This window comes from Leiobunum rupestre, chromosome 3 (genome assembly GCF_980474605.1).
Source record: "Leiobunum rupestre chromosome 3, qqLeiRupe1.1.hap1, whole genome shotgun sequence".
NCBI lineage: Eukaryota > Metazoa > Arthropoda > Arachnida > Opiliones > Sclerosomatidae > Leiobunum > Leiobunum rupestre.
The window spans coordinates 53901658-53973746 of NC_143386.1; the positions used below are offsets into that span (position 1 = coordinate 53901658).

The 72089-nt window shown below is 37.3% G+C and overlaps 1 protein-coding gene and 1 long non-coding RNA gene across 2 annotated transcripts; one reads left to right on the forward strand and one right to left on the reverse strand.

Annotated features, from left to right (window-relative positions):
* The first annotated feature begins 14485 nt into the window (after positions 1-14485).
* On the forward strand, positions 14486-32693 carry LOC149952601 (uncharacterized). The gene is made up of 5 exons (XR_016479895.1): positions 14486-14551; positions 14956-15165; positions 20586-20685; positions 32319-32409; positions 32536-32693. It is a non-coding gene; the product is annotated as an uncharacterized LOC149952601 (long non-coding RNA).
* A 21559-nt stretch (positions 32694-54252) lies between these two features.
* LOC149952602 (uncharacterized) lies at positions 54253-55065 on the reverse strand. Its single transcript, XM_090170212.1, has 4 exons — positions 54935-55065; positions 54726-54827; positions 54477-54655; positions 54253-54414 (listed from the first exon to the last, which is right to left on the reverse strand). Exons 3-4 carry the CDS (start codon positions 54597-54599, stop codon positions 54325-54327), a joined length of 213 nt encoding a protein of 70 aa, XP_090026338.1. The 5' UTR covers positions 54600-54655; positions 54726-54827; positions 54935-55065; the 3' UTR covers positions 54253-54324.
* Between the last annotated feature and the right edge of the window lie 17024 nt (positions 55066-72089).

Below are 72089 nucleotides of genomic sequence, written 5' to 3' on the forward strand. Positions count from 1 at the left end.
TGGCGAAGGAGCATTTGCTGGGTTTAATTTTCAAATTCGCACTACGCAGGCATGATAAGACCTGTTCGAGATGACCTAGATGGCTTGTAAACTCTTTGGAAAATATGATGATATCATCGAGGTACGCAACGACCACTTTCCACATTAGAGCACCAAGGGTCCTATACATGAGCCGTTGAAAGGTACTCGGAGCGTTACAAAGCCCCATGCCAAGAACGTTGAACTCGTATTGGCCGTCCGGAGTGACGAAAGAGGTCTTTTCCCTGTCTTTTTCGGAAACTTCAACCTGGAAGTAGCCGGAGGCTAGGTCGAGAGTGGTAAAAAGGGTAGACCCGGCGAGGCGATCGAGTGCGTCGTCGATTCGTGGTAAGGGATGTACATCTTTTTTGGTAATCTGATTCAGACGCCTCCAATCCACGCAAAACCGCCAGGAGCCATCACGTTTTTTGACGAGGATTACCGGTGCGCCCCAAGGGCTGCAAGACTCTCGGATAATGTTAGCCCGATGTAGTTTCTCAACTTCATTTCGGAGTACTTCCCGTTCCTTAAGCGATTTCCGGTACGGATGACAACGTACTGGCGCGGCGTCCCCGGTATGTATTTGGTGGGTTATCAAAGAAGTACGTCCTAGATAATTCTCGTGTTTGGAGAACACGGATGCGTGTTTTTGGAGAAGACGGCGGATGGACTGCGTTTCAGATTCAGACAGTTGCTCACCGATATCTAAGTGCTCCGGAAGGAGGGTGTGAACAGTGGGTTCCACTGGGTCCAGAAGTTGTAGTTCCAGGACATCATGAGCGGTGGCGATATGACAATTACGCTGTAGAATAATAGGGTGATGGGAGGGATTGGCAGCCCGAATGAACGCTCGGCCTTTCTGAAATCGAGCTAGTGTTTTGCACACTAGAAGGCCATGGCGCTCAAATGTTTCAGGTGCAGTTTGAATAAGTAGAGTATCGTACGGAAACTTCGATTGGCATCTCTGAGAGAGGCGGGATGGTAACGTCGGAGAAGGATCGAACGTTGGTATAGTGATCGAAAAGACGGTCGGGCAAAGGAAAGGTGTCGTTGCCCAGGGAAACCGTGCGATTTCGGAAGCTAATCTCGACGTTGTTGCAAGAGCAGAATTCCAGTCCCAACAGCAGTTCGTGATGGAAGTTGTCGATGACAAGGGCGTCAATTTGAAAAGAAGATTCGCCGATCCCCAGTGTGAGGCTAGTTGAACCGACTGGAGTAATGAGGCTGCCATCGGCTACTCGTAGCATTATTGAGCCGGCTGGGCGGATGAGAAGACCAGTAGATCGGCAAATTGTGTGGTTAATGATGTTTTTAGTACTTCCAGAGTCAAGAATAACGTTAATGGTGTTGTCATTTAAAAGTCCAGGGAGAGAGATAAGTTTATCGGGAGAACTGAGGAGGAAAGGTTCGTGGGTAGCAGACGGCAGGGTCCCTCCCTCCTAGTACCGCCGTCGGTCCCCGTTTCCCGGATGGGCGTTAAACCGGCCGTTAGGATGAGGTGAGTTATTGCGTCCACGCCACGGTGATGGGCTCCGACCACGAAACGGGGACTGGGACCGTCGATCTCTAGACTGGGATCGGAAACGGTCTTGAGACCGAGCCCCGTTCTGGTCTCGACAATAGGAAGAGCGATGGTCGTCTCGTCCACAGATATTGCAGTGGTGTGAAGGGCTAGACTCTCTGCGGCGCTTGAGATCGTTTACGTCTTTTTGCAGACCTTCGAGCAGACGACGAAGGGATTGGATTTCGTCTTGTATCGGTGTCTGGTAGAGCAGAGGAGAGGTGTGTCGATCCTCAACCGTGGAAGATTTACTGGCTAGAGCGGTTGTCAAGAGCTCAAGAATCTTCCCATTGGCAGTGGTGTCCCCCGCGGGAGCGGGCTGAAGCGTCGCGAGTAGGTGTAATTTGTCAAGAAACTCGGCTGACGTGGACGGGCTCATTAGAACCATTTTCTCCCGTAGTTGCGGGTTCAACCCTTTGAGTAAGAAGTTGACTTTTTCGGCTTCCGGCATAGAATGATTGGCCAAAGAGCAAAGTGCCAAGACGTCGCGGTAATATTTGATAGGGTCTTCGTTGGTTTTTTGTTGGCGAGAGAGAAGGTCGTTAAAAATGGAGCGCGAAGAGCGCCCAAATTCGGATTTGATAGCTGCCTCCCAATCAGTCCATGAGTATTGGGAAGTTGTATTGCCCCGCAGCAACCGAGAATACCAATCGAGGGCTTTGCCCTGGAGTACCGTGGTAAAGAACGAGATCTTCTCCTCATCAGTGCGCCCCAAGGTACTCTGATTGAATAAGGCGAGCCAACCAGTTGCTTCCTGAGTGTCGGGGTCATATTTGGGAAGGTGTTGGCGTAGGTTGACTGCGCCCATAAGTTGGGCCAGGAGCGCTGGCAATTCCGCAGCGTTGGCCATGTGGACGGTGTCTGCGTTCGCCGCAGAGGGACAGTCGGATAGCGGTAAATGAGAGTTACGCGAAATGGCGTGAGCGGGTAACAGCGGGCCGTATTCAGGTTGAAGACGGAGAATACGACGTGATTGCCGGTTGAAAAAAAAACGCTGGTAGGCGGACGTTCGAATGAATGGAAAGCCGGATCGACAGGATCGGCGAGTCCCGAAGCGTTGGAGTTGGGGAAATTGGAGGCCCAGTCGACGTGGTGGGCGAGGGCGTCCGTGAAAAGGTCGGTATCCGAGTAAATCTCAGGATCAGACGAAGTGCTCATGCGATGGAGGGATGGGAAAGACTCGGCGCACTCCACCAGTTGTTACGGTAGGATGAGACGACAACAAGTTATTTAATACGAAATATACTTTATTTATAAATATACAAAAATAGTGTAAACGCGAACTGGTAGACGGGCCGACCGACGAAGGGCCAGCCGAGGGAGTTCGATTCCCCGCCGTAGGAGGATTTTCACGAGAGGCTGCGCTTGTTCAGCGTTAGTCCTCTCGCTATTACCTAGACGTCTGGGGCGAGCTTTTGCAGCAGGCGGTCCAGTCGTCCCGTCAGAGAAGGCTCAGCCTATTCGGCTTATGTCTCTTCTCTTCGGCCTACACCGAGAAAACATCGCCCTGACTTCGGAGAGACCCGGCCTTTTATAGTGGCCGGTGACCTTCGGCCCCTTTGTTATAACGGACTACAAAGTGTACGTCTTATAGATGATGCTTGGTCGGTCCGTCTACCTATCCTTAGTTACGCGTGACACTATTCTTACCTTAGAGGGAAGAAACTTCTTTATTAAGTAATTATACATCTTCTAAAGACTCTTTTGAAGCTCATTTGCCAAAGCAGAAAGACATGATGAAGTATCATGAAAAGTTAAGGGCTTTACTAGAAGCTGAAAAATCTTTGGAAGAAGAGTTAGCTAAAAATACACCACATGTTGCTGAAAAAAAATTCATGGAAGATGCTGCCGATAACCCTATTGAAGGCAGAGAAAAATGTTTCTGCTACAGCTAGGGATTGCAATCCAGCAGGGTTTTCAAACCAGCTGGATTTTGGCTGGACCGACATCTATCCAGCTGGATCCAACGCGGATCCAGCAATTTTTATATTTTTCAAAAAACGAACAATTTTATCAAAAATTACCAACAAGTTGGAAAGCCAAAATATGCTTCTCCTCGGAAGTTTTGCATGGAGAACGAACAGACGTTTTTTTGAAAGGCGATGGTAGCGTCACATGGCTGTCGTACTGTACTAAATAGTGTAACCAAATTAAACTTACCCTGTTATTCCTCCATGGTATGTCTATGATATTATTTATATTCAATTAGTAGACGTGGCAGTCATTGGCTCAGCGTAAAGGAAGACGGACTTTTCCCAAAGTTGTTTGTATAAATATCGTTTCAACATAATTTACCGTAACCCTAAGCACTCGGCCCGTCGCAAAAGAAAAAAAAATAAAAGTTGGAGAGAAGAAGCCCCATACATACAGAACACACACAACATTCACCCACGTCTGAACACAAACACACAGTACACAAAACATTAAAAAAACACGAATTTGAATACAAACGTTCGAAAGTTGGTTTACACTAACTAGTAAATCAAAACCGTCGCTACGGTGGGCGTTAAGGTTAAAAAATATATCAGATGTAACGAGGAGTTTAGCCGTTACACCAGTTTAGCCCTGGTGAACCTTTTCCAAACTTCATGAAACTACCAACGCGGTGAATACACTTTGCCAACAGACACACCAAACAATTTTAAAACCCCTCGTGAGAGCTCTGTTATGGAAAATTCTTATTAGAAGTAGGAGTTATAAAATATTAGTCTTGAAGTATTTTAAAGGATTAAATCAATCACGTTTGTATAATTTGTAACGCACGTGGGTTGGGGGTATCTATCTACACCAACTAGTTAAGGAGATTCTTGTTCACATCTTGGAAGAATAAGGCAGACGATTACAAATAAACCAAACTGTAAATACTGTCAACAGCTACATTTTATTTATTATTAAACCACATACATTAATACAAGAGGTTTTTTTTCACTTTTCGGGAAGTACAATCTTAAGAAACAAATGGTACTGATGGCCTTGCCTCATGCAGGGCCCTGGCGCACCTAGCAAAGCGGAAACGTTCACTTTTGTGCCATTCGCGTCAAGCGAATCGTGATTCACGTGCTGGATCCAGCAGACCGAAAAATGTGCTGGATCTAGCTGGATTGCTGGATGAGGGATCCAACAATTGCAATCCCTAGCTACAGCTGGTTTGGAGTTTAGACCTTTGCGTTGTATTGATGCTCGAATAATGTTAAGAAGGAATCATATATGGAGAAAGGTCTTGTTAATGGAGCCAGGGGTATGGTGAAAAGCTTTATGGAGAACGCAGATGGCGTTATTTCAGAGTTGATGGTTTTGCTGGATCAGATACTAATATTACTCATTTTCCAACTATTAATGTTAGAAGAACGCTTGACAATCGATTTCATGGCATCAACCAAGAGGATCCTGTGGAATTTTTAATTGATCTTCTACAAAAACTTAAAAATGAAAATGTCCTCAAAACATTCTCCCTAGGTATAATTAAATACATTCTTGGTTAAACTCTGAATTTATACAATTAATGCTCATTGAAGTTGTACATGTATACACTCTTTTACGCGCTCACTAAATCAGTTAACCTAGCAGTTAACCCCTCAATTACGGTTTTTTTGGAGGGGGGAGGAATTTAACGGTGGAGTTTCAAGCCCTGCACGAAAAATGGTTGCACCGTGTAAAGACATGATAATAGTCTAAAATATGAATGTGTATTTTGTTAATTAGTTTAATAATGTACAAATTATCTTGAAGTGACCGTGCTGTGATCAATTACAAAAATAGAAATGAAATAAAAATTAATAACATGCTACATTTAGTTGTATATTATTTTAAAGATATAAATATTATATTTCTTCAAGTGTTTCCTTCGGTATATATGTCTCATTAATAACTTTTCAACGCCGCTCGGCTTTCTATTTTTAGCTTAACGTCACCATTATGATCTCGCTGTGATTTTCCATGCCTAGGCCACCAGTTCTTTTCTTAGCCGATAAAAATAATGCTGCGGGTACAAAATGTTGTTCTAAATAAAAAGGTTCTAAATTTAGAGAGTACACAGACAAATTATAGTATTGGTATAATTCCCTTATAGTTTCGAAGAAGGGGCATATAATATATGAAAAGCTCAGCTGCGCTGAGAAAAAAGAGATATATAGCTAACCTTTTATCGTTTTACTACGGCCAAGAAGGGACAGGTATTAGATTAAATGGTTAGTAAGGTTTTAGGAGAGAACCAATGGCGTAGCGTGCATTTCTGCTACCCGGGGCCCATCCATGTTAAACCGTGAACTTTTCCACCACCCTCCCCCCCCCACTATTTTCCAGGCCGCCCCTTACTTCTTAGCCGCCCAGAAACTGTAATGCTAATAGGACATTTTTTGTACGTTAGTGTTGGGACGTTCATTGTGTTTTAATAATCTTTGGAAACAAATTAATGTGTAACTAATTTAACGTAACATGAGAATTTTTTTCTCCTAAGTAGCTTGGCGTGGAGAGGAGGGAAAAGGGGTCAGGGCCCCTGGCTGCAACCCGGGCGGCTTATAAGTAAGGGGCGGCCTGGAAAATAGTGGGGGGGTGGCGGAAAGGTTTACGGTTTAACATGGATGGGCCCCGGGTAGCAGAAATGCACGCTACGCCATTGGTTTTCTCCTAAAACCTTACTAACCATCTAATGTAATACCTGTCAATTCTTGGCCGTAGTGAAACGATAAAAGGTTAGCTATATCCCCTTTTTCTGAGATTTTTCAAATAATATTTATATATCTTTAGTTGATATTAATCAATTTGACTCGTATTTTTATTTAGCTGTTAGTGTAATGTTATGCGGTCGGCATAAGTACTACACTCAGATTAAAACCAGAGCAGGGTTTATTAACACAACATTTAAATTTCAATGATATAACTGATTATCAAAGTTATTACAACAGCTATTTATACTAAAATTATTTACGCAAAAAAACATTGATAAGAATATATTATTATTTACATTATCAGAAGCGTGATTACACAACCTTTCCCAAGCTTAGCGACCCATCGTTACAGATTCAAAGGAACTGGAGGATTGACGTAGACGGTCAACTGGCTGGTTGTACTGATTGAGACCCACGACAGGATACTGGTGACTTGGAACCAGAAGTCACCGGGCTGGGCAGTGGACTGAGAGGAGACTCCGAGATCGGATCACCAGGTAGTGGTTTTGGTAACGGTACCAGATGGAACCGATTGCTTTGTAGTTCCCCGTTATTAGTAGCCACTACATATTTCCTTGGACGCATGGCTAACGACCCTGCCGTCAATACGTTTGTCGACAATCCAAACTCTGTTCCCCTCTACGAGATCAGGTAAGACTCTTACGCCAAGACGTCTGTCATAGTTGGACTTCTGATCCTGTTTGGAACGCTGCTCTCTTTCAACCACCACTTCGTGGCGGAACCAACGACCGTAGATATGAAGATAACACCGGAACAGTGGTGCGAAGACGGCGATTCATTAGAAGCTCTGCCGACTAAAGCCATTCGCCAATGGAGTTGACCGATACGCCAACAACCCAAGGTAGACATCATCGGCCTTCTTGATACGGCTTTTAACAATCTTGACCGCCGACTCTATGAAACCATTGCTTTGGGAAAATTTTGGACTGCTGGTGGTGGACTGGAAGCCGTAGTCCTTAGAGAATCGTTCAAAAGCCTCTGACCTGGTGACAGTCAACTGTGAGCCATTGTCCGTGCGAACAACCTCCGGTATTCAAAATCTGGCGAATACTGACTTCGCAGCTTCAATAATCGTGACCGTTGACTGATCTCGAAGCGGAATTAGCTCGAAGTAACGAGAATAGTAATCGGATATTGGTAAGTACCATTTGGACTCACAGTGAAAAATGTCCATCGCTATGATCTGCTAAGGTCGATCCGGGAAGACAGTCGGTAACAACGGCTGGTGGCGATTTGATCCTTCTTTAAGGCATTTCTCACAGTTCTTCACTGTGTCTCCTACTTCTTTAGAAACGCCCGGCCACCATACAGATTGCTTTACTCGTTCACGACATTTTACAATGCCCAGATGACCTTGATGAATACTTTGCATGATCTCCTTTCGCCTCGAAGCTGGCATCACCAAACGGCAGTTATAATCAAGAGGCCATCCTGGACCGTCAATTCATTTCTTGCAGGATAGTATACATGGCCACTCGGTGGAACTTTCCTCTTATCAGGAGGTCACCCGTCATTAACGTACGATATTAGCTTGGAACAGCCTTCGTCTTCAAGCTGGCTTCTTAGGATATCTGCCAACTTCCGATCAGTGACTGGTAATGTTTGCATGACCACCTGGACATGTGCTGCGACCTCATCGTGTAACTCGTGATCAACTTCCTCAAGTGGACTCCTTGACAAGACATCGGCTGCGACCAACAACTTTCCAGGTACATAGCGGACTTCATACGAATACCTCGTCAACCGTATGCGAAGTCTCTGTAGCCTTGGGGACAAATCATACAAGTGTTTTTTTTCTGTAGAATGGACAGCAAAGGCTTGTGGTCCGTTTCCAACCAAAGTTCCATCCCGGTGAAGTAATCTTTAAATCTTTCACACGCGTACCGTTTCTCTGCTTCAGTCAGGGTCTTCGAGGCGTAGGAGATAACGCTGTACGTTCCATCTTCTCGGCTTTGCTGTAGTACTGCTCCAATTCCAAAACTCGAAGCATCAGCTGATACCGTTGTTTCTCGGGAAGGATCGAATATACCAAGAACGGGATTACCGGTCAACGTTTTGATTATAAACTGGAACGCTTCTTGTTAATTGGAGCCCCACGTCCATGAATTCTTCTTGGATAGAAGACTGTTTAAAGGTTCAAGATTCTGCGCCATATTCGGAATAAACTTCGCAAGGTTGTTTATCATACCAAGAAGTCTTCTGACATCTGCGACATTGGACGGAGTTTTCATGTCTCTAATCGCTCTGATCTTATCATCGTCCAGACGGATTCCAGTAGCGCTAATGACGTGGCCCAGGAATTTGACTGACTCCTTGCTGAATTGACATTTCTTCTCATTGAGAGTGATGCTACTCTTCTACAAGGCAGACAGCGTCATCCTCTGGTTTTCATCATGGTCACCCTGACCTGTACCAAGACCAAAATGTCATCTTGTAAATTAGCGGCCTTCCCGATCCCTTCAATACAGGTACTTATCCGTCTTTGAAATTGTTCCGCCGAAGAGCTCAGACCAAAAATAAGCCTCGTGAAATAAAACCTGCCGAACGGTGTCATGAACGTGTTTAGCTTCATCGAGTCCTCATGGAGCGGTATCTGCCAGTACCCAGAATTACAGTTTAACTTGCTGAATACTGTGGCCCCGGCTAACTGACCCAGTAGATGATCGACTGCTGGCATCTGTGTCGGCTTTCGTTCAATTTGTTCATTCAGCTGAGACAGATCAACGCAAACTCCAACATCTCCCGATGGTTTCTTCACAACCACCATTGACGCACACCAGTCTGTTGGCTCTTCAACTGGTCTCATTAGACCTTGTCGGACCATCTCTCTCAGCTGCTCCTTTAGTTTTCCATTAGTGGAAGGGCCACTCTTCTGGGGGTCGATAATGCATAAGGTACTGTTCCAGGCTTTAGTTTGATCTTGGTCTCTTGAGAAATCCTCCCCAGACCACTGAAGAGCTCGCCATACTCTCGCTTATGGTCAACCTTAGATAGACTGTTGACCTCCTGGCAGGAGTCAGTTGGAATTATTTTCAACATTCTACTGGCTCGATGAGCCAAAAGGGGTTCTTGTTGTCGCTCCATCACGAAGATCTTGTCCTCAACCTCAGACCATCCATGTGCCAAACATTGTAAACGGACTTGACCCGGACCAATGAGACCTCTATCGGACGGAAGCAACTTGGCTTTAAATCTCTTGGCCACCATATCCGACATCACATTTACATCCGCCCCAGTGTCAACCTTGAACTGAACTGCTTGGCCATTGACTCGAATCTCTTCTGCCCAAGGTGAAACACCATGACCTCCATCCAAGGTTCCCAGGAATGCATCAAATTCCGTCTCTTTTACTTCCTGTAGGTTAGTAACCTTCGTTCTACACTGGCTCTTGAAATTACCCTTCTTGTTGCATTGATGGCAAGTGGACATAGACTCCTGCTATAGCTTTCATTCCGTCCACACTTTGTTCACGTTCCCAGCTGACGTTTCTGAATGCTAGGGTCTTTTTGTCTTGATTTCCGTTGCCCTTTCACTTTCTCACGTGGTCGTGACCCTGAAATCGCCTGTACCTTGTCTATGGAGGATGTCGCTGAACTGGGTTTCTCCGTTCCCAAATCGCTCTGTTGCCGTTTGACTGACTACCTGTTGGGCTTTATGGACTCCTTTTTCCAATGTGAGCTCCGTGTCACGTTGTAACCTCTGGGACAAGGCTTTATCAGACATTCCGACAATAAACTGGTCTGGGATTAGGGCATCGTGTAACTCTCCGAACTCACAGTACTTCTCTAGTGCGTGTAGCACCGTCACAAACTCTTCAACACCTTCACCATCTATTTGAATACGTGAGTTAAACCTGGCCGGCTCATACGGAATGTTCCTCTTCCCAATGAAATGTCTGTCAAACTGTTCGACGACTGTGGTGTAATCCTTCCGTTTGTCGCCATCCAACTTGAAGGCTTCAAAGATATCCTCCGACTTCTCCCCCATGACATATAACAGATGGCTAACTTGTGCTCCTCCAGTCAATTCTTTTGCACCTGTGATATCCCGGAACCTTTCAAATTTTCTCCTCCATTTGCTCCACCCTGACGGATTGCTGAAGTCGAACTCTTCTGGAGTTGAAACTAGGGAGGCTGCCTGTGGCATCTTCTTAGTAGTCATTTTCTTCGTCCTTGGAAGTACAACCGACCTTTGTCAATTTCTTTAGACCCTTTCGGCCTGGACGTTGACGATAGACCTCAGATACCACGGATAAATTTGACACCAGGAACCCGGAACTCAGGAACACAAGACCCGTAGCTTTTCAACATCTCAACGGACACCAGGAACTTCTGACACCATGTAATGTTATGCGGTGGGCATAAGAACTACACTCATATTAAAACCAGAACAGGGTTTATTAACATAACATTAAAATTTCAATGAGATCACTGATTATTAAAGTTATTACAACAGCTATTTACATTAAAATTATTTACGGAAAAAAAACAACATTGACAAGAATATATTCTTTTTTACATTATCACAAGCGTGAATACCCAGTTAGTTGTGCCGGAAAAGATTTTCTGATGTTTTTTCGTCGTCGATGTTGCGTTCTTTTCGTGGAATAGCAAAGCTCAAGACAATTTCCATTCCGAAAACCACGCAACTTGCTATAATAAATGTGACAATAAATAGAAAAGAAATATACACATCTGATAATTTCACTGTAATGTCATGTTCTAGAGGAATTTCCCACTTATGCTTGGTGTAAACGATGTAACGCAGTTCATTAAAAATTCTTCCAAATGATTTGGTTTCGAAAGGTCTCAGAACTCTGTTCAGAAATTTATAAAAAAAAAGTTGTCAGTGGTAAAGGTAATTTTTGTATTCTAAACTTATACATACAATATGAACACTTAAACAATCTTCCTAAAACGATTCTAGTAAAAATGAATGAGTAGAACAACTATATGGAATAATTTTAGTAGTTTTAAATTAAAATAATAAACTTATCTTTAATCCAAATCAGACCTCATAAATCATCGATAATATTTTTTCTTCTTCGAAAACAAACTATCAAGTCTCATTCAATTGTCAAAATCTATAAGCATTTAAACCTAACCAGACCTCTTTCCTATTCAACTAAAAATAAAAGTTCCACTTCATTTTTTAAATTTAAGAGAAATTGCTTAAATTCCTTTCATTTTTTTAGGCTGAAAGGATTTCTTAAGCTTTAAACTATATTTGATGTAATAAACACACTTTCGGTAACCAATCACTTACGCGGAGTTAATTTTTGTCCCTCTTTAAATCGTATTTTTACTTTTAAAATCAAGTGACTCTGAACTAACCTAGAGTTGATATTTTCAAATATTTCCGATGGAATATTTCGATGAACATGATAGGAATATGGAAATGACAGAAAATTTCCTTTCGAGATAAAAAGTTGTAATTCATTTCGGTCAATTTCTCGAAGTATTATACTACCAGCCAATTCGTAAAGAAGGTTCGGGAGAAAAAGAGCTTCGATTCCTTTTGAAACGTTGTAATAATGGTCTTCGTCCAACATATCGGTGCCTTTTATAAAGCTGTCAGGTTCGTAAAATTCGAATAACTCAAGCACACGTTTGAAAGGTAACTTTGATAGTGCCTGTAAAAAAATCTATGGGAAATTATGGCATCCAATTTCAACAAAACAAAACAATGCCAATTTACATGAAAATTAATATTTTAGAAAATCATCAATGAGAAAAAATTTAAACAAGAAGAGCTATATGAATTGATCTTATGGCTAACTTGATTAAATTTGGTTCAAGTTGTAGCGTTTTAAAGAAACTCAAACACACACGTATCAAAATACAATACCTTTTCTTTAATAAACCTATGATTTGGTCCACCATGAATCATTTTAGGAACACATCCGGCATAATTCAATATATCCGGAATTAAATTAACTTCGTCGTATTCCAAAACTGAAGCGCTAGCTCGAAAGTAACACGAGAATAGAAAATAGAAAAAGTTGAGACCCAGTAACCAGGTACACATCACACATCTCGCTGAAATCGATTCAGTTACAAAATACGTTGGGATTGCTTTAAAAATAAATTTTAGTCAGTTTAGTTACTACTCACGTGACGCGAGCATTGTCACATAATATCGTAATAAATTATAACAGAAGTCCAAGGTTTATGTTTATTGCATATGGAAATGCAAATATAAAACTGTCTATCCTTCCTTTTCATAACGAAAACAAGATTAAATAATTGCATAATCTATTATCTTTTAAATACGTATATATACAGGGTGTTATCTATTATCTATTATATACGTATATATAGATATATATAGAGGGTGTTACGGATAAGAGTATTGAAACTTTCTATACGTGATTTACGAGGTAACCGCCCCCTTTTTGGAGGCTAGTGTTGTGGAAGCTACCGGCTTCGATGCACCGACAAGGAATGTCAGCCAATGAAAAAGGCGTGCCGACATCTTATGACGGCGCCCACAGAAATGCTCTCGTAAGTCCCGTATATGCGTTCTATTGGTCTCTATGAGTAAAATATGTCAAATAAATATGTGTCCTAAAGTGCTTCGTTTCAGAGATACGGGCACCCAAAAACCTACCCCAAAAAGCCAATATTCTTCCTTGAACCAAATTGTTTTCATTAATTATCAATTGTTTTTTATCGGTGAGGCGAGAAACTTTAATAACAAGTAGCAAAAGTTCATTAATATCCTTTTAGAAGTAAAATGAGTTTGAAGACAAATACAAGCCATTTTAATATGTTTATACGATTTTAATTATAAATATATATATATATATATTTATAGTAGTAGACCTCTGCATGTTAAATATATGGAGTACTGAAAATGGCCTACCCATAAACCCACAAAAAACGAATGTTATTTCATGCACGAAAAAAAGAAACTTCTTTGAGTACAATTATAAAATTAACGGAGAAAACGCTACCAGATGTACAAATGTAACTGACTTAGGGATTTTATTTGATCAAAAATTTATTTTTTCATAACATACATGTATTTCAAAATTGAAAGGTGACTGCTTACGCACTCTGTACGCGGATTGTAAAGTCGCCAGAAATTTGAAAAGCAAAAGCTTATTTGTCAAACTGAATGCAAGTTTAGTACGAAGCAAAATAGAATATTGTTCACAAATATATACGGGATGTAGCAAGTACTTACTCATAATGGTAGAACGTATTCAGCGTAAATTTACCCATTTAAGGCATTTATATCATAATTATTTTGTAAAGACCGGTACCTTTGACTACATAAATATTTTAAATGCTATTAAACTACAAACTATTCAAAAACCGATTTCTAAGATCAGATGAGCTTTTAATTAATAGAATAATAAATAACTAAATTGATTGCTCTGTTTTGCTATTGAACGTAAATATTAAAATTCCACAAAAAAACGTACGTAGTAAAGATTTGTTCTGTCCAAGAACGAGAGATAAAACATGTCTTGGAAGAAAGCAGGTAAACTGTAATCGTCTAGCAGAATATATTGACTTTTGTAAGCCAATTAGGACAAAATTTATCTATTGCTTATATGAAATACTAATACCAAACAAGATTATTGATGTATTTTAATCCTAATTAAGTGTGTATATAGTTTTTAAAATGTGTATAGTATTTATAATGTAAATTATGACATAATTTAATCGTGTGGTACTATAAAAAATACGTCTGCATGTTGTTCTGCACGAAATAAATATATATATATATATATAGAATAGAATATTGTTTAATGTTCGGCAAAACAGTACATTAGCGAACAGGTGTCAAAAACATCTACTTCATATAAAGTTAGAAAAAAATTAAGTATGTATATTGTATACGTTGTCATCGCGAATAGATATATATTAACTTTTCAACAAGGGCTTGTATATACATTACCCAAATAATATTATACACATATATACACAAAAAAAATCAATATAAATATATATATATAAATATATATATATATATATATATATATATATATATATATATTTATATTGATTTTTTTTGTGTATATATGTGTAGAATATTATTTGGGTAATGTATATACAAGCCCTTGTTGAAAAGTTAATATATATCTATTCGCGATGACAACGTATACAATATACATACTTAATTTTTTTCTAACTTTATATGAAGTAGATGTTTTTGACACCTGTTCGCTAATGTACTGTTTTGCCGAACATTAAACAATATTCTATTCTATATATATATATATATATTTACTAAAATATTTTTAAGGAAAAACGACTGATACACTTTTTCTCAGGTAAATCTTATTATTATACAAATACAATTGTCAGGTTATAAATCTTAATATTTTCTGGGAAACCAGAGCATTTTTAGTTTTAAAGATGTTTTACTATGAAAATATTAAGCATGGAAAATCGATCGATAATATGCACAAACTAAATTAACTTATGGTGTAAAGTTATTGGCAAACGCGTTTTTGTATCCATGGCATCGTAATTTTGTGAATTTGCAAGGGGTCTAAATTCTTAAGTATTCAAATATCACTTTATTCTTAGAAAAAAATTAATTATTTATTATTATTCAACCTTCACAGATAAAAATGTTGACGCTTTTGAAAATAATATTTTTAATAGATCTTTTAATGACTCATAAACATTTACTGTATTACTTTATCATATTTTATTAAGCTACTTATTTTAGCTACTTTTCGAAACGGAATAACAAAATCACAGAAATACTCACGCTGTCTGATGAGCGGCAAAAGATTTGCCAAACCTCCTTTTAAATAAAGAGACGCCGCAGAGACCACTGAATCTATGGCTGACATTCTCTTCAATTTAGCAATACTGAAAGTTCTCTTATTTACTGAATTCAACCAGAAAACAAATAATGCCAGTAGAAAAAGACCAGGTACCACCTTCAATTTTATTACAAAGAAATTAATGACGACCGCTTAACAAAAATCATGACTAATTTACTCAATACTAACTAACAACTTTATGAGGGTGAATGCTCTTAAAGGAACAGACCAATAGAATTCGTCATTTACTCTTAACTAGTGAGCTGCGTTATTTTAGCATATTTTAAACAATAAAAGTATTATAATGAAATACTAATTGAATTTATTAGTTCAGCTTTAACATTTGTGTTCATAACAAGTTGGCAAGCTCGCCAAAATATACCTATCCTCGGAAGTGTTTGCCCTTGGGCGTATTAACTAATGGACTCGGCATCAAACAATTTTTCACCATGTTCATAGCATCCACCTAAAAAAATAATACCGGTGCTAACCCAACCGGTAGCATATTTTCTATTATAAATAAAATAAATATTACAAATGTTATTGCCTTAAACAAATTTCAAAAATCAGTAGACCAAAATTCAAATTTTGACCAAGATCGTTATTAAATTAAGAAATAGAAATACCAAATAAATAATTATTAGAATGCTCATGAAACTTAAAATTTAAACGTGCGTGAAACTATTTTAAAGACCAAAACCAACCCTTGGTTTTATAGGTCTTACACAATTTAACATATGCGGAAAACATAAGTTAAAGCGGAAACAAACACTTAATGAAAGCACTAATAAAAACACATTCGATAAACGAAATAAAACCAATAAAAAATACATAATTATAACCCAACAAAGTAAAAGGTAACTTCAAGAACTTAGGAATCAATAAAAATACCAACGTTAATAAAAATTGTAATAGAAAAAAATACACCTTACCGTTAGCAATTTCCGGCTTATAACGCACACAAAAATCTCATATTACCATAACAGTTCAAAAGTAAATACTGATAGACAAAAAACTAACTATGTGGACCACCAAGGGGTTCTACCCTTTAACCCACTTATCTTTGCTGAATGAGCTAAAACGAGATTTGACCTGTATAATTTCTTACTTAAAAGCACAAAAAAGACTAAACGACAGCTCATATATCCATAAAAGTAAACCAAATTCCACCCCATTAATACAAGTACATGTATTATCACACATTTTAAGTAGATAACAAACCAGTAAAATAAATATCGAACTTTTGACATGGTTACAATCAAACCGCAAAAGCTTCAAGACACGACGTATTTAATTAAAAGGTTCCTCCAAAAATTAACCATTTCACGGAAGAAGTAAATTCGCTTAAGAAAATAAAAGATAAAAATATATATATAATTCTCAGAAGTCACGCAAAGGTGATAAAGTGATTAAGTGAGGCTTAGAACAGTGACCAGAAAGATGACGAAATGTCCAGGTATAAGATACAAAAAGGATGTCCGTCTAAGTGCCGAGCTGCCAGATAAATATTCCAATGTGTGACCTCCTCTTTCCTCATGGGTCTATTTATTTTATTTACCCAAATAAATAGGCAACTGCAGTTACTTGACGTTTGGGTTGGTTTATGTAAATTTTTACTTGAAAATTGGGCCAATTTGAAATCTAAGAAAAGTAAATTTAGCAAAAACAATAATCCAATTGCCTGAGTTATTGTATGACTCATTTTTTTATTATTTTGTAGTGCCGAATTCTCGGGTTATTTCTGTTTGACCCAAGGGTGGATTATTATTTGACCCAAATTAAGTTGTTTGGACTTCTACCAATAATTGGATTGGAGCAGTACGGGTTAAAATTAACTCAATTTAAGAGTGAAGCTAGGGAAAATGGAAAAATTTATCTCTAAATATGCACGGAATTCCTTTCATTTTAACGTGTTAAAACCAATTTACATAGCCGTCACTTGTTATACTTTTACAATTGGTAGTCTTAATTATCTTTTCAGTATTTTTTTTGGGTTTTTTCACCAAAATTAATTATTAATGGTGTCATTTTGAAGAAGCAACTTGTGCTATAATGCGTTTTCATTTGTTTAACAAAGCGCTCTCTCCAGTTTTGAATTATTTATCGAACCCTCCACCGGAATACTGTGCCAAACCTTGGCGCGGTCATTGCATTTATATCAGTAGATTATGTCCTCCATTCTCTCTCGCAAAAGGATATTGTAGATGGAAATTCTTTAAAATTATTTCCTTCTTATTAAAGTTAGCCTTCTCGTTTCTGCTAGAGGTCTTCCCAAATTTTGAATTTACAAGGGCGAAAAAAATCTCAGAGATCATCATATCTCCTGATGATGGCAGCGTAATACGCAGTAGCCAAAACTAGTTGAGTCGTTGTTTTAATTTTAACAATTAAAAGAAAAATTTATAGTGCACTAAAATATGTGGTTTTTATTTATTTTAACTATAATTTTGCACTAGCGATTGGTATTTCTATATAATTATCTAAGAGATAAAACTTTCTAATTTGTAGGTGCCATTTGAACTCTCCGAGAGTATTATGTAACCTAGGAGGGGTTTTACAATCACCGTGTCTGTCATTCTGTGAGTCTGTCTGGGCTACGACCGCGTACGCATTTTCGGGGCAAAGTGTAAACACTGCCTACGCAGTTTCTTGGAATTAGGGAAAAGGTTTTCCCAAAGAGCCCTCTTTTTGTAATTGGGTGTGGTATCATTTTCTTTTGCTAATTTTGATTGTATGTGACGAATCTTTGAAGTTTGGGATGGAGCGAGCACTTACGGTTACGTTAAACTTCTTAACAACCAAATGGCAGTTCAACCACCGACACTTATCACGGTTCATTGAAAATTAGAAATTTAGTTAAATCAGAAGCTAATTTAAATTTCACTTTTTTGTAAGATCAGTTTTTTATTTAGATGAAGCTTTTATTTTAGTTAAAAATATTGAATTGGCCGGGTATTAAACTCGTTTATTCCCATTCGACCGAAATCCCATTCGACAGAAAGAATCTTAAAATGTATAGCCCAATTGGCGGGGTGATTTGGTATTTTATTTATAAGGTATGTACTATCGAAGATCCATGGTTAGGTTAGGTTAGGTTAGAGTTAGTTAAGTTTACTATTTCAGTTTTGGTTCAGTTACTTTTCTTGACTAGGTGAAGATAAAAATATAATTCATGCTCATTCCAAAGGCCAATTTATATAGCAGCGTTCGGTCGAATGGGACACAAAAAAACCCGCACGTTTCGGCGGAATTCGGTCGAATGGGACACCTCAAAAACCGCCTTCGGTCGAATGGGATGACTAGGTGAAGATAAAAATATAATTCATGCTCATTCCAAAAGCCAATTTATATAGCAGCGTTCGGTCGAATGGGACACAAAAAACCGCACGTTTCGGCGGAATTCGGTCGAATGGGACACCTCAAAAACCGCCTTCGGTCGAATGGGATTTCGGCCGAATGGGACTAAAGCATTAAACTTTAACTAAAATAAGAGCTTCATCTTAATAAAAAACTGATCTTACAAAAAAGTGAAATTTATATAAGCTGCTGATTTATCTAAATTTCTAATTTTCAATGAACCGTGATAAGTATCGGTGGTTCTATGGTTGCACGCCCGCCTGTGATGCGGGTTGCTCGGGTTCGAATCCTAACCGGCGCCAATAGGTATTAACTAGACATATACCGTGATTATTTGTTGGAAACCTTGCCATTTAGATGTTAAGAAGTTTAACGTTACCCTAAGCGCTCGCTCGGTCACTCACAATTAGCAAAAGAAAATTATACCACATGCAATTACAAAAAGGGGATCTTTTGGAAAAACCTTTTCGCTAATTCCAAGAAACTGCGTATGCAGTGTTTACACTTTGGCCTGAAAATGAGTACGCGATCGCATACCGGGCAGACAGGCAGAGTGACAGACAGACATACACGGTGATTGTAAAACCCCTCCTAGGTTACATAGTAAGCCAGGAGAGTTAAAATGGCACCCAAAAATTAGAAAGTTTTCTCTCTGAGATATTTTTACGCCCTTGTAAATTCAAAATTTGGGAAGACCTCTAGCAGAAACCAGAACGCAAACTTTAATAACAAGGATATAATTTAAAAAAAATTCCATCTACAATATCCTTTTGTGAGAGAGAATTGAGGACATAATCTATTGAAATAAATGCAATGACCGCGCCAAGGTTTGGCAACGAAGGAAAGCAAATATAATATTTTAGAAGTGTTTTCAATAATGCTTTCGTTTCACATTATAACGGGGGAGGGTTCGATACATAATTCAAAACTGGAGGGAGCGCTTTGTTAAACAAATGAAACGCATTATAGCACAAGTTGTTTCTTCAAAATGACACCATGAATAATTATTTTTTGTGAAAAAAACAAAATAAATTACTGAAAAGATAATTAAGACTGCCAATTGAAAAAGCATAAGAAGCGACGGCTATGTAAATTGGTTTTAACACGTTAAAGTGAAATGAATTCCGTGCATATTTAGAGAGAAAGTTTTCCATTTTCCCTGGCTTCACTCTTAAATTGAGTTAAATCTATCCCGTATTGCTCCAATCCAATTATTGGTAGAAGTCAAAACAAACTAATTTTGGTCAAATAATAACCCACCATTGGGTCAAACAGAAATTACCCGAGAATTCGGCACTACAAAATAATAAAAAAATGAGTCAGGCAATTGGATTATTGTTTTTGCTAAAATTACTTTTCTTAGATTTTAAATTTGCCCAATTTTCAAGTAAAAATTTACATAAACAAACCCAAACGTCAAGTAACTGCAGTTGCCTATTATTTGGGTAAATAAAATAAATAGACCCATGAGGAAAGATGGGGTCACACATTGGAATATTTATCCGGCAGCTCTGCACTTGGACGGAAATCCTTTTTGTATCTTATACCTGGACATTTCCTCATCTTTCTGGTCACTGTTCTCAGCCTCACTTAACCACTTTATCACCTTTGAGTCCTTTCTGACAATTATGTTGGCTGAAAAAATATTACTTAACCCAACATAGCAAAAAATATTTTAAAATTTCAAGTATTTTAATTTTAAAATTTAACATTCTGGAAGCAGTTGTAGCGCAGATGGGTAATTCAGACCTACCGTGAAAGCTCAAACTGAGGGTGTCTTACAAATTCAGCCAAGACATTTTTAAGGTGGCTATACGCATTGATATTTCTGGAAATTTGGAATAATATCTCAGCCGCATCTCCGTTAACTTCTTTTAAAATTAAAAGTTTCATAGTTTGATTTAATTTATCTTGTTATACTAACTTACACTAACCTTAAGTTTGCCAAGTGAATGTTAAAAACTCAAGTTTGATAAATACAGGGTAGTTAGATTTAATTATCTTTTAACGTGTTAAGGATAAGCCATGGGGTATGTATGTGGTTTAGTCTACAAATGAAACGTTCAAATTTTGGTACCTTGATATTACGCTTAGTTTCTTATAGGCTTCAAGGTTAATTATATGCTAGTTATTTACTATATTATTTCCTTAACATTTTATTTAACAATTATAGATTCACTTATTATAAAGGTTAATTTAAGTCTTCAAATGTTATTTGATGTTACCAAACGGATTTAGTTGCAGCGGCGGCGATTGGAAAATATTTCTGTGGGGTAAGAGGCATTTTTTATTTCATCCAAAAATGCATATACTTAAAACTTAAGCCAGAAACTGTACAGATCTAAATTTTTATTACTATATATATATTTTTAAAAGTGTTATTTCTAATATATCATTCGTCAATGAATACATTGACAATAAAAGTTAAGTTGATAGCTTTAAAAAATATCTGTGTACATGGCTAGATAATTAAGCCCTTCTTGGCAACATACTTAACGAAGGTATTTTAGGTAAAATAGGGTACACGACGCGGCGATTTTGTGTTTGGACGAATCATTTTACGGTTGTATCATCTTAATGCAATCTCAAAATAACTTCTGTAAAAAGACGCATATGAATTCGGCCCCATATAAAGGCAGTGAGATTATAAATTTTTCCCTGATTGCTATTTTTCCGTTATTGCTATTTTTCCTCAATTTTATTTCTGTGGGGGCTCAAGCCCCCGAATTATATTTTTGTTATTAGGCTGAAACTTCCTCTAGGGGATATTTCAAATATGTGTAGATTATTCATACTTATTGAACATATTTGTTTGGACCAGAAAAATAAAAGCCAAGTACGCAAAACATCCGTTTACATAACCGGTTTTGACGGGGAATAAGCCTAAGAACCTGAAAACTAACCCTACATTTGAAATAGCAAAGGGTCAGGGATCTGTCTAGGGGCCACGAGGCTAAAATACCGTCAAAACTAAAATGAACTTAAAATAATTTTCTGCATTTTGAATTACCGACATATCCATATTGATCATATTGTTGATGGAAGTTCTTGAAATGGATTTCGGTGGACCACTGACAATTATTGCATCCCCAATACCAATTGCAGCAGTGTTTTGGAATTCTTTCGCTAATGGTTCCACGCCCACAGGAATTGGCACTAAAAGCAAATCTAAGGGCTATAAAATTTAGATAGATTAAATTAAGCAATATTTGATAAGTACTTTTCACTACTAATATAACAAGCTTATTTATATATACAACCGAACTTTAATATAAACCACAAATAGTTCATTAAGTTTGAACGATTTCTATGGGAATGACGTTTGCTACCACGTGACTTTATTAATAAGATATGAAATTATATATAATATGACATATTTAAAACCAATTTCACAATAAAACTACCTTTACAATTAACTCATAAATAATACTTTCTCGATCTGATTTTGAAAAATGTAATTATTAAAACCTACTAAATAATTAAATTTAAAAAATATTTCACTTAGAAGTTATTTAATATGTTTAACAATTTCATTAAATTTTGGACAACAACCCTACAGATGGTCGTCTGCTACGTAACGAATTCTACTACGATGTTTGAGATGTTGTGTTAATATCATGAACTACAAAAATATATTTCTTAACGTCAAAGTATAATGTTATTACTTCAACCTTTTAATGGCAAATCGAAATGAATTGTACCTTAATATTTTTCTTAAAATTATTTGCAATCATGTTCCATTTTTCCAGTCGACGAGACAAATAAAATATTTTCGGGGTAAATAGTACAGGCTGGAGTTTAGGCAAAAAGCAACGACCGCGAGGACCAAGCTATTTGCCCCCAATAGCTGGGGTTAGCAATTTAGGGGGTAAATAGTCTGGTCCGCATGATCTTCGCTAATTACCCTTAACTTTCAAAGATAGTTTATTCTCGGAGGTAAATAGCTTCAACCGTGCGATCCAAACAGTTTTACCCTGACTTAAAAAAAGCCTAGAATGTCGGGGGTAAATGGTAGTATCAGGCGTCAAAGGGTAATTTACCCAATAAATGTTGGTTTTGACTGTTTTAGTGGTAAATAATTTTGGCCGCGCGTACTATGTTATTTACCCCTCTAAGTCGGGCTTGGCTTTTAAGCAGTAAATAGTTTATATTATTTGTACAACGTGAAATTATATTATTGTTTTTCTGTCCAACCTAGGTTTTGTTTATAAAAGCCGAAATGTGATATAATATTATATTTAGTTTAAAAACAATTAATTTTAGATTACTCTTGTTTTTTTTGGTTCGTCTTGTCGCGGTTTTATATTGATTTAAAGAGACAATTAGGGTAGTCTATAAAGGGCGAAATGTTACATAATTAGTCTTACTTCAAACCGGAGACATATCACATTTCGTGATATTTTTTGTACCACCTTTTTTAAAACACATTAAAAGAGGTAGTCTAATAAAGTGGAAATATTGTGTTACGTATATTTAGTACGGGCACACTCTTATAAACGTTCCACAAATTCCGAAATTTATATTCCTCCATATTGTCTGATCTTCCAAACTTCAGTTTATTAGCTTGTAGATCACCTTTACGTAGAATTATAATAGGTTTCACGCGTAGATTTTTATATCTTCGGTTTGTTTACTTCTGATTACCCCTACTTAGAGAGACCTAACGACTATTTGGAGTTTTAAACAACTTCGATTCATTTATTTTTGTCAACAACTACGTAAAGCGATTGGATTTCTATTTGGGTTAATTTCCAAAAGCTATTTTATTTACTCCTGATCTCACGTTACAAAAATTGTTAAAGCACCCACATAAAATAGAAACGCGCAAACATCCTTTAAAAAAGTAGTGCCGAAAAGACGTATAGTAAAATAATATAATTAATATAACATTTCGGCCTTTATAGAAAAACAATAATTGTCTATCTAACAGACAGAAAAACAATGAATAATCGATCAATCTCTTTAAAAGGTTATACCCCGGACAGACAACCAAATAATTACTAATTATGAAGTTTTTTCTCTCGAATGTAATAACCACAATTATAATGAAAAGTTTCGACCTTTATAGACCTACCCAAATTATTTGCACAAATTATCACTGAAATTGGAAACCCAAATTTTTGGGGGTAAAATAGCATGATAACCGAGGCGAAGGCTATTTACCACCGAAACCGTGATTTCAATCATTGTGGGGGGAGAGCCGGCTTCTTTCTGGTTGTGGTTAATTAGCTTTGTACAAGCGGTTACAGATATTTACCCCCGAGCACTTAAAGTTGGGGTTAAATAGCAACCACCTCGCGGAACGAACTATTTACCATCGAAATTGCTTAGCTCCGACTTTCAGGGGTAAATAGTCTGGCCCACGTGACCGTTGCTATTCACCTCCGAAGGATGGGTGTAAATAGTCTGGCCCACGTGACCGTTGCTATTCACCTCCGAAAGATGGGGGTAAATAGTCTAGCCCACGCGGTCTTTGCTATTTACCTCCGAAAGATGGGGGTAAATAGTCTGGCCCATGCGGTCTTTACTATTGACCTCCGAAAGATGGGGGTAAATAGTCTGGCCCACGCGGTCTTTGCTATTTACCTCCGAAAGATGGTTGTAAATAGATACTCGGAAAAGGAATGTAAATACATTTCTGTCTATCTCTTACAGTTTATATAAATGATAACTTGCGTATGTTAATGTTTTACCATAGAGAAAGAAGGAAGGGGAGAGATGGTGAAGGCGAATTTCAATGTTTTTCCCCTCTTCACGAAGCGGCTCTTCGCGTTATATGGCTACCATGGTAACCGACTGAATCTTGTACAATAACGCGCATCGTTGTGCGCAACTACGTCACAGTCAAGAGCGAGCTTTCTCTGTTCGTTTGCGTTTTTAGCTAAGGCTTACTAAAGTTCGGTAAAATCGGTAATAAATTTAATATAGAACTAAAAATAAGTTATAATTTTAGGACTAGTTTCTAATTTAAGTGCAATAAAAATGGTGGCGACTAAGAACTGTTGTTATCGTGGCTATCGAAATGACTGTAGAAGTTTCGATACAAGTGTTGTGAAAGGTGCCAATTTTTACCCATTTCGTAAGAAAAAGACCAAATTAGAAAAATGTAAATAATGCCCTAGAGCTATAATTGTTAGAGTTAATTTAACTCACGTGGATCAGCATTATTATGTTTGTAATGGTATAAATTGAATCGCTTTAGGCTATTTTTAAGAATAGCACCTTTTGTTTGTTTTTGTTGTTTTTGTTTTTTTATTTTTTTAGGTGTATTATTTTTCAAGTATTACAGTAATGAAAAAAGTTTTAACCACAATTTAGTATTTAGAAAGGTATGATAAATATAAAATTGTTACTTGCCATCAATTTTTACCACGTAAAATACGATATATTTCGAGATTTTTGTACGTGTTGGATGAGGTAGGTTAGAAGAGACCACCTATGGACTGTGAGAAGGATGATAAAATACGCGAAAAAGTAGATTAGTCCATAATTAAAAGGGATAATATATCTAAATCCTAAACAAATTTGAAGAAATTAAAAAAACTTACTAATAACTCGTACCGATAGGTCTTCGAGCGAATCTCGGATCAAATAGATCTTCGAGTAATAAACTACATAAAAACTAAATATAATAGCCAGAAATTCCAACGGTAGACCGGTTTCGTTCTATTTGGAACTCATCAGTACCGTGCGGGAAATCTGGCTGGTGACTGTTATATCGAAAAGATAAACTAAGCCTAAACATTAAAAATGTCAAAACGCGTTGCATAGCAACGGAAAGCCGAAAAGAGGGGAGTGTGGTGGAGAATAGTATATACGATAAGTTAAGTTAGAAGAGACCACCTATGGACTCTGAGGTAGGACTGATGAAGAATTAGATTTAACTTAAAATTCCCTTTCTTAACTAGTGTTGCTATTGCAATTTTTATATCTGCACTTTTTGTAGTAAACCAGTTTAATTAAAAACTCACTACCTATAGGCACGTGGCAGAACCACAGTTGTCTCTTCACTGTGGGAAAGTTTCAAATTCCCAAATTTTATGACGTAACGCAGTCTCATGCGCAATGGCGATGCGCGTTAGTGTACGAGTTTCTCTCTACCGTCGAGTTTACGTCGCCCCCTTTCTAAATATCTCTCCCCTTCCTTCTTTCTCTATGGTTTTACGTATCTTATTGTGTTGGGTGCTCTTTTCGACGATTAAAAATACCAGAAAAATTAATTATACACTTTTCTTGTGCCCTTGTCGATGTTGGTTAAACAAAGAAGGTTTTTAAAATTATCAATCTTTTCAAAATTTCAATATTGTATAATTTTAAAAAACACATTAGCTCAGGCTTAAAAATGGTAAACCATTGCAAAATTCCAAGCTCATCAATCTCTTAGACAACTGAATACATTTCCTGATTTCTGTTATTTGAAATAAACCTAATCACTTGCTCTCTCAGACGCTACAATTTATATGACATAACGCGTTGTTACGGGTTTTGCTTCTACGGAAAAACCCTTGAATTTCCCTATCATTATGGAAAACTGATATATACGTTAACCACATCACAATAATTAGCTTCTGATTTTATGTTATTTATAAAAAAAGGAATAAAACCATAACAACTCCAATAATAAGGTTTCGTTAATAAATTCAGGAATTTTATTTCTGGGGATTTTTGCACTATTATGAGAGAGCAAATAGTGTCTATCCTTTGAGTTACACTTTTGAAGAATATTATTACGTAAGCGCGCATTAGCTAAACTTCATATACCTAAAGACTGACTCGTGGATTTATTTTAAATAAATTGAACAAAAACTTCTACCTTAGGAAAATCCGTGTCTCCTGTGAATTCTGTTAAATCTTCAACGGATAACATAACGAAGGTTGCGCTAGAAGGAAATTAGGAATTATGGTTACTTAAAAATTGAAATGTTTCGATATTTTTTAAAACGACGTACTTTAAATTCATTGAATCTTCAATGTATTTTTTGGAGTCCGTAAATATTTGTCCCGTTTCAATTTGCAAAGCTGCCTGCAAATATAATTTTGGAATCAAATATAAATAAAGCTTATTTTATTAATGTCCTCTCCCTCTTCGGTCTTTTTGGTTTTTCTGTGATCATTTCGATTTCATTTCTTTATAGATTTAATTATGACTGTCCATTTTTAATGGTTCGATAATTTTTGACGTGCTTTTAATAATCTTGATGTGCTAATAGCTTGTCTGATTTGATCACGGTGATAATTCTGTTGTTTTTGCAATCTTTCATAAATTAAGTAACCAGTTTTTTATCCCACTGACTCGCGTTTACATGGACATATTTTGTCCGCTGTTTTGACGGAATGAAACCAAAAAATGAGAAGCAGGATCGGATATTCCTTAAATGGAAAGTGCCAATTGTAGGGGTTTCGTCATAATGTTTCATGCATAAAAATTATGTTAAACAATCAAACTCACTGCGACTACTCCAACTCTTAAAATCATTTTGAAAATTTTGGTAGTGGTTTTAATTATTTGCCGTTAATGTTAAAATTTACATTAAATCGTTGCTGAAAATATCAATTAGAATTAAATTAATAAAACACTTTATTTAACGATATAATTTTCATCTACAAGTTATTTACTTCTGCAGAAAAATAGGTTGAGAAAATCTTTATGACAGGTAAGGGAATGATTGATTAAAACTTAAAAATTCTTTAGCAATAAATTAGCGCGTCATTCTTGCCACTCAAGTCAAAGTCTTCCCCTATTAACTACGAAAATAACGAAAATAATTTCTCTTCTTCGATCAAAATCTTGAAATTTTATGAAACTTTCGCCTTTTTAGTTCCACATCGAGATATATATCGAAGTGGGACTATTGCTATGGACGGAATGTCGTTAAGTGTTGTTTGTTTGTTTGTTGTGGAAAGCGACGACACGGTAGATGGAGCTGCGAAAAATAATTTATATATATAACTTATATTAGTGGCCTCACCGAGACTCGAACACAGATACCTGCGGCCCGCGTAAACTCCTAAAGCCCCACGGCCTACCAACCAATCACGCCGTCTTCAATAAATCGTCGCTTGAAATTTTACCCATGAACAGTTTTTGTTTCGTGCCCGCCCTATAGGGGGGCGCATTTCTTCCATTGGGGGCGGAACGAAATTTTGTAGATTGTTCACTTGTAGTGCCCGTAAAGGCAGGAGAGCTAGATCCGTTAGACATTGCAGAAGGGAGCATATAATCTATTTAATAAAACTCTAAGGCCTTTTCGCCCCTCGCCCCTGAAAAGCGAGGCCCCGCTGACGGTGCAGTCTGCGGATCGGACTGAGGATATGCGAACAACCATATTCCGTTCTCTTTTCGTACCACATAGACTTTTTCACCCGTCAATTTTCTCCCTCGCCCCTGAATCGCGAGGCCCCGCTGACGGTGCGGTCTGCGGGTCGGACTGGGGATAATAAGTGTGGCACTTTCTTATCGAAACCGTGTTTGGTCAGAAGTAATAAGTGTGGCACTTTCTTATCGCAACCGTGTATGGTCTGAAGTAATAAATAAGTGTGGCACTTTCTTATCGAAACCGTGTATGGTCAGAAGTAATAAATAAGTGTGGCAATTTCTATAGCGGTACAAGTAGATTGTTAACTAGTAGTGCCCGTAAAGGCAGGAGAGATAGATCCGTTAGACATTGCAGCAGAGAGCATATAATATTATATAATAATAATAAGTGTGGCACTTTCTTATCGAAACCGTGTTTGGTCAGAAGTAATAAGTGTGGCACTTTCTTATCGAAACCGTGTTTGGTCAGAAGTAATAAATAAGTTTGGCACTTTCTTATCAAAACCGTGGATGGTCAGAAGTAATAAATAAGTGTGGCACTTTCTTATCGAAACCGTGTATGGTCAGAAGTAATAAATAAGTGTGGCACTTTCTTATCGAAACCGTGTATGGTCAGAAGTAATAAATAAGTGTGGCACTTTCTTATCTAAACCGTGTATGGTCAGAAGTAATAAATAAGTGTGGCACTTTCTATAGCGGTACAAGTAGATTGTTAACTAGTAGTGCCCGTAAAGGCCGGAGAGATAGATCCGTTAGACATTGCAGCAGAGAGCATATAATATTATATAATAATAATAAGTGTGGCACTTTCTTATCGAAACCGTGTTTGGTCAGAAGTAATAAGTGTGGCACTTTCTTATCGAAACCGTGTTTGGTCAGAAGTAATAAGCGTAGCACTTTATTATCGAAACCGTGGATGGTCAGAAGTAATAAATAAGTGTGGCACTTTCTTATCGAAACCGTGTATGGTCAGAAGTAATAAATAAGTGTGTCACTTTCTTATCGAAACCGTGTATGGTCAGAAGTAATAAATAAGTTTGGCACTTTCTTATCAAAACCGTGGATGGTCAGAAGTAATAAATAAGTGTGGCACTTTCTTATCGAAACCGTGTATGGTCAGAAGTAATAAATAAGTTTGGCACTTTCTTATCAAAACCGTGGATGGTCAGAAGTAATAAATAAGTGTGGCACTTTCTTATCGAAACCGTGTATGGTCAGAAGTAATAAATAAGTGTGGCACTTTCTTATCGAAACCGTGTATGGTCAGAAGTAATAAATAAGTGTGGCACTTTCTTATCTAAACCGTGTATGGTCAGAAGTAATAAATAAGTGTGGCACTTTCTATAGCGGTACAAGTAGATTGTTAACTAGTAGTGCCCGTAAAGGCCGGAGAGATAGATCCGTTAGACATTGCAGCAGAGAGCATATAATATTATATAATAATAATAAGTGTGGCACTTTCTTATCGAAACCGTGTTTGGTCAGAAGTAATAAGTGTGGCACTTTCTTATCGAAACCGTGTTTGGTCAGAAGTAATAAGCGTAGCACTTTATTATCGAAACCGTGGATGGTCAGAAGTAATAAATAAGTGTGGCACTTTCTTATCGAAACCGTGTATGGTCAGAAGTAATAAATAAGTGTGTCACTTTCTTATCGAAACCGTGTATGGTCAGAAGTAATAAATAAGTTTGGCACTTTCTTATCAAAACCGTGGATGGTCAGAAGTAATAAATAAGTGTGGCACTTTCTTATCGAAACCGTGTATGGTCAGAAGTAATAAATAAGTGTGGCACTTTCTTATCGAAACCGTGTATGGTCAGAAGTAATAAATAAGTTTGGCACTTTCTTATCGAAACCGTGTATGGTCAGAAGTAATAAAAAGTGTGGCACTTTCTTATCGAAAACGTGTATGGTCAGAAGTAATAAATAAGTTTGGCACTTTCTTATCGAAACCGTGTATGGTCAGAAGTAATAAATAAGTGTGGCACTTTCTTATTAAAGGGAGAGTGACCGAAAAAAACAATTGGTCTCATTCGATAGAACTCTTTAACGCGCACGCAGTGCCGTTAATTTCCGCCCCCTCCGACCAACCCCCTTAAAGGGAGAGTTACCGGAAAAAAAGGTGATTTCATGAGGGTGGGCGGTGGCCACTCTTTAGCATAGGATTGTGAATTTTATATCAAACAATAGGAAATCACATGGGCCCAACAGATTTTTTATTAGTTTGCCCACCTGGGTCAGATGATGGTGGGCGGCATCCACTCTTTAACTTAGGATGGTAATTTATTTATCAAACGATAATAAATCACGTAGCCTCATTAGCTTTTGTATTAGTTTGCCTACCTGTGTCTACTAAGGGTGTATATGTTTGTCCACTCTAATACACTGATGTGGAACTTATATTACGGCCTGGGCCGACTTGTTTAGCTTTAAACGACTTAAAGCTACGAGGTCACGAAAAAAAAACCGTTGGTTCTAAACAAAACCCCGTTTTGCTTAGTGTTTTAGAAAAAAATTGGAAATACGCGTCTGTTATTATTTTTCAATTCCGATCTCAAAGTTTTAAAGATTATTCATAATGAAATGAAAAAGAAATACACTGAAGGTTCAAAAATTCCTTTTTCTGTGGTAATAATGACATCTGTTACATATTCGGAGTTATTAGATGGAAGTTGATGATCAGACGTGCCCACAAGTGCACTTCCACTTGGGCGCCAAGGCATTTAGCCCCCCGAAACTTAAGGGGTGATAATGTTATCAGCTTAACTCTTTAGGTACAATGACACTGCGAAAGATCTTACTCCGATCTATTCCATTGGGTCTACCTTGTTTAATGAGAAAAGGGCTGTGGTCTCGCCGTCCGGAGTTAAAAAATACATAAGTCTGCTAGAAAAGCCTTTCGATAGATAAGCCATTGGAAAGTGAACTAAATTCGTGTTGTCCAAAATAACGGGCTGGTAAATTTTGGGAGTTAAAATTTCTCCGGTGTCGAAATGACTCTCGACGCTATTCTTCGTTCATTAATTGTTATTTTTCAATTATTAAAAGATTATAATTATATTTCATACCTAAGTTAGCTTACATTACGGGACTAGTTTTCAAAAGCAATCGATATTATAAGTAGAATATAATATTTCAATGATATTTCGATATTTATTTATCACACCATTCCTTATTTAAAATCAATTCCGATGAACATTATGAATTAAATTCCAAATAACTGCACTTAAATATGATGACCGAGGTTGTATATTTGCCTAAACAAAGGGCATAGGAAATGAACTCCTACTAGTCAACTGCCTTAATTCATGGCTGGCCGTCGCGTTTTATAGCCAAACAAAGTCTATACCATTAAAAATTACTTTGCGCGGTTTTCATTCAATATACCGTTAGTTATACATATTTATATATCGTAGGTTACGTGACGATGGTATATCTAATTTGGACTAAACTATGTCTTAAATATTTATTATTTCGTACCGACGTGTATTTTTAGACCTTTTTCCCTTGACATTTGATATTTTCCGGGTTTAATTTTGGAAAATAACCTTCTTAACCCGACGTGAAATAGTTGCCTATCATACCTTACCTAACCCAACCTAACCTTATATAACCTAGCCCAACCTGAACTAACCTAACCCAACCTAACCCAACCTAGCCCAACCTAACCCAACCCAACCCACCATGAACTAACCTAACCTAACCTAACATAACCTAACCCAACCTGAACTAACGTACCCGAAGTGAAAACGAACCAGATTTAAATTTCCCATTCAACTGAATCCCATCATGATGGGCTATAAACGAAAATACTTTTCTGTTCAATGGGATTCGGTCAAACGGGATTCGGTCCAATAGTATAGAACCGTTTTAAGAGATCGAAAATATTAATATTTTTTAAGGAACACCATTTCAGTGTAATAGTTTGCACACCCTGCTGAAAAACCCTTAATGCGGAAACGGGTTTTGGCCACAGTGGTATAAACTTGAAAAGAAATTGCGGATTTAAATTTTACTAACTCTGTCCAATGTATAAAAAATAGTAAAGTTAGATAAATTTCTGTGGTTTTTCCCTTTCATGAAAGCTCTTAACTTAGGGCCCGTTCCAGAGACGAAAAAGTCTCATTAAATAATGAAAAAGGGGCCGTGTCTTGTTATTAAACGATACTTTTTCCAGAGACATTTTAACGAGACCAAAAGTTTGGTTATTTAACGAGAGCTGGACGAGAGCTCAAAAGCTCTCGTTAACGCGTTTGGAGTCAATGACAAAGAAAAAATGGCGTCGGAGTTTCTTTGAGCTAATGTGATGATCAAGGTATCAACAATATCGATACAGATGTCCCGCTGAAAATAATGAATCATGAGTGACCCAATACTATGAATTGATTATATAAAAAAGTATTTTTGGCACTACCAATCAAACATTTACCTGAAACCGCGTTTAAAGGGAATATAACCTCTGTTATTTTTGTCGCCCTCCAATGGTTTCGCCGTTGGCCACTCCCTCCTATGGCCTTAGAGGTTTCGGCGCTACTTAGTGGTGTACTGGTCAGGTAATCCCAATAATTGTGGGGGTATTCCATGATACAGATCGCGCTGGAGATTGTATTCCCTTTAATGAGCTACAAATGGGAGTGATCAAGACCCGAATTGAAGGGCGTCCCTTAGATTCTGGTACGAGGTAAGAATTGCGTTATCATCATTTTTATTTAATAATAAATGAAAATAAGAAAGAACGATCTTTTCGTTTGATATATTTAAAATATCACTTTGGGATCAATTGTATTGTAAAATAATCTTATTATAGATCCTCAGGATCAAGGGCCGTATTTGGAAAGACGGCGAATTATTATCGACACAGAACTGTCAAGTGGATCTTTTGTTGAATCATTCACAACATCAGTCAAATTATTTTTTGTATTACACCTTATAATAATAAAAAATATTTCAATTCTTCAGATAGAAGTATTTCTTTATTATTTTAGCTATCATTTAGAGAGAAAGGGGACCACATCTCCCTTTTGACCTGATACCCAATGATAAAAACTGCCTAATATACTGAATGAAATGTTACTTGAGCCCCTTACTATTTTTATGGGTAAAAAAATTACCGGAAGGTTATATCCACCTGTGAAAATATTCAAGAAATCCATGTTTCAATGTCCAATGGTTATTCAGTTATTCACAAAACTCTTGGCCTCCTCCGCGGGAATTACGCTATAAAAATAAAATTTATAAAAGCAAATAGTTTGAATACATTTCTGAAAAGTGGCACAGATGTAGCTATTGGTTTAAACGTCGCTACTCCTTATATGCTCGCGTCGTCGCCATTTTTCAAGAAATTGCTACAATATTGAACTATAAAAAATATTTTATTGCTTGTTAACAAGTATTTATTGGATTTTTCTTTTAAACATCTCCAATAATAAACTCTTATAGTCCTCACGCCTAATTTAAAATTTGGCCGTTCGAGTATTGAATAAATTTACATTGTTAGTGAATTTCTTCTACATACGTTTTTTAATTAATTTTAAAACCTAGCTGAATTTTTAAGAAGCACTAAAATAGGCCTTTCTAAAAAGTAACATTGAACTTCTTGTTTAGATGTATTGGGCGCATCACTCGTGACGTTTCACTATGATAGCCAATTAAAATTCGACGAGTCGCCCTTTTTATAAAGATCTAGCCTTCAAAACTGAACTGAACTCCTACGTATCTCGTGAAGAAAGTGATACATTAAAACAAGTTTGGCAAACGTAATGACTTTATAGAAAGGCTTAATTCAACTAGGCTTTAAAACTCGTTACAAAACTTCTGCCGCTCATATATGATGGGAAATAACGTGAAAAGTCGCTTGATGACTTAGGCCTAAGGTGGTGCCTTGGGTATTAGCCTTTAGTGAATTTCTTCTGCATACGTTTCTTAATTAATTTGAAAACCTAGCTAAATTTTTAAGAAGAACTAAAATCCAATTAGGCTTTAAAATTAGTTAGAAAACCTTTGTCGCTCATATTTGATGGTAAATAACGTTATAAATGGCCAAAATGTTTATCCAAAACGTTTATCGACCGACACATATAGAATTTTCATAAATCCAGATTCACAACATTTACGCGCGAAAATATTAAGGACGTTTTGGTGCTGTAAGGTTAATACTTATTTGGGTTAACACATTTTGGTTTAAGAGAGGATAATATTTTGAAAATAAACCATCAGGTTTTGGGCCAGATTAACTATTCATTAAAGGGGCTTTTCGCGATATCCTAAAGTGATCCGTTCTATTAATCCCTGCAAAGGTAAATAATACTTAATGTAGAGATTTGCTGAGTCACATAGCATTAAGGGCGTCTTGATCCAATAATGTTAACACAAGTACCAATAACTAGTGGACTTAAACCTTTGGGGTTGCCTGGCGTATAAGTTTAACTACCTTAAGTCCATAATGACAGTGTATTCTTTAAGTGAAAAAATTGTTTTGCGAGTGTAAATACTACAGGGGAAAGCATAGATTTGGAAGACAAAAACAACAATATTATCCTTTCGTTTTGAAAAATAATTGATACTCATGATCACTTGAATTACACCAAATCTCAAAACCAAATTTACGTTTTTGTATAAGCTGTTTTTTAAATGTGGAGTATTTGTAGATAGTAACTTAAAGGAGATTGATGATAAAATACGCGAAAAAGTAGATTAGTCCATAATTAAAAAGGATAATAAAGCTAAACCCTAAACAAATTTGAAGAAATTAAAAAACTTACTAATAACTCGTACCAATAGGTCTTCGAGCAAACAAAAAGATGCGAATCTCGGATCAAATAGATGTTCGAGTAATAAACTACATAAAAACTAGTTAAAAACTTAGTTTTTATGTAGTTTATTACTCGAAGATCTATTTGATCCGAGATTCGCATCTTTTTGTTTGGTCGAAGACCTATTGGTACGAGTTATTAGTAAGTTTTTTAATTTCTTCAAAGTTTTTTAAGGTTTAGCTTTATTATCCCATTTAATTATGGACTAATGTTCTCTTTCGCGTATTTTATCATCCTTCGCACAGTCCATAGGTGGTTTCTTCTAACTTAACTAAAAGTAGATTGAGTCTATGAAAATAATTCATGTAAACATTAAGCTAGAAAACTTTGAAATTTAAAACTATTTCATCTCAATGAAGCTTAAATACTAATTAAACGCATATTTAAATTTTCTAAAATTCATTAGGTTCAATATCTTAGCTGTTTCATCACTATCAGTATCGCTTACGTTATCAAGTGTTTTCTCTTTTGGAAACTTTTCAGAACTGCATGTATAGCTCGTTCATTCCACAAACGAAAAGACAAACTGTTTTGCCCCCAGGGAGAAACGTCTGGATTCCTGGCAATCAATAGCTTCTAAAATATCAACCTAAAACGTTGCCATAACAACCAACATTAATTGATCTTTCTAAAAGTAAAGCTAAGCCTTTGATTTAGCCCAGTTTATTTAGTTGCGTTTTTCCGGCGGAGTACTAGTTTATTGATTCATGCCCTTTATCTTTTCAAGATAAACAACCTTTTTAATTAAAACCACTGTAAAGGCATAAACAATGAACGGTTTAATCGTGAACACGTGACGTACGCCTTCCACAGTAGGAAGAGATTTTGATAAGTGTTGGGAACACAGAGATAGAAAGAAGTAGAGGCCCTATTAAATACGCGGAGATTGAAAGTCAGTGCTGACCCCCACCCGTGGGCTATGCGTGATGGGTGAAAGCTTACGTGGCTCCACCAATGCGCGGCAAAATAAACTACAATAAGCAGTTAAGGCAATCAGCTGGGTCCGCAAGATGTAAACAAAGCAAGTGTAGCCAGATTATTGTTCGGGAGGAAGTCTATGTAAATATTTTTTTCTTTTTCAATATATTAATTACATTTTAAGATATATCTTAAATGTTATTAATTGAATAAATAATTAAAATTTTGATAAGTAGTCCTAAGGATTTGGCATTGTAGCGGCTCTTATTGCCCTTGAAAAAGGATGAGCTTGGTGAGTTTCTTTCGGACAGCTTCTTTCGTTAGTTGATTATTGATGTCTCTACTTATTTTTCTTAGTTTTATGTTAACATAAATTTTGATGATTTTTTCTATGTTCGTCATTATACTGATGTTCATTTAAAGTTAGAAAAATATCTGTTGCAACTAACTGATTCATCGCCAATGTTTCTTGAGGGACATTTCATCCAAAGATAACTTTATTAATATTGGATGCTCGGATTTGGTAACCTCATTGAAGCTGAACCAAATTTAGCTTCAATATTCAGAAATTTTTCTTCTAATAGATGATTTTACTTCTTCATTTGATGAAGTGCATGTTTTAAAGATGAAAGCTTAAAATCTCTGCGTTTCTTTGCCTGTTTCGCAAGCTGAAATTGTTTTTGTAGATAATTAACTTTAATTGCTCAGTCTCTAGGGAATTTTGAAGCTTACTATGATTTCTAATACACAAATTTTAATTTAACACTCTTCTTTAATATATTTTGTTTTATTTCTTACCTCATCAGTTGCCATTTCTTCAGGGACTGAAGTTTCTAAGAATAATAAATTTTACTGAAATGCCTGGAATATGTCTTTGAACTTCAGCTGTTAGATAGATACAGTTCTACTTACAATGTTATAATGGGTGTTTTTTTTTCAGTAATTTGGTTGTTAAACTGAGTCTTGATCTTTACATGAAATCCAATTTTATTAATTAAAATTTAGCAGACTACAAAATTGAAATAACATTAATCCCGACATATTAAACCCTATTGGGCAAGACCAAAAAAATATTAAGACAAGTAGTTACCTCCGTGTGATCATCATCTGTTATTTCCAATTCAAGACCATAGGAGTGCTCATCTTGTAAGGCAGATGTTGATGGAAGATGTAATATTTCTGGTACTTTACCAATCCGGTCAATCTGCATGGTCTCTGAGGTGTCCATCTCATCATGTTTTATATAAGTCGGCTACAAAAACCGTTTATCATTTATACACCGATATTACTATGAACACCTTATATTATATACTTTTGTAAAATCAGAAATTGCTTTTCCCATGAATAATGGACGAATTGAATTTTCTTATTGTTGAAGTGCTTGCCACACACATAATGGTTATTCCCAAGTTGGAAGTTTAATCGTTTAATGGCTATTATTAGTTTGTTAGAATTAGGAAATCTTAAGCGATAAAATGAAATGGTATAATATGATCAATTGTAAAATGCTTAATATTTTATTTAAAAAATACTCAGACTGACTTTTACTTTTACAGCTAGGAACGGTACAATTTTTTGCATTTTAAGGATTATGTTTTAATTAACAAATAATTGTTTTACTTAAACTACATTTGAAAATATTTATATGTATATACAGTTTAAAAAGAAAAAGGTTAAGATCTTGCGTTAAGCCTAAAATTTGTAGGTTTTGAAACTAGTCAAAGGAAAATTTCCCACCGTCCTATTAGTTTCTCTGCTAGATGGCGCCCCGTATCTTTGCACCTATCACACATACGGTGGGGGGGGGGGGGTTAGAATTTCCCAATTAAAAAACTAGGGATCCCCGACTCTCAATAGTGGCTCTATTTATTTCTATCTCTATGGTTGGGAATTTACTGGTGCGTGACGCTGGAGAAACAAAAGTTCGCGCTTGCGTAGTAGCCGTTATTTTGATAACGGCTACTACGCAAGCGCGAACTTTTGTTTCTCTCTAATTTTTGGTCTCGAGGTCATGGTTGAGGTGAGTTTCACCTTTTTGTAAGCCTTATCCTGTCAGTTTGAATCAGTCTTACAATAAAATATTGTAGTATTATTTGTGAATTATTATTAGTGAAAGGGGTGAAGGGCAAAGGACATGCCCGTTCGCGCACTTCGACCAGAGGTCCATTGTGGAACCCCGAACCAATCAGGTAAAGATTTCTGTTAAGGAGACAATGACCTGTTAGTAGGCAACGACCAACCTAATATTAGATTGGAAAGCGAGAGCAACTCGTTAGCTCTCTGCCTAGTGGGACCCGAGATAAACTCTTTACCCTGTCTTTGGCCATCCATCTCAAGCCAAAGCTTGAGTTGACGGTCAGTCATAGAATTAGAGCCTTGAGGGCTGCTTGACTATCCGAATTAATTTGGCTAAACTTGCCATGAAGCTTCTTTTTAAAGCAAAAATCAACACAGAAGCAGATAGCGGCAATTTCCGCCTGAAAAACACTAGCATAAACACCAAGGCTTTAAGGAGGCCGAGATTGCTAGTAAGACAATATATCCCCGAACCAGAGCCAGAGTGGGTCTTAGACCCATCGGTAAACCAGACCATTTCTCCTCTGGTCCCGAGGGTGCTGTGATTGGCCCACTCCGTACGGCTTGGAAAATAGGTATTGAAAGGCTTACTAAAATGTGATTTCGTAGCCATCATATCAGAACCCATTAGGAAGACAGGTAACTGACTTGAAATTTCCCGGTAGATCTTGGTGTGGCTATTACCCCAAATATTCGCCTTCCGCCAATTATTCTGGTTGAGCCTATAGGCTCCCAGGGCGGCAGCTTCCTCTATAAATAAATGAAGAGGAAGAAAGTTCAGGAAAATTTCTAGAGAAGAACCTGGGGCTGTTCTTATAGCTCCTTAAATGCTGACACAAGCCAGCCTTTGTAGGGTGCGCATATCGCTCTGAACAGTCTTAATTCGGACTCTTAGCCACCAGACCACTTCAGCATAAGAGAGCATGATGATCATGGTGTACAGCCAGAAGACCACTTTAGGGCTAAGCTCCCATGACCTGCTAACTGCACTTCTGGTACTCCAGAGTAACATCTTGGCCTTCTTAACTATCGAGTCAAGGTGAGGCTTCCACGTTAGTTTGTTGTCAAGAATAACACCAAGGTACTTCACTTCCGTGCTTTCTCTCAAAATAGTCCCCAATAAGGAGATATCATTAAAAGAATTTTGCAGCATTTTACGAGTAAAAGGAACAAGTACCGTTTTACTAGGATTAACCGTAAGACAAACTTCCCTGCACCAGTTTTCCACTGATGCGAGAGCCCTTCTTATTAAATCGCTAATAGTGTTGGGCAACTTCCCCGTAAAGATGATGGCGATATTATCAGCATAGCCGAACAGCGGCGGCCATCCCTGTTTAGCCTTACCAAAAGTTCATCCACAACCAGGCACCACAGCAGAGGTGATAAAACACCACCTTGCAGGCAACCACGGCTGGTGGTGATCATAAGCGATTCACCAAGCAGGGAGGATACCACCACACGATTCGTCAGCATAGCTTTGATACCAAGACACAGAGTATCATTAATGCCAAAGCGCTTTGCAGCCTTCCTGATATCTGCGCTGGACACCTTATCAAAATAGCCCTCTAGATCAAGAAAAACTGCCAAAGCTATTTCCTTAAAGATAATAGCCCTTTCAATGCCATTAGTTATGCCATGAAGGGCAGTCTCAGTAGATTTGCCTTTTTGGTAGACATACTGAGCCGTCGAGAGAGGTATATGAGAAATAACCTCTCCCCTAATATAGTTGTCTACCAATTTCTCCAAAATCTTTGGGAAAAAGGAAGTCAAACTGATTGGCCTAAAGGCCTTAGCCTCGAGATAGTTAGATTTCCCTGGCTTCGGAATAAAGATCACCCTAGAAAGTTTCCAGGTTCTCGGAATATATCCAATGGCAATACGAGCCCTATAAATTCTACTCAACCTTCGGCAGATAATATCAGTTCCCTCCTGAGTCCTGCAACAGAATGGGAATTATCCCATCCGGCCCCGGAGACTTATAGGGCTTAAAAGACTTTATTGCCTAAATAAGTCTGGAGTGCGTGACAGTTGTTTTCGCCACCGCCCAATCTTCCCTTTAGGTACGTGCAATCCTAATGGGAAGGGGGTCAGAATCAGTACTGTTCGTAATTCTTGAGTCAGGAAAGTGTGCATTTAAAATATGATTTAGAGTCTCCTTACCCAACGAAGAATGACTGCCATCTTTCAACTTAATAGTGTCAAGATGTTTAGTCTTATCGTTGGCCATAATTTTCATTAACTTTGCCGTACTGGGAATATCAGAGATATTATCACAAAAATTCCTCCACGAGTCCCTCTTGGCCTCGCAGATGGCCTTATGGTAGGTAGTGAGGGTGTGCTTGTAGGCCACCCAATCACCCGACCTCTTAGCTTTGTTAAAAAGCGTCTTAGATTTTTTGCGAAGCCTGTAAAATCTCATGGTTCCACCAAGGAACTAGCCTTGGCTGGTTGGTAGACTTCACCGGACAGTTGCGGTGGTGGGAGTCGATAATGGCATGTTGCATGCGATCAACAGCCAAATCAAAATCCAGCACCGATGATAGCCTAGGTTTATCATCCTTGAGATGAAAATTTAAATCATCCCTAAAACCCAGCCAATTGGTTCGCCTGGGATTGCGAAGTTCGGTATAAACCTGAACCACTTTCATCCTGACTTCATAGCAAATTTGTCTGTGATCCGACAGTGATGGTTCACTGAACACATGCCAGACATTAATTAGAGTTGCGACATTTTCTGTGCACAGCGTGAGATCAAAGACCTCACTTCTGTTACGAGTAACAAAATTTGGTTCATTGTTCTTATTAAGAATGAAGTACTAACCACGTATTCCATTAGCTTATCACCACGATCGTTGCAGTTGCTGCGGCCCCAGATAACATGATGAGCGTTCGCATCACAACCTATAATGGGTTTGTTTCCCGACCACTCACAGTGGTTGACCAGATTGGTCACCTCCTGTGATGGTGGGTGCAGAGCATCACCGTAAGGAAAGTAAGCAGATTCCAGCGTGAGTTCATCGTTCCCATCAGCGGTAGGGGAAATTATTTTAACCACAGCAGTGTCCCTAGAGTGATAGATTGAGAGCGGAAAGGCATGAATGTCCTTGCGTACCAATACACAAGCTCTAGGTGAAACGGAATTATAGTCATAATAGACATTACCTGCACTATTAAGACCAAGGATTTTACCCTTGGCAATCCAGGGCTCCTGAATAAGAGCAACATCAATTTGCTTCTTAGCAAGCCTTCGACTAAGTACAGCGGATGCTGCCTTGCAGTGATGAAGATTTATCTGCACCGCCTTTATGGAGGTTCACCGGTGTCACCCCCCCCCCCCCCCAGTGGTGGGTGTGGAGACCACACCACTCCTGCTGGTTAGGTTAGTTCCACCAGTCTCCCCCACTTTTGCTCCACCTGGTTGAGCCACCATGCCTTGGACCTCTTCACCGTCCGAAACACTGAGGAGTTTGACGTCCTCTGTCAGCGTATCCTCTTCCGAGTAGTCGCTTAACAGAGGCTCTAGGTCCTCTAGTCCTGAAAAGATCGAGTCGGTAGAATCAGATTCATTAACAGGTGTATTATTAACCACACCCTCTACAGCACTTACGACCCCTATCCAAAGCTGTCTGAGCAGCAAATCCTGCCGCTTTGAGAGCGTCGACCGACTCACAATACATTAGAAAAATCAAACGGATGGCGCCGGTTCCTCAGATTTGCCCAGCACCTTCCAACAGCTGGTGACCAGCGCACCGTTGAAGGTTTGCAGACGCCTGACAAAAACTTAAGGTTCCTTCGTCCAGACGTCCCTAGTTCGGAGAGTGACCTTAAAAGGTTTCGGCAGGTTACTGGCCTTTGTTACCAAAAGCCTTGTTCCCTGGAGAACCTATTCGTTGCGGTAAAACTCCTGACTTAACCAATTACCTGTGAAGTCATCCTTTCACAGGTAAACTATTGCACCCCCTTTCAGCTGGAAATTTACACAGAAAAAAAGGTGTTTAGATACTTAACACTTTCTTAAACACAAAAATGCAACAGAATATTTATCATGTTTAAAAACGATCATGTTTAGGCGATAGTGGTGTTGAGTTTTGCAACATCATGCGTTTAGAAATTAAACATGTTATTTGCTTCTCATATTTATCATTAAAACGTGTTTAGATAGAATACGTTTAGAGATTAAACATATTAAATGCTTTTGGCGCTTACAATGAAAACACGTCTAAAGATTCTTAAGATTAGTTTCTGAACATGTTCAAAGGTTCGGGTGTTGTGGTTTAAAACTTGTGTTAATTTGGCGTACACGTCACATTAAAAACGTGTTTTAAACCACAGCAAATGAAAATTTGAATATGTAGTTTTAAGACATTTGCCTAAACTAGATTTAATAAAAGAACAGTAACAATATAATATTTCCATGTCTATGTTTTATTAAGTAAAATTACAATTATTTTATATCATAATTTTCCAAAAATTTAAAATATTTTGCGTTTTTTTCAAATTTTGCGTTATCCTTTAAAAGGAATTCTTGCAAAAACCCAAGAACCTGTATAAGTGTCGGTGGATAGCTAAAATCAAAAACGTAGTACACCTGCAACACACATAAAAGGCACTTTAAGATGTTATTTGTTTCACAATCGATTGAGATCGTATCTGCAACAATGAATCCATTGCTTAGTTCTTCGAAATTGTTTTTAATAAAAACAATTTGTGGCGAAAGTATTTGAGATTCGATTGGAGGAGTCTAGATTAAATAAATGAAACCCTCTATATTAAAACACATTACTCCATAAAATTATTTTGTCACATTGTAACCCAAATTAAATACAATCAACACCAAAATTTCACCAACGTAGGATGTAACATTTTAATAAGAGCCAAAAACACCTTTATGGAAAATAATTATTATTATTCCCGTTTACTTTTCGCGCCGTTTGGTGGTGGAGTTAGTAACCTGTGAAAATCTTAAGCAAATCAGAGGGACCGAAAGGTTTACAAAAATAGAAAAACGCACGGTCATTCCATAAATTTCGTGCCGATTATTTATATTCTGCACCGAAATAAAAAAATCTCGTCACTTTCTCGTGCCGAGATTTAAATTTTTAGGCGCCTCTGATTGTCCATAGATTTTGAAAGGTTCCAATTTCCACCACCAGATGGCGCGAAAAAGAACGTTAATAAGGCCATTTAAGCAATTATATATATCCGTTAAATATTTTAAAACATGTTTTAAAAATATCATCCTTTTTTACTTATTAAGTTCACTTACTGGTTTTATGTAAACAATTGATATAACGGCAGTTTTTGATTTCTTTGCAATATTTTTACTTTTGCTACGAGCTCTCACTTGCGTTGACAAGCTGCTTTCCAGTAAATTTATGAAATTTAAAGTTTCATCATCCTCCTTTAAAGAATTCTAGGAAATTATATTAATAGATTATTTTTCTGATAAATATTATAGCAAAAACAATTATCCTTACTGGATCTTTGTCCGGGAAAAGAATTTGGCTTATTTTAATGTAATTTTGAATGAAGGTTTCTGCAATATTTTTCGTTCCTTTCATTTGTTCATATTCAGCTGATATCTAATTAAAATACCATATTTAAAACGTTAGTTTTTTAAAATATAGTTCTATTTATATAATTATCTTACATAAACTATTTCTTGAAGAGGTGGATATACTTGAATTATTTCATTCATAGTCGATCCTTCAGTTATAAGTTTTCTTCTGTGGGTAACTTAAAAAAAGATGAACAAGGATTTCTTGTTTTCAATATTTTACAATTTAAAACAAAAGAATATACCCCAGACCCACTAAATTATTTAAAAACCTTGTAAAACTAGCATTAAAAATCTGGAAAGTTTTTGCGTCTCTTTTAAACCTAACATCGAAACGCACGCGCTGTGAGAACGGCGCCACTGGTGGCGCCATCGCTCTTACGGTAGTAGTGGACATTTTTGGGAAAAAAAAGTTAGTACGCTTTTTTGAAAGAGAGACGCCTCTCATAATCTTTACACTCTCTGTTACTAGGTTCCACTGTATAAACGGCCTGGCGGGAAGAGCGTGGAGTTTTAAAAAAGAGTGACGTCATTTTTACCGCTTTTACTAACCCCAAGGCCAAATCGCTCAACGGCAAAATGGGCTTTGGCGCCTTCACGGTAGCGATATTTGACCCTAGCTGTTTAATTTTTGGAAGGAGCTACTGCGCAGTCGCGCGTTTTCTTCCCGGCGTGAAAGCGCCATTACTTCCTATCCTTCTAAAAATATAGAATCCTTGGTAATACCCTTCGTTTGGATAGAACCACAAACATAAACCCCGATCGGGTATGATAAACAAACCACTTAAAAAACTTTAAGATTAAGAAATCGGGTTACATATTACTACGCAATTAATGTAAGCCTTCCAGTTGGAAGTTAAGGTTATTTGTAAACGAAGAGACCCATACACCCTCTGTAAAAGCCCACAGGACCAATTAAGTTTAAGAATTTAGTTAAAAAGGATATGATATTAGAAAATGTATAACATTAAAAGGCTCAACGAATAATTTTAAACTAACAGTGAAATTGAAACTATTGTTTCCATAAGTAACAGTCATAAGAATAATTTTTGCTAATTTTAAAAATTATTGCTACTACAGTATGTTACATAATTTGATAATAAAGACGTGATCGCCACGTTTTTCTAGAATTATATCTCAAAACATTAAATTTGAGTAAACATTATTAAAATTTTGAAGTGTTACGAAAAGATTTTTTTATGTATGGAAAACCATTTGTTTATTTCGGTAAAATGACTATAGTCAGTTGCAGGCTAAGAAAGACAAAATATATAGTACAGTCGGCTCAAGGATACCTCAGACCATTTCCGGCCAGTCGACCGCGCGTAATTTAAATTTGACCACTTTACGGTTAATTGCAAATTTCGTGAGTTTCATCGTTTTTTCGCGCCATCTAGGAACCGAAATTGGAATCTATTTTTTAAATTCATGTTGTCATGAGTTTAATTACTGAATGCATCTAAAGAAGTTTCGATAATTGAAGCTCTAAATATTTTAAATAGCCCAAGAGGTTACTAGAAAAAGCGTGATAATGGTTTATTGTTAACAAGTAAAGAGAAAAATATAATTTTAAACGTCTATAGCTCATTAAGACAACGTTACCCCCAAGAAAGCGTGGTAACTATTTTAAAAGAAACCGCCGATTTAACTGGTAATAGGTAGAAATAAATTTACAAAATTAAATAATTATACATTCTATTTTAAATTTAAGAATAATAGGAATGCGTTATCTTTTAAATTTCCTCGCCACCACAATTACGAAATTAAAAATAAAGATTCCAATTTCGGTCTCTAGATGGCGCTAAAAGACGACAAAAAGAGCAAAATTTGAATTTGACCGTAAAATGGCCAAATTCAAATTTCGCGCGGTGGAATGACCGGAAACGATCTGAGGCATCCTTGCGCCGATTGTACTATATATTTTGTCTTTCTTAGCCTGCAACTCACTATATAAATGTATTAATTTTACAGCCAAATGACTTACAGATTTAGTTGCTGTCAATAGTCCACAATTGGAGCTTTATTTCAGATGTATACAGGGTGTTACGCGTAAGAGAACAGAAACTTTTTTATTATATTCAATGGGTCCCTAAGTGTTTAAAATGTCCAATGAACCATGGTCCTAAAAAGCCCCGTTTCAGAGTAAAAATCTTTCCTAGATCAGCCTAAAAAACATTCAAATCAACGCAAATGTGAAAATTTTATTCTTCTTTCCCCCCAATTGTTTTCATACAATTTCAGTTGTTTTTAGCGATAAAGTGATAAACAGATTGTCGAGTATTAAAATATCCTTAAGAGATCGTTCTGAAGTATGCAACGCCAGATTTTAAACTTACTATATTCAAGCTGGAAAGATTGACTAATTATTAAATCATTCTAGTTAATGATAACATCAGCTTATCCCCTCGGCTTATCCTTTGTAGTGAGTGAAAAGCATAACCCAAGAACACACTATAAACTTGTTAAAAATGATTGCCGAACGTTTCAAATATTTCTGGTGCATTAAGAATAGTCTCACATTAATTAATTATGTGCTGCCGTAAGTCGTCGACATCATGGACTTCGGTTTTGTAACTTATCACTTTGAGATGTCCCCAAAGATAACAAACGCATGGGTTAAAATCGGGAGATCGTGTCGGCCATGGAATGGCTCCTCCTCGTCCTATCCAACTACAAAGGCAATGCGAGTTGCGAAATTTAAACATTTCGTTAACTTGGGAATTAAATTTAGAAAACATGGTTAGAAACGTTTTCCATATTTAAGTTTTAATGCAATATCAAGTAACAAATTAAATAATTAATTAAAATGTTATTTCTTCATAAATAACTTGTACAGATTATAAGCATTGTCTGTACCTAACCGAAGTTGGAGGTGGAGGTAGAACCACGTGTTGAAAGGTCACATCTCCCAGTACGCCACTGCCTTTATGCGTTACAAGTGTCAGACCCTCACAGCCTGGAAAACCACAGGTTATGCAACCCCACCCAACAAACACACAAAATCCCCAGGATATCCATTTTAGATCCAAATCTCCATAAATCGTCATTTACGAAAATAAAATGATGTTTTCTTGATGCAAAAATATTACATTGCTCGTATTCGAATATCCAAACATTCATTTTCCACAGATATCCAGATTTATTCGAAAGTCTTACACTGCTTAAATCCAAATAAAAAACATACGTGGGACATCCAAATGATGGAAGTCACCTACAAGGGTGTAAACGAAGACGGGAATAATCTGGCTTGCGCTCGCCTCGGAGTCCGCATCACAAAGACGTAAAATACTTGAACGCCGTGAATATCATTGAACCCATATTGTATTTAATGTACAATAAATCTTGTTTTATTTTACCGCTGTGATAATTGAGTTTCATTTTCCAAAAAAATATCGGTTGGCCTTTTAAGTAATTAAACGTAATACAACTATATTGCTGCAGTTATTTAACCTTAGTTTCGATATCACCATTAATTAATTTCTGTTACTTAAGAAAAATAACTTCGAGACATTTCTAAAAATGTAACGAAGAAATACAATGGAAGTTGTACTTACCGATAACATGTTAACAATTTATGGTTGTAGTGGCTCGTTTTAACCAAAATCTTAAACATTTGAATTTCCATATCCATCCGTAAAAATCCTATTTGTCACGGTGTCCTCAGTTGGAACCAGTGGCGGATATACAGGGTGTTACGGATAAGAGTACCGAAACTTTTATCATGTGTTCTATGGGTCAATACGAGTTGAAAATGTCTTATGAACCATGGTCCTAAAATGTACCGTTTAGAAGATACAAGCTTTCAAAATTTGACGTAAAAAACACCGAAATTCACGCAAATGTGAAATCCTTATTATGCCTTGATCACAATTGTTGTCTTAAAATGATCGGTTGTTTTTTAGAGATAAAGTGATAAAAGGATCGCCGAATATCAAAAGATCATTACAATTTCGTCCGGAAGTATGCACCTCCAGATTGTGAATTTACGAAGAAGCTTTAAAAACAAGACTTGTAATAATTTTCGACGTTTAACTGTAACCTAGTCGTGTTTGATAGTACAAAAACCAGTAGCACATAATTAATGGTATGTTTTTATTCATCAAAATAGAACAAATTTTGACATTGTTACACGCACCGTTCACATTATTTACAAGAGTTGTTCGAAATGCCCACCTTGAACTCTAATGCACAAACGACTACGTCGTAAAAATGATTGACGAACGTTTTCCCAGATGTCTGGGGTGTTTCAAATTGTCCCACATGCATTGATAATACACTGGCGCAAGTTGTCGACGTGTTAATTTGGAAATGTACTTACTTCGACACCGAACTTTCGATAATGATGGCGCATTTTACCAACGCGGAATACGCCGACATGCACTTGATGTACGCAGGGCCGGATTAACCAATAGGCCGAATAGGCCTGGGCCTAGGCCACCAAGCCTACAAGGGGCACCAAGAGGGTTCGATAAAAATAAAAGTACACAACTTTAATCATTTGCTTTTCACAAAATATTTTCCGGAGCAATTTTAGTAAATGCGGCCACCCCTATGAACCAAAAACGTTTGATTGTCACATTCTCTGACGGACTGCCGTCTAGCCCCTGGCAGCAAAATGAATTTTCCTTCCATTTCTCAATTATAAATTGAGGAAGCGCCTAGCTCGCTTCGCTCGCTATTGAAAGGGGCACCTAAATTAACTTGGGTCTTGTTTTTAAAGCTACTTCGTAAATTCACAATCTGGAGGTGCATACTTCCGGACGAAATTGTAATGATCTTTTGATATTCGGCGATCCTTTTATTACTTCATCTCTAAAAAACAACCGATCATTTTAAGACAACAATTGTGATCAAGGCATAATAAGGATTTCACATTTCCGTGAATTTCGGTGTTTTTTACGTCAAATTTTGAAACCTTGTATCTCCTAAACGGTACATTTTAGGACCATGGTTCATGAGACATTTTCAACTCGTATTGACCCATAGAACACATTATAAAAGTTTCGGTACTCTTATCCATAACACCCTGTATATCCCCCCCCCCCCCTTGACGCTTAAGCTTTGCATATGACTTGATGACTTGTTATTTCACCCATAGCTCAAGATGTCTTTGAGTTTTTTCTGTATCCGCCACCAGTTGAAAACCCTTATCTTTGAGCAATTAACCATTTGGAAATGATCAATTATCAGATGGTAACAACAAAATATTCAGCACATTTCACCTTCAAATTCAATGGCTTCCTATCAAATGCTTTTTATTTTTGGGTAAAATTATACGTGATGCTTCGGAACGTCTCTTACCAGTTTAATTGCCGAAATTCAACGGTTAATTGTCTGGAAGGTGTCCAACGTCACCAATTTCAAATCGCGCGACGAAAGAAGAGAACTCTCGATTGTAATAAGTTTTCAATATTATATTTTAATATTTAATTTATTTAAACTTAAGAAGAATAATTATGTTAAGACGATTTTAAGCGTTGTTACCATTCACCCTCATGATCGAGAAATAAGCTCCTTCACTTTAAAATTTGATAACGGCCCAATATCTCATTGCTTTCCTAATCTAACTGGACGCGGAATAGAGACATCGTTTTTCTGTTCACTATAAGAGCTCTTTAATTAAAGGTAAGAGGTGCGTGACATGTGTTGGATTAACAAGGTGATAACAGCGCCGTTCTCAAACGCTAATTGTAGATTTACATGAAAAGTCAGCGACTATTTTAATTTTGAAAGTGTTTTTATTTTCATTTCAACAGAGAATTTGAAGACACCACAGCCCGTTGATATTACCTTAGGGCGTTTAGCCAGTAATAACGTAATTCCAGTAAAAATGTCACAAACATTTCAGAAGACCGAAGTTTGTGTAAAAAGCGTCGCTATTATGTTTTTCTACCAAGTTTACCAATTTAAGTTTGCTTAATTTCAAATAGCTGTTTATACCACCGATTTAGCTTGACTCAAATATTTATTATACAGGAGCAAAAACGGTCCAAGTAATTTATATTGGAAAATGACACTACTATCATAAGAGCGGTTAAATAGACAGTTTTCTTGCACACTAAATACAATATGGGTTAAAAGATATTTACAGCATTCAAGTATTTAGGTCTTTATGATGACGAACTTGAAGCGGGCGCCAGCCATATTCTTCCCGTCTTTGCTCACACCCGTGTAGGGGACTCCCGTAATTTGCTACAAGATCCAAAAAGTCTCTTGATTAAGCGATTAAGATAAAATAATTTCGAATAATATTATTAATAACAATTTCTACATTTAGCGGAAGAAAATATCATTCAAGTAATTTACGGTGGTTTCAAGTGATAGCAAACGTTCTTAGGCTTCATACAATCTACAATTAATACATGTTTAAAGGTATTTTAAATCATTCAAATTGAATGGTGGGTAAATCCATGTCAAATCACCCGATTTCAAGAAAAGTTCCCACGGCACCATTTTCGATTTCGTTTAAACTTTAACCACTTATATTATAGACCTTTTGAGCAGGAAAGCCAAATTTTTAGCTCTGAAATCGAAGTATTTTTGATGATACGATTTTTTTAAATAACCTTGCAAGTAGTCGAGTGTTTTGACAAGTACAATTCTGTCATTTTTGAGTATTGATATCTAAAGATCGGTTAATATCACGTAGATGTAATATTTTGTAAAGATTTTACTGGTGGCAAAGATAACTTAGTAATCATTACGAGGTTCGAAAATAGTGTCGTTAATTTTATAAAAATCGGCGAATATGCCATAAAAAATCGAATTTCAGGTAAACAGACCAACTTCGTCGGTCTTTAAGACATCGAAAGAATTTTTTTTAATTCATTAATTGACCTATTTCGGATGAAATTAAGCCGGGAAATTCAAAAAAGGAACCAGACTTACTCGCGGAACTATACTTTTGGAGTTATAGGGGTTCAAATGTAACTTTTTTCTCAAAATCGGGAAAACCTGGTAGTGAATAGTCGCGTTTTTGGCCATGTCGGATAATGAAACACAAAATAATGTTGATACCATCTGAAAGTACAGAATTCATTTTATAACATATGTAATTTTCATCTTGTGTTTCCAAGTCGTTCAAGGTCAAACGTTAAGGTCAAAACGAACCCGATTTTTAAAGCTTAAAACTGAGCACTCCACGTCAAATCAACCAGGCCCATACCACTCAAGTCACCGAATATGATTAAATTTTCTGGGCAGGTGTAGTTATGGGTAAAACTAACCCCTGTACAGCAAAAGTGCTGAAAAAAGTTTATTTGGAAGTTATAGGATAAAATAATTGTTATGCGATTTTCCGAAAATCCGTTGCACCCAAAGAATAAAATAGCTATAACTTCGGCAGTGGCGTAGCGAGGGTTTGTGGTGCCCTTGGAAAATCTCTTGAAGTGCGCCCTTTTTTCTTTAAAAATTCCAAAATGTAACTTTGTTCCTTGATCGCCAAACAGTTTCTGGCGCCCCTTAATGATTGTCGCCCTGGATGGATGCCCCCCCCCTGCCCTCCCCTGAACTTCGGTTCTTAAAGAGATAAAAACGTGATCAATGACTTATTTTAAAGGTAATGAAAACCTTAACACATTATATTATTATTTTAAAAAAATTTTAAAACCTTGGAAAAATTTTCAATTTGAAACTAAGATCTACCAAATAGCTATTTAGAAAAAAAATTTGGCCTCTCTCGACTTACTTCGTCATAATACATTCTCTGTTAAAACATTTTCATGGAGGGAGTAACTTTTAAAAAAGTTACAACCACATTACGGTACGCAGGAAGAGTACATTTTGGAGGTTTAAATGCCAATTTTACGAAATATTTCGTTATAACTCGGAAACGATTCATCCTAACTTCCTAAGGACTTGCGGCTGGTCCCATTCGATTCGGCACTTAACAATACGTTGACCCTGGCCAAAATCTTGATATAACCTTTCAATTGTTATTGAAATTTCCAAAAAAAACACATTTTGGATGTACTTTTTGTCCGAAACTATTAGTCCTAAAACAAACTACTGAAACGATACCAAACTCGACCCAATTCCTAAATTTGTTTTTTTTTTAGAAAAAAAAACAAGTAATTCAGTGCAAATTCGGTATTAACTCAGAAATGGTTGGTAGCACTCGACTCAGCGTGAAAACTACCATCCAGTACGACACCAAACACGGTCCAATTCGTTGGTCGTAAAATTTGGGGGAAACTGCCCCACTTGCCACCTTTATCCCCTCCCAAATTATGTTGTCTATACCGCATCACTGCGGACTTATCAGATCCTCAAATAGGCGCTTATAAATAAACCCCTCTCTGAATGTCTTGCCCCCCTGTTGAAAAATGCCGCCAGATCTATGAATAGAAAATTCTCAGCTTTGGCAGTATGAAGGGAAACCATAGACAGACCAGATATAGGTCCAGCACAAACTCTATAATCAGCTTTAATGACCTTTTATTTAAAGAACTATTAGACACCAAAATTGAATTTTTAGGCCATATTGCAAGTTGGTACCAGTTTTGTTGTTGAGCAACCCTCTTTTACCATTTTATCATATATAAGTGTGCCAAAAAGAACATCTTCTCAATGAGACCTTGTTCACAAGATATGACTTAATTGACGTCACTTTCCAATCGATGACGGCTTTTTTGTCATCAAAACCAGGTCTGGCGGGGAGGAAAGGAAGTTAAACCGGTTTTGCGCGTAGTTCGTTCGTGATTTTTTCGTGGCTGTGAAACAAGGTCTCATTTCAATTTTTCTATCTCATGAAATAAAAAAAAATAAAACCCGAAGGAAAAATAAATTAAAGTATGAAAACTTCTAAAATCTGAAATTGCTTGGAGGGGGGGGGGGGTGCTACGGTAATTTGGTTGTAACTTCCTTAAACGTTAATTCCCCAAGAAAATGTTTTAACATATAATGTATTATGTCGAAATAAGTCGATAGAGGCCAAAAATTAATTTTCCTAAATTTAGCTATTTTGGGGATCTGCGAATAACTTACTTCCAAGTTTCAAATTTCCAGATATTTAAACCTTTTATTTTTTAAAAATTATAATATGGTGTGTTAAGGATTTCATTACCTTTAAAGTTATAGCTATTAATTCTTTGGGTGCAACGGATTTTCGGAAAATCGCAAAACAATTATTTTATCCTTTAACTTCCAAATAAACTTTTTTCAGCACTTTTGCTGTACAGGGGTTAGTTTTACCCATAACTACACCTGCCCAGAAAATTTAATCATATTCGGTGACTTGAGTGGTATGGGCCTGGTTGATTGGACGTGGAGTGCTCAGTTTTAAGCTTTAAAAATCGGGTTCGTTTTGACCTTAACGTTTGACCTTGAACGACTTGGAAACACAAGATGAAAATTTCATTTGTTATATAATGAATTCTGTACTTTCAGATGGTATCAACATTATTTTGTGTTTCAGTATCCGACATAGCAAAAAACGCGACTATTCACTACCATGTTTTCCCGATTTTGAGAAAAACGTTACATTTGAACCCCTATAACTCCAAAAGTATAGTTCCGCGAGTAATTCTGGTTCCTTCTTTGAATTCCCCGGCTTAATTTCATGCTATAAAGGTCAATTAATGAATTAAAAAAAATTCTTTCGATGTCTTAAAGACGGACGAAGTTGGTCTGTTTACCTGTAATGCGATTTTTTATGGCACATTCGCCGATTTTTATAAAATTAACGACACTATTTTCGAACCTCGTACTGATTACTAAGTTATCTTTACCACCAGTTAAATCGTTACAAAAAATTACATCTACGTGATATTAACCGATCTTTAGATATCAATACTCAAAAATGACCGAATTGTACTTGTCAAAACACTCGACTACTTGCTAGGTTATTTAAAAAAATCGTATCATAAAAAATACTTCGATTTCAGAGCTAAAAATTTGGCGTTCCTGCTCAAAAGGTCTATTATATAAGTGGTTAAAGTTTAAACGAAATCGAAAATGGTGCCGTGGGAGCCATCGGGTGATTTGACATGGATTTACCCAGGTATATATATCGCGCCCTTAAGCCTTAATTAACGATGATTATCACATAATCTACAGTTATTCTTAGTGTTTTAACTAACGTGTCAATTTGAACATTTTTCATTCTAGACAGCTAAGATGTCTAATGTACACCGTGACTTTTACCATTATTACGAGCGGACATGTAATTTAAATTATGGCAAGCATAAACAACATAATGACGATAATAGTACATTAATAAGGCACCATCTTAGGCCCAAGTCATCGAACGACTTTTCATGCCTTTAAACAGGTGGCCGGGTTACAATGCGTTGAATGGTGGTGGCTAGCAATTCATGCCAGGCGAGTCAACAGCTCCCTAGGCTTACGATTACCATTAACCTCTTAAGTTTTTTTATGGGAAATGAAATCCAAAGAACTCTAGGAAAACCAGCGGGAGATAACTCACTAAACCATATGTAACATAATTACTCATAAGTATGCCACTGTATAACATTTCCATTGAATAAAATTCAATGAGACTTTGTTTCACACGGAACATACATTAAGCGGACCCCAAAATGCAAAAACACTTATAATCCTTGCGCTATTGAAAAGGTTACCATGGAAATGAAATCATGTGATCGCGATGCACGAGCTAATCTTGACAAGGGCAAAGCCAGAAACGCGCGAGAAATTCTCACTAACTTCCGTTTCCCATCAGTAAAAGTTGATGACGCGTATTTCGTCACGGAGTTGTAAGTGACGTAATTTACGTCATATCCCGTGAACAAGGTTTCATTAAAGAAAATGCTTTTGTGGCATACTTATGAGTGATTATGTTACATATGACAAAACTCATGCAGAAATAGTGCTTCTGAGTTTCCACGCAGTGTCACAAGTTGGGATCAAATCAAATTCCTCTTGCTGTGAGACGAAAGTGCTAACCATTCCACCACCCCTCTCAGTAAGCAAGGAAGGAATCTATGATAAGCTCATGGAAGAAATATTTTTATTGAGTGACGTAACTGGCCTTCTTAAGGGTGGCTTGGACTACTACCAACTTGAACAACCACACTCAAAACAACCAATTATATAGTAGTTCCTTAAGAAATAACTTACGAAGAAATATTAAGTGTTATCATACCATAGGCCAAATCTGTACTTTTCAGACATAAAAAAGTAGAACTACCAGATATTATAGCGGTAAAATGAAAGTTTTATTGTACAATAAAATACAATACATGTTAAAAATATTAACAACACTGTCAATTACTTAAGCCTTCGTGATGCGGACCTTGAGACGAGCGCAAGCCAGATTCTTCCCGTCTTCGTTTACACCCTTGTAGGTGACTTCCATCGATTGCTAATCGTTGGTTAAAAGATACTTTATATTCGTAAAATGTGGAAATGGTTTAAGAAACTCACGGCGGGGATCATCTTGTGGATGTGGAAGGTGGATATGTAGGTGTAGATGTTCCCTGGCTTGACGGGACAGGCGGGTTTGATCTTGCCCAAACAGATGTCCTCGTTGTCCTTGGGGAAGACCATCTCGCGGCCACGCAAGTTGCCAGTAATAGAAGTGGTCGCCGCACGGGCACCGAAAGCTGGGAGGAGAGACATGATTAGAACCAGCTAGGTTGTATCAGAGTAGTCGCAAACATTAATCCAACTTACGAGCTCGGATGTCCGCTTGGATCTGGATGGTGGAGCCGTGTTTGAAGACGCACGGTTCGCTGTTGCAAGGGGTCACGACCAGCTTCAAGAGACTTCCATTCCCTAAAGAGTTACACACGTGGTAATAATTACGCCATCCGTACCCTTAATTCATTGATTGTACACCACAGCCATACGATATAACCACGGAATACATGAAAGACAATTACCGCAATCAGTGAACTTGCGGCTCCGCCATTGGTCAATACGACGAAGGAAGCCACCAGGGCTAAGATAATTACGCTCAAGGAAGAGATAGTTTTCCCTATACTATTTTGAATAGAGAGTAAAGGCAGATATTTCCATTTTTCGCTGTGCAACCTCTTCTGGAATGATGCTGAAGTGCGCTTTCCAATTATTTTTATACTCACTATCAGCCCAGTTTTTTACAATATTTTATCATTAATCAACAACGAAGTTAATTGGATTACGTAAATCACGTGTAATATAAAAAGCTTCTAAATTGATTTCCTCGGCAAAAAGGTTATCAGTTAGGGTTAAAAAAGTTACTTATGCTGTTGCCTAACTTTCATTAAGAAACTCTTAATTGGCATTTCAATAAATTCGCAACGACTACCCAAACTTGTTCTTAAGAGAGTGCAGTCAAGTGTATGGACGAATTTATTAGCTCTTCTTAGTGGGAGCAATAAAAAAAACCGCTTCAGTATTTCCAAAACCACGTAACCGCATAACTATGTACGCAAACCGCAAAAAAAGAGATACGTGGTTTTGGAAATAAAGGCGTTTTAGAAAACATTTTACCAAATTTATCCCAAAAAAATGCGAATGCGGTGATTGCACTTTGCACAGAAACTGCGAAAGCTTTAGCAGACCAGACAGACAGACATACATTTTTTCTCATATAAACTTATCTACATTTTGAGCGTACTGGTAAGCACTGGGATTAGTACTAGCTCCACATCCCCGGTAGCACATGAAGTCGATTTAGGGTCGGGGTACGGTCGAAAAGTCGCTTTATAGTCGACGACCAAATGCCGACCTAAAAACGTCCGAACGTTTTTCGACACTAAAACCGAAAATCCTTTTTTGGGACTATTTATGGTCGGTAGGCCGACCATTATCCGACTTAAAATAGACCTTACATTTAATTATTAAACCTTTAGGACAAAGAGTCGATTTTAGGTCGCGCTTTGCCAATTAATCGCTCAAAACTGTGAAACTTTGGCGATTAAATAAAACAAATTGAAATATTTTTAAAATAACTTCCTTTCTGTATTATATTTTTTCGAAAAAGATTATATATTCAATCTAAGAATGTTTCCTTATGAAAAATATCTCAGCTCAAGTAGGTTACATTCGTATAGCTAAATATGTTAGGCTAAGATATTATTAATGAAGATTAATTCGTTACTTATACTAAGCCCCAAGAAACTCTAGAACTCTGTACTCTAGATTCAAGAGCTTTCCGATTGACGGAAATAAACTCATTGTTTAACTCCCGTTCATGGGACTACATACATGCATATAGCCATATATATAGCTATATTTACGGTTCTATTTGGTCATTTTCAGTCACATAAAATATCAAAAAGTAAGGCGTTTCGACATAATGATACATGTGTCAGATTTATAGCCCGGTGTACCCGGTAAGATTTAAACCACACCACCGGAGGTCTGTCATCATTATTCCCTACGCCAGCGTCCACAGACCCGGACAGGCGGCAAAACCAGCATGGGTAGCAGAACACCACTACTGATGGCCGCGCCCTTGACGCAAGCCACTCAACCCAGCAGAAGGTGCAGCAATGGGTCGACCAGCCCCCACTTCGCACACAGCAGTGGGAATAAGAGTGGATGCTCTGACAACGCCAGCCAGCACCCTACCTAGAAGGTAGAGAGCCAAGCCCTTTGGAAGGAGCGCCTAAAGGGGAACGGTGGGCACACAGCAGCCCGCATAACCCGGCACAGCTGGCACCGGATATCCCGGTGGAACTCCAAAAGGCCCCACAGCAGGCAACTCAAACCGCCGAGACGGCCATTTTGCCCGGCCCCTCTCCGTTAGCATTGGCCGAAGCCCAGTTACCAGCCCACACCGGACCGAAGTCGGAGGAGGATTGGATGGAGCTAACATCTCCCAGTGCGCCACCGCCCGTGCTGGGTTACCAGAGCCTGACCCCGACTCCCCGGTAAAGCCACCAGTTATTGCACACTCCAACCCCTCGTGGGCCACGTAATGATACAGTACATTCTAAGTTGGGATGACGTCGTTTCGGAGTCGGTTCTTAGGTCTATTAAAAGGCGGTAAATAGTCGACGTTTTGTAGGCGGCCGACCCTTTTACCCCTAGGACATTTCGACCCTAAACCCAAAGGTCGGCCGACTTTAGTGTTTAGTACCTTTTGCCGACGTCGGCCCGACTCTAATTTGCTACAGGGGATGCTGCACGGTGCTTTCCAAATTATTTTTCTAGGTTATCTTGATTCAAACAGGAAGAGAGAACAAACTTGGCTCCTTTTCGAAGCATACATTTTATAATTCTAGATACAGACTTTGCTAATATGGGAAAAATATACATAATTAATAATAAGTTAGAAATTTGCAATACATACCGGTTATTATCAAGCCTTCTATTGTTTCTTTGCTGAGTAGCATGTAATTTTTTTGTTCAGTAGTGAACGTGTTGGGCTTGTTGCGTATTTTAAGTCTCCCAATTAAAAAAAAACAACTAAGTCATTTTCGAGCAACTATAAATAGAACAGAAAATTAACTAACTAACGTAGGCAGAGTGAACTTCACAATTACCTTAAACCTTGGATCTTCAATACTTGTAAAGGGTGGTACATTTGGATTCAATTTTCGGTGACTTTCTCTTAAATTTATGGTGTCCATAACATCAAAGAACTTGTCCATATAAAAGACACAGTTTCTCTCACTATGTCGCCTTAGCGTTTCTCAAAAGCATTTGCAATAGTTTTGCTCAATACCTGGGCTGCTAAATTGCCTTATCATTTTGGCATATGACCTTGGATAGACATGTTCCAATGATAATTTTGGCAACTGTTCGATCTGTCGTGATAAATCTTCTGGAAATAAGTTACATAAACATTTTCAATGAATATGTTGAAATTTTTATAAAGGTTTTTCGTATGTTCAGGTAATTCACCACTGCTTTGAAAATCATTTCTAGCGGTTTAATAAGGTTCACTTTCTAGGGCATAGTCATTTCGACATTTGTACCTAAATTCGACCACAGATGCAGCCTGCTCATCCTATGGGACTGCAAGAACCCTGATTTCTTAATATTCTAATTTCGATATGGCTTCCCAACTAATGAAATATAGAATATCACTGGATAGACTATTATTTGGAACGTTTTCCAACGGGAATTTAAGTATGGTTGTTATACCTTGCACCATGATTTGCAGTATATGATATGCTACTGGACTTTTTCTTCAACAACTGAGTCACGGTAACCGTTTGGTTTGACAAAACCAATCAATTTCTTCGTGTTATTCTTATATACGATGTCCTCTTTCACCTTAATTTCGTTAACTAATAAATTAACAAATTTTTCGTGTTCTTCTACGCATATGATTCATAAAAATGCTTTTCAACTTCTTAAACGAATCGTCGGTGAACCCAGATTTAGCTAAAAAATGGGAACCGTAGTGGTATAGGGTTCTCCTTGAAGGTAACTCAAAGCTACTATTTTTTTTCACATTGTTTCGTAAACTGAAGGAGACTTATTTTGAAGGTACAAACAGCATTGTATCATCTTGTTGAGGTTAACGGTAATAGTTAGTGTAGGGAGCTGTTGGCTCGATCGCGTGGCATGAAGGGCTTGCCACCACCCTCCTACGCATTGTAACCCGGCCACCTGAATTAAAGGCTTCAAAAGTCGCTTGATGACTTAGGCCTAAGGTGGTGCCTTGGGTATTAGCCTAACTGATTATTATGATTATGATTATGATTATCTTTCGGTGCCACCGTCTTCCGAGTTTATTTTTACATTTTAAAGCCTTGATTTGTTATTGGATGTATAGGCTTCGGGATTGTAATTCTTGTGGTTTCCCCATGTTTGATACATAAGATCACTATCAACGTCCATTTTCTTTTATTTCACGTTTTATTCGTTTCTTCTTGGAAATCTGGCTTTTTCTGTAAGCTTCACGTTCATTTTGCCTTCGAATTGTTTTAAGTATGGTTGATTTTTCCATATTTTCAAAACTCAAACGCTTGCTTTTCTTCTTAGTATTTGACACTATAGATGTACTTTTATCATTTAATTTCTTACGATACTTTCTTTTTCTGGGATAAGTTTGAGATATTGACACTTTTGGCAATGGTATTTGTCGTTAAGCTATCGCATGATACTAGAGCTGTGCGAGTACTCGAACATCATCAAGTACTCGGCCTTTTTGAACTCGACCCGATTACTCGAATAAGCTGCTCTCTAAACTCGTCGAGTATTTGTTTTTTCTATCCTCGTTGCTTCAAAGTTCAAAGAGATCAAAGAGGGGTTTCACATCTTTTGGGGGGGCAATAAACGGTACCTAACAAGTTGTGGAAATTGTGGTTCATTTGAATTAAAGGAATATTTTTCAGCATTGAAAGTTTCTTTATACTTCTTTAAATTTAATTTCATAATTACTTGAATAAAACCAGTTCCTAATCAAGTACTCGATAACCCGACTCGTTTAAAATATAACTGGAGGTTTTTTTACTTACTCGACTCTAATAAGAGAGAGTTTTCCCTTAATCAAGTACTCGCTTGTAAAGTTGCTGCTCTGGAGGTGTCGTAAAAACGTAAACAGCGCGAAATATTCAAAACAACATTGGCGAAGTTTGTCGCTGTACTCGCGATGCGAAGAGCTGATGAAACTAATCGAGGAATAAACCTTGTTGAACCAGTTGGAAATGAGAGAATTTATCACGAGAGCCCAGACCCTTTGGAGTTATCAGACAGAAGGTTTAGCAAATTACCAACTTGCAAAAAGGATATTCATCAAACTTTTGGAAGAGCTAAGGCCCGACCTTGACCTTGAATCATTGAGAGGCCGGCCAGTATCTGCAGCTTCCCGGGTAGGGAAATATTTTTTATCACGATGGCAAATTTTTTAACTACTATTATTTATTTCATTTTTTAATTTATGTGCTTTAACACTGCATGGATATATGACATAACACTTTTGTTAACGTTTTATACAAACTGTTGTATATTTTCATCCTACTCTTTCATACTCAAAGCTGATATTTTATCTAGGAAAATGTTTTGAGTTTGCAAATGAGCAAGGAAAGCGATCGCGCACGTGGGGACGCAAAAAACCATTGGTCGAAGAAAATATCTGGGAAGGAGGTGATTTTCCTTGGACTTAGGAAAAGCACTTACCTAATCTCACCTCTTTCGTGAGCTACGGAGCAAGACAAAACCAGAAAATTTGTTGTTTAGGGTCAGTTTTGGGAGTAGTTTCGCCTACTATGTACCGTTGGAGGTGAAAATATTTTGCATAGGGCAAATAACTGAGTGAAAACATTGTAAAACAATTTTGTGTTTCCAACATTTTCCCACCACCCTGTGACTGACTGAATTAAAGTTATCTTTCTTTTTGATGATTGTTTTCTGGAAATTTGATGATATTGCAGTTACAGTCCACAGCTGATTTATTACTGGTGATAAACTAATTGGTATGGGTCTGTCATAAATATGCCATCCTTTGATACGCTGAATTCGACGCTCTACGTGAATTCCCACCGCCGCTATCTTTTGAATTTTCTCCAATTCTTTATTTGAAAATTGTTCCTTGTCTTTGAGAAATGGTGGAATGTTCAGTTTTACATCAATTTCACTTAACTTATCATGAATTAAGAAGCCTTTATCAGCCATTACGCTCTCTCCCTTGTCAAAATCTAACTGTAGGGACGGTTTGAGTCCATTTGATCGATTCCCAAATGATCGAACGGGTCCCATTTGATCGAATTTCCATTTGATCGAATGGCATTTGATCGAACGAAATTTGATCGAAAGCTACTGTAGGGTAAAACTACAAGTTTTTGGGAGTAAATCGAAAAGGCAACATCTAGTCAGAATGAGATACAGTAGACTCTAATACAAAAAAAAACCTGAGCGCAGTGACGTAGAAAACAAAATATTCTCTCGGACATAATTAATAGAAAGACCTATTAAAAAAACGAACTCTGTACCTAATTTTTAGCAATAGAAGGGCCGTGAACGTGGTCAGACCCCTCGTATACGGCGCGCGTACATCAACCTAACCTAACCTAACCTGACCCTATTTATATATAAGATAATTAATTTAGTTAACCAAAAATAGGAAAATAATAGGTAGATTCTCGATTCTTGTAGTATAACCATTACGGGTGGGAGGGAGTATCTAATTGAACAACTCGTTTTTCATTTAACATCCTTTTCACAAGTTGTTATTCGCGGTCGTACAAGTTTGAATAGACCAAATAGAATAAGTGAAAAATAGTACGTCCATAAACAAACTTTTTGCTTTTTCCAGCGCATTTACGTCATATTTATAATTCAAAAAGGAGAGTTAAATGAAAAGGTCCTGATTCAGATAATACGTCAGACTATCAAACCACAGTAGGATTTACGTTTACAAAACCAACAAATGAAAAAGGGAGTTAACAAGGGTGTAACCACAAGGTCAACAAATGAAGGGCACTCCAAACCAGTTAGGGGGGAACACTCCAAAAGCACTGTTTAAAGCTACCAAGTGGTTCTACAGGCCGCTATCTTAGATTTATGACCTTTGAACTCGTTAAAAAGTACTCTACTTCTACTTACATGGTTTGATAGAACTTAAATTGAAAATTAATGAATGGTCAAATTTTAACAAAAAAATATTTTAAGCACCAGATAAAGATTCATTCCTTATTATAAAAATAAATCCTTTTTAATTTTGGAGCAAATTGTAGTCGTTTAGCTTGAACGAATTTCACTAAAAATGTACAATAGTCTTCCCTCTTAATTACCTGCAAATAAATACCTCAAGTTCTGTTTGTAATCATTCTGGAAGGTTTGACTAAGAATACCTCTTTTCTTGCCTGAATGTCCTGAATAGGAATTTTTCAAATAGGTATCGTAATTGTAACCATCTGGATACTCGGCGTTTACATAGTCGGAGACACCTCCAGCTGACCACGCGTGCAGTTGACAGACGTCCTTTGGAGAAATACTTTTTTTTATATCTAATCAACGGATACTCCCATTACGTATGTCACGCCAAAGAGAAGACCCACTTTATTGTATTTATCGATAAATTACCTCATATCGTCCATACATAGTTTCGTATCCCCAAAAAAGGAGGTTTTTACAAATCAACTTTTTCAATTTGTTTTCATTTATTGATTTCGAGAATGAATACTTAATTCAGTTCCCCCCTCCAGACATTTCCTTGTAAATGTTTGTGACCCTTAATGTCGTGATCTTCGCCATAAGAAACGAGCCTTCAAATAACCGATTCCACTGAAAATGTTATTATTTAAAGGCGCCTCTACTAAACACGCGATCTCGGTTTTAAACAGTGACAATCGTCCTATTTAACGTGAAAGCCGTTGTTCTTCTTACAATGGGGAAAACTAAAAAGTTAATAGTAATAATGGGATCTTTACGCTTGCGTGTTGCTCTATCTCTAGAAAAATTCTGTCAGAAATTTGTATACCGGTGCTCCAAGCGAATCAAAAAGCCTACTACACCGGTGGTCTCATCATAATGCCCTACGCCAGCGTCCACAAGCCCGGACAGGTGAAAAATCTAGCATGGGTAGTAGTACCCTACTACTGATGGTCGCACCTTTGGCGCAAGCAGAGATGGGCAAAAAATCATTTGGCGAATAACGAATAAATTTTTTCTTGTCAGTTGTTATTTATAAATAACGTTACAATTAATTTATTTAGAGAAAAATATTTTAAATAAATGTAGGAAAATATTTTTTAATAAAATAAGTTTATAAATAAAAAGGTCAAAATATCTGTTTTATTAAATCATTTGAAATAAATGTATTTTGCAAATAAAGAAGACTGAAATATTTTGTCATCAGATATTTCGGGTTAGCGTAGTTTACAAATAGATCGTCAAAAATAGCTTCCGTTTATTTTTTATTTTGTAGATAACGAATTATTTTTATTTGACAGGGCTAGACTCAAGGAAAATAACTGAATATATGGCCAATTTGTAAGAAAATGCAATACAAATTCCAAAGACTTAAAGTTAATTCTGGTGTCAGAGACGAAATACAATTGTCGACACCATTTTTATTTTAACAAAGAGTATCAATATTACCCAGCAATGGTGGTCACTATTTAATGGCACAGCGAAGGTACAGCAGACCGGTCGGAGGGGAGGCAGCGACATGTGAGCGAGGCCCCTTCTCACAACACACATGTTTTGCGAAGGAATAAATGAGAGGCCCGAATAAGTGCCGCAAAGTACGGGAACCCCAAAAAGTGCCGGACCTCAATAAGTGCCGCTAAGTAAGGGGACCCCTAAAAGTTCCCTTAGGTGTGGGGACCACAAAACGTGTCGCTAAGTGCGAGGCCCTAGACGCTCGCCTCGCTCGCCTGTTCTAGCGCCGGCCCTATAGCTACGCCACTGTAGCTATTAATTAATTATTTAATTAATGCTACTAATTTTTACTTGAAAGCATCATTTGCCTTTACTATATACACAAACCTTACGAAGATACGTGAATTTGGTTTTCACGCGATAATATGACATTCCAAGATTGAAATTCGTAGATCACGAGAAAAGGATAGTAGCAGTGGCGGAATAAGGGGGAGGACTGACCGCCCCGGGTGCCAGGGTAGCTAGGGGTATCATTTACCCAAGGCAAAAAGTACGGAAGGGCAGTAAATTAATAAAAACATTAATCTAATACCACCGACCCCATAATTTCCGTAGCATCGTTAAAACAGTGGCGTAACTAAGGACCTGCAGACCCCGCGAACGCGGGGGGGGGGCGGGTTTCATTTTCACAAACTAGGGGGCCCTTTCGTTTTAAGTATTTTTACAAGAAAAACTTGTAAAAATGGTAAAAAATGGGTTACGGGACGAACAAAAGACAGGCTTTAACTAATACTGAAATTCAATCTCACTCAATATCCTACGGTAGAAATCGTAAAAAAATATCTAAAGGTAGCTTTTGAATATAATATTTTAATTTTCAAATTTTAATAAATGAAATTCGCGGTTTTTAATTTAAATAGATATATTATATATTGCATTCCATTTACTACGACACTACTAATACTTTATAACAAATACATTTTTTTTATAAAGGGGCCTTTTGATATCCTGCGGGGGCTCGAATTTTTCATTACGCCACAGCGTCCAAAGCTTCTAACTGGAGGTGCTTTGTCGGTGGCATTAGCGTTAAAAGTCAAATATCCCGCAACAGTTTACTCCTTATAGTGCGATAAGCATTTTTTTTAACCTTGCGTTTACTCGATTAACTAAAATCCTTATTCGTTATTTAAATTAAAGAAAATATTTCCATTTTTTATTTCGCGAAATAAATGACTGAAAATATTTTGTAAAAAAACAATTTAACAAATGAATGTTCATGAAATATTCGTAAAATATTATTTTCCAGATAATAATCGAAAATATTATGTTTTAAATTATTTATCAAATAAGACCACGGCAAAATATTTGTTAAATTGCCAAATAACTATACCTAAAATATTTAGCCCTGTCAATCGACGAATAAATATGATCAGATATTTTGTTATTTAGTAAATTATTCGTTATTCGCCAAATGATTTTTTGCCCATCTCTGGGCGCAAGCCACTCAAACCAGCAGAAGGTGCAGCAATAGGTCGACCAATTCCCACTTCGCACACAGCAGTGGGATTAAGAGTTAATGCTGTACATAGCAATTCCAGCCGACACCCTACCTACGGAGGTAATGAGTCAAACCCTTTGGAGAGAGCTCCAAAGGGGAACGACCGGCACACAGGGGTCCACGTAACCCGGCACAGCTGGCACCGGACACCCGGTGTTGCCCCAAAAGGCCGGGAAACAGGACCACTGCGCCTCATACGGAGACCCGCCGCCCCACAGCAGGCTACCCAATCCTCCGAGGTTGCCCGATTGCCTGGACCCTCTCCGTTAGCCTGAACCGAAAATAGTTTCCAGCCCAAACCTGACCGAAGTTGGAGGTGGAGGTAGGACAAGTCAGTACCGTGTATAAAATCTGGAACGCGACTAACTAAACTGAAAAGAGAAGCTAAGCCTATAGGGAGCGAGCGATTGACGTGCAGTGCCTCTCATGGCGAGCTCGCGCGTAACTTGGTTAAAAGTTTTTCCCCGCCCCCATTGAAATTAATGTAAAGTTGGCGATAATTAAACGTTAATTAACCTACCAAATGGTATATGAAATATTCCACTGACAACAAGGGCGTATCCAGGATTTAATTTCAGGGGGGGTTTTGAGGGAAAATTTCAAGGGGGGGGGGTGCTGACGGAAGTTTCACTGATTTTTATTAGGCACCCCCCCCCAGTCAATCAGCCATGACTGACAATTTTTCCCGTTAATATAAACTTAAATGTAATATAAAATCGTCTTGAAAAATCCTTTATCGCTTTATAACATTCAAAAATATTATTTTTCTCGACTAGGTAAAGTTTGCGTGGTCAACCCGCGTATTAGAAAGCAAATGAAAGGCAGTGAATCTTGCCCAGTACTAAGCTTCGGTTTAATCTGCCGCGTATTTTCAAACGGTAAAACCCAAACGCTCCTTGTAATAAGAAACAAATAACGAAATATGTTCTAAGTCCATTTAACGCCAAAAATCCCGTGTATTTCGTTATTTGTTTCGTTTTATAATTAGCGTTCGCCATCATTTAAAGATAGTACTCGGGTTTTTGAGTTTCAAAATACGCGGTAGATTAAACCGAGGCTTAAGGCTGGGCAAGAGTCACCGCGTTCAAATTTTCGTTTACTTTAAAGATACATTGTGACCGAACCAATGGATGAAAACTTATGAAACTAGCTTTTAAATAAACCTGGAAACTTATTTCAAGTCATATTTATAATTCACTGATGGCAAAATTCGCGAAAAGTATTAATATCGTTCCGAATTACAACCTACTTTCTAAAATCTCATTTTGCTTTCTAATACGCGCGTTGACAACGCAAACTTTACCTAAACGAGTAGATGTTCGATTATCTACATGACGCGTTAAAAATATTATTTTTGAACGTTACAAAGCGATAAACGATTTTTCAAGACGATTTTATATTACATTTAAGTTCATATAAACGGAAAAAATTGTCAGTGGAATATTTCATATACCATTTGGTAGGTTAATTAACGTTTAATTATCACCAACTTTACATTAATTTCAATGGGGGCGGGTAAAAACTTTTAACCAAGTTACGCGTGATCGCACCACGAGAGGCGCTGCGTGTCATTTTCGTTTGAAACCGACAAGGCGTATTCTTTTAAAATTTCAAAACTCGCTGAAAGCCGAATAGGGGAATATTGGGCAATAAAAACAGCTGTCCAATTTAAGAGAAATGGTTTTATTTCGGTGAAAACTACGGTGCACAATTATTTCAGACGGTCGCGTAAATTAACATTTTTGGGGAAACGTTTTCTTCGTTTCATTTTCTCGACTTGATCTTTCTTGATAAAGAGTTTTCTGACCAGCTGATTGTAGAGTCGGCGCACCGCGTCAGCCAGTGATAGTCCCATCCATAAACCTAAGGCATTCCGACAAAACATTCAATCAATTTTACAAAATTTCAGTTGATCTCTGTTCATTACAATGCAAGAGATGGATGATAAACAGCGTTGCCATACGTACTATAATTATGGTACAAATTCCATAATTTTGCATCATATTATAAATAGTACTATTATTTTGAGAGCGTACTATAAAGTACCATTATGTAGCACATTTCCAACCTATTGTACTATAATTGTACTATTTTTATATTTACATTATTTCTACTATTAAAATAATAAGTATTTCTTATTAACTATAAAATCGTCGCCTGAAAGCAAAAACCACGTAACTTTATACGAATTAAAAGTATAGTTAAAGTTACGTAGTTTTATATTAAGCCCACGTTCAAGTGTTGCCAGATCACTAGATAGTTCATACCATAGAAATCGGAATTTTTAATCGGCGAGCGTGGAAAAATTTCAAAAATCGTTCTAGTTAGCTATTCCGATTTCTATGGTCGATACAGACTACATCCATCAAGAAACGACACACGAGAAAAGTTATCCGCATGTTTTGCAATAAACACTTTAAATTAAAAGTAATTAATACTATTTTATATTGGTACCATAATTTCTATTGTTGTACTATAATTTTCTACTCTTTGTACAATAATTCGGTCAGAAAAATGTGGCAACGCTGATGATAAAGAATCGATCTACGCCTGGAAAGGCAGACAAAAGCCACCTTACAACGTACAACAATTTCTCGCCATTATCGCTGTTTGGTGACCTTTTTTGTCGGGAAAAATACTAGAGTTTAACTAGCCAATATTAGTTTGAATGCCACAAAATAGATATTTCGGTGTCAATGTTAACCAACTTAAACTAAGCGCCATTTTCTTTTAATAATATAACCTACACGTACTCAAACTGGGTGGGCAAAATCCTATCTACACTCGATAGTACCTTATGAAGTGATGACTGTGTCTAACAGTTTGGGCTGCTAGGAGACAATAGGCCCCCGTCTTAACAACTATAAGGCTATCATGTTTAAGGGGGCCCACTTTAAGAACGGTCCGTGGGGCCCACCTGCCATCGGGCAGGTTCACTCTATGGCCAGTCCGCCACTGGTGATGACCCCTCGTAAGACTCTGACTGACCCCTTTATTGTTTCCTTACGCGATAAAGTACGTGCGCCGCCATTTTGACAAAATACAACAAGATTATTAATAGGCACGTATAATTAACGTAATTGCCATAAATGTGACACGTTCAATTATCCCAACGGACCTTTTAAATAATGGTCTGTTTCGCCAATGACAACATAAATCATAACGAGGATTGACAACTCTCCACGAATTATTACTAGTCTTTGGAACTAATCATTTTTAAGGAGCAGACATGGTCTAGTGACAATTGAAAGGCTTTCAAAAGCAAAAATTACGCAAAATTGCCAAAATATTTATGAGTTATGGAATTGGAACCTAAAATTGGCTAAAATAAACACTCCATTCGTTTCTATGAGTAGTATTTTTCTCATTTCAGACCTGTAAAAGTATCGGTTCGTGCGTATTACCATCAAACCAACCTGGCAGTGATTCTACCAACGAAGAGATTAATTTGTGACGAGTTACCAGTTTGTCATACTTTTAAAAATTGTTGTTTATACTAAGAATGTATTTATTTATACTTCAGTAGCAGCAGTGGCGTAGCGTGGGAGGAGCAAAAGGGGGCCATGGCCCCGGGTGGTTTAGATGCAGGGGGCGGCCAGAGGCCTGGAAAATTGAAACAAACGCTGTGGCCGAGATCGTGTATAAGATAAGAAATTATTTAAGGTCTACAATGTGCACGTTGAGATTAACAAATCTGGGTATCTTGGCAATCGAACAAGAGGTACAAATTAATATTGACCATTGCATTAAAGAGTTCGCGGTGCAAAAACACGCAAAGTAAATTTTTAATATTTAAACGACTTGAATCCTTTTGCAATCAACAGAGCAACAGAACATAACAGAGTTTTCACCGATTTTTTGCTTAGTTGCAAAAATAGGGGGGAGGGGGCGGCAAATTTAGGATTTGCCCCGGGTGAAAGAAATACACGCTACGCCACTGAGTAGCAGGACTATTTCGCGACAAGAAGGGGGAAGGAAATACGTCACCGGAGTAACCTTCAATCGCGTCGGATGACGTCAGATTTAGAGAACCAATCAGATACCGGACTGATTCGATTTTTTTAATGGGTAGGATCTTAATTTTTGAGTATGCGCGGGATTGGAAGCACTTGGTACGTACCTAATTGTCCTCCCAAATTGCTAAAGACATCCGCTACCTAATATGCAGAGTAAATAAAAAAAATTTTAGTTATTTAAAAACTTTAAATTAATATAACATTTTGAGAATAATTTAAAACCATATATTTTGATTGCGAAATGTAGTTTGTGACATCCGAAGTTTTCAAGTACATGTGCAACCTACAACAACATTTATTAAAATCGCTGACGATTTATAATTCAGCAAATATTATCCTTCGACAAATAAACTTCAGGACCCGAATTCTGGATTCTTTAAGTACAGCACCGCTTTTAGCACCATGGTGTCCGATATTGCAAAGATTTCCACCCAAATATTAAAGACGTACGCAATTGGTGGATCTTAAAATTCAGTTTGCGCGTGAAATTGCGGCGCCATGTTAGAGTATAAAAGCAAGTAAATATGCCTGCTATACCTCACAATGTAAAGGTATTGCCACGTGCTAAAACGTAATTTTGAATTGGTCAATATAATACGCGAACGACGTTAGGCCTAATATCTATAGCTCGTCATCTAACTTTTTTACGCACGGCTTTGAATTCGGGAACGTTTAGCGATTATTTCAGCAGGAGCAATGGCGGGCGATGCCATTTTTAGAATGTTATTCTTTGCTTATGATTCGAGTTCCTTAGTTTTTTTGTCTACTATTTACCAGTCATAGGCATACTCACAACCCGATTCCATTATCGTTGTAAAAGGTCGGCTAAAATGGGAAAATTTTATTTACTATATACGAAATAATTACGATTTCTAATACGCCAATACGGTAACTGTAGCTAGCAATGCCGTAACTAGGATGGTGCACAGTGTGCACAGGGCATAGGGGCGCACAAATTGAACTATAAAAAATGTGTGGTTCAAATATTCGTTTTTTTATTTATACTTTGGGAGTATGGCCATGCCGAGATAATTTTTAGCCTACGCCCACTCATGCTTGAAGAGTAAGCTTCTTGGCCCTGCAAATCTAACCTCTCTTTGGATCCTTAACACTGCTGACGTTTTTCCACTCCCCTCTGGTTCCGGGAGAAACTAGACCATAGTCGTAAACAGAGATAATATAGATTCGAATTCAGAGAGCTTACCTATTGACGGCTTTGTAACGAAACGAAAACCCACTTTCAGCACGTGACCTCGGCCTCCAACGGTCAATCTTTGATGACGCGCTCTCGTTATAACCCGTGAACAGGGTTTTTTTTTTTAAGTTACCTAAACTTTGCTGTTTGGCGTTATCTATCATTGGTTACCATGGTTACTATAGAGCTATTTTTTTCTGAGTTCCGGCAGGTAGTGGGTAAATGCTATTGACCACGCTTAAGACAGTGATTTCACATCTAGGGTACGCGGTCTATATTATCTTTGGTGTAAGTAAATACATTCTTGATCCGTGAAGAGAATATGCCCAATATCACCAATGCCAAAAGGAGGGCCTTTCGAATGCTTTTAAAGGTAGCGGTTGTGGCTTATGCTAATAAAAATTATCCACTTTGGGCCCCTTTTACTTTAGGTCTTTAATAACTTCACGAACTGGTGGATACTTTTCGCTTGTTCTGGAACAAAAGGTGTACACCTTTACCATAAATTAAACTATTGGCTTGTTCTGGTGAATAGAATTACTCTACATCGTGAATTATTTATCGAGGTTGGAGTATTGGGGCTACACTTTTTACTCCTCCTGAACAGGAAGTGTAGAGGGAGTAAACTTATCAAATTGTCCGCTTACCCAGAATTTATCTGGTATAATGGCCACAGACAGCCATTTTGAGAAAACATTTTACCCCGACTCGAACTATTCTGAGTAAAATCACGTCAGATTTTTACTCTTCTTATCCTGCTCCAAAATGCCGGAACAAGCGAAAAGTATCCACTTCCTATCTCTAAATTCCTTGTTGAACCGCTATTTAGCAAACTACAGTTACTAGAATCCCGCAAACTTCACTGATTAATAATTCTTTTTTCATTAAAGGATATTCCGACGACGACGTTCTTCAAGTTTCTCATCTTTTACCTAGTGGTTAAAAACAATTCTTCGAAATTGTGAAAACCATTTAAAAAATCGATAAACTATCACTAAACTTTGCCCCTGTCTTGACTATCTAACCATAAAACTATCAAGATCTTAGCAACAATAACTCGAGTTAATTCACCAAATATAAAAATCCCCAAATCTGGGCCGGATTAAGACTAATTTTGGTGCCCCCTTTCAATTTATAATTTAGAAATGGAAGGAAAATTCATTTTGCGGCCAGATTTAGTATGTCGTCAGGGGCTAGACGGCAGTCCGCCAGAGAACGTTTTTGGTTCATAGGGGTGGACGCATTTACTAAAATTACTCTGGATAATATTTTGTGAAAAGCAAATGATTAAAGTGTTGTACTTTTATTTTTTTCGAACCCTCTTGGTGCCCCTTGTAGGCTTGGTGCCCTAGGCCTAGGCCTATTTGGGATGTTGGTTAATCCGGCCCTGCCCCAAATATTACAGGGTTGAAGGCGCAAAATTAGTTCCGGCACTGCCAGCTTGAATAAAAAACGTACCTCTATCAATGTGTTCGAATGGAAAACATTGTAGTGAATGGACCTACCACCATAAAATAACAATTAAAATGTCATTTTTTTGTCAACAATCAATTTGGTAAGCCTAACCTAAAAGTAAGATTGAATTATGGCGAATTAAGGTTTATTTCAAATGCTACACCAATTAGGACGTAGAACGAGAGAGAAGAAGGAATAATAATTTTCTCCGATATCGATCTCGATCCATTGATCTGTTCAAATAGGCCGAACATATTTGGCCGACCTCGGAACACCCAGGAGCAGGAAATGGAACACGCGAAGCTTGATTGGTGCAGATCCGAGCACGCAAATGCAACATAAAATGTTGATCAGTGCGATGTAGAGTGCTCGAGTGCAGTCAAATGGAAAACGCTATTACTGAACCTTATTTCGACACTGACTTTGTCGCACACCGTTGCTAGTTTCTGAAACTCAAATTATCGTACCAGATCCATAAAATTATCGATTTCAGAAATAAATTATCGTACGCCTAAAAACTGGCGGTAAATTTGAATTCTGTATGAAATACTGACGTTAAACTTGTGATATAATTTTTTTAATAACACTTGAAGTTTGACCGATTCAAAAGTTAGGTTTAAAAGTCAGTTTTTCACTGGATTTCAGAAAATTAAAAAATCATCGTACAATATCGTACGAGCAGGCTGAATTATCGAAAAATGCGTTATATATAGTACGCTAGTGAAAATATCGTACGTTTCAGTTGCTGTCCAACTTGGACTCGCAACTGAGCTAAGTAGCGTCTTATCGTCCTAGGAATTGATATATTTTGCCTATAGGGCTTATTT

Coding starts and splice junctions, on each gene's coding strand:
- LOC149952602 (XM_090170212.1), bottom strand. CDS start 54,599: ATGGTCTTCCCCAAGGACAACGAGGACATCTGTTTGGGCAAGATCAAA. Junction 54,415..54,476: donor TCCACAAGATGATCCCCGCC/GTGAGTTTCTTA, acceptor ACCAACGATTAG/CAATCGATGGAAGTCACCTA.